General features: G+C 37.3%; 2 protein-coding genes and 2 long non-coding RNA genes across 4 annotated transcripts in view; all 4 read left to right on the forward strand.

Annotated features, from left to right (window-relative positions):
• LOC133882079 (uncharacterized) overlaps nucleotides 1-1,246 on the forward strand; it is a 2,297-nt gene extending 1,051 nt beyond the window's left edge. Inside the window, exon 3 of the long non-coding RNA XR_009902626.1 lies at nucleotides 861-1,246. This is a non-coding gene — a long non-coding RNA (uncharacterized LOC133882079). The remainder of the gene's footprint in view (nucleotides 1-860) is intronic.
• A 5,472-nt stretch (nucleotides 1,247-6,718) lies between these two features.
• LOC133882078 (uncharacterized) lies at nucleotides 6,719-9,248 on the forward strand. The gene is made up of 4 exons (XR_009902625.1): nucleotides 6,719-6,853; nucleotides 6,931-6,995; nucleotides 7,441-7,495; nucleotides 8,861-9,248. It is a non-coding gene; the product is annotated as an uncharacterized LOC133882078 (long non-coding RNA).
• A 19,284-nt stretch (nucleotides 9,249-28,532) lies between these two features.
• Nucleotides 28,533-44,883, forward strand: LOC133882077 (G-type lectin S-receptor-like serine/threonine-protein kinase At1g11330). Its single transcript, XM_062321181.1, has 7 exons — nucleotides 28,533-29,042; nucleotides 29,142-29,243; nucleotides 43,269-43,501; nucleotides 43,608-43,818; nucleotides 43,914-44,151; nucleotides 44,249-44,396; nucleotides 44,504-44,883. The coding sequence occupies exons 1-7, from the start codon at nucleotides 28,556-28,558 to the stop codon at nucleotides 44,810-44,812; spliced, it is 1,728 nt and encodes a 575-aa protein (XP_062177165.1). The 5' UTR covers nucleotides 28,533-28,555; the 3' UTR covers nucleotides 44,813-44,883.
• Nucleotides 44,884-59,538: 14,655 nt separating this feature from the next.
• On the forward strand, nucleotides 59,539-61,839 carry LOC133882003 (3-ketoacyl CoA thiolase 1, peroxisomal-like; the record flags this gene model as incomplete). The annotated part of the gene is made up of 7 exons (XM_062321090.1): nucleotides 59,539-59,581; nucleotides 59,698-59,747; nucleotides 59,821-59,953; nucleotides 60,218-60,338; nucleotides 60,994-61,100; nucleotides 61,214-61,297; nucleotides 61,626-61,839. Coding segments are annotated over 7 exons (693 nt in total), but the record flags the coding sequence as incomplete, so codon positions are not given.
• Between the last annotated feature and the right edge of the window lie 10,250 nt (nucleotides 61,840-72,089).

A 72,089-nucleotide genomic window follows, 5' to 3' on the forward strand; every position in this document is an offset into this window, starting at 1 on the left:
AGAATATTGTAGTTTTTGTACTAGACGTATTAGTATGCCTAAGAGTTTTAATGGCAAAAGAGCTTATGTATACTGCTATCGTCTAGTTGCATAATTTTATAACATTGAGCTTGGACGAACAAGAATATTGTCATGGTTCGGTATGAGTAATATAGCGTCCTAGGAGTAGGTAGATGAATTGTCGTGGCACGTCAGTAAGAAGTTCTTGGATACTCGAGTTTTACTCTAGTAACCGCATGGACAACTACGTGCTCGACATGAAGTTGTAATGCCCTAGGATTCCGTGTTAACCATGTTCGGAAAATGATAGTAAGCTTGTACTAATAAGCGAGATGGCATGTTTAAAGCTTAGTGTGCTTGGTTTTGATGTTATTGGTTGCGATATCGGTGTGGCTTGGGAGTAGGTAGATGGATTGTCGTTGTACATCAGAAAGAAGTGCTTGGATATCAGAGTCTTACTCTAATAACCGCATGGACAACTATGTGCTTGACATGAAGTTGTAATGCCCTGAGGCACAGTGTTATCACAGTTAATAACGTTAGACTTAAGTGCATTTGAGCTACCAACATAAAAGTATTATTGTGGGTGGGTTTATACGTGGTCGTTTCCATGCCAATGGAACTCCTACGTATGGGTCCAACTACATAGTATGTTTTAAATGTTTTCTGATAGTCGGTGTTCGCCAAATCAGCTACGGGAGTTTTCAAACAAAATTTTATAGATTGGTAGCTGTTATAGTGTACGCGAGACTAAAAGGAAAAGTTGGTTCTTTGCGAAAACTTAGTTAGTTTAATATCACTGAGGCGGTGAACTCATCATTTCACCTATACGGATGTGGCAAACCCCCACAACCGTATAGATGATGTCCATTTGACTGCAGGTACACCTGACTTAGAGGAGGACCCCGTAGCTGCGTATTTGGGATATTACGATTGAAGCACACCGCGACAGTCGTATTGAGTTGGACTATGGAGTTCACTCTTTTGGGGTATTTTGTATATGGCTGGTGACGTAGGTGTCACATATTTTTGTGTAGCCATTCTTTTGTATTAGTGGAATTGTAGCCTTAAACAGTTAGACAGGTATATGGCTCTTTTGTATGGACCACATGTATATTTAGATGTGCTTTCCGTTATGAGATGTAACGCTATGATTATTCCGCTGTTAGATATTACTCTGAATATCAGGTACATGATATGGAGCATGTATGTATGTTGGCTGAGCGACACGTAGTCGTGCCACTGTGATGACCCTTTTTGTGTTTTATAAATATTTTATCCAAAAAAAAAAAAAAAAAAATGGGTCGTCACAGCAGATGGTATCAGAGCAGTTAGCTCTAGGGTTGGCTAGGAAAAGCGGAATGCGGAAGCTTAGGATTGGCCTTAGAGTTTAGGAATACAAAGGAGCCTTAGGATTTCAAAGCTTTAACACAGATAAGAAAAACTTCATTGAAATATTTTGTGTGTATTGTATGTGTAAGTGATGCATTTAACTTATGTACAATGTTGTTTACGTGGCTTTTCTTGGTGCAGTCAAGAGAATGCCGCCAAGACGACGTAGAATTGTACAACGAGTTGAGAAAGAGGGATCTGCATATGGGAGTGATGGTCAGACCCCTCCACCTCCACCTCCACCTCCACCCCCACCTCCTCCTCCGCCTTATCCACCCCAGATGCCTGATTTTAGGCAGTTCTGGGAAGCTGTTATGGCTGCTGCACCTAGGGCAGCTGAGCGAGCTCCAGCTGAGGGTAGTACTCCAGACCTATTTCTCATACTTCATCCCCCTGAGTTTCATGGAAATGAGGGGGCCATAGCTGCAGATGATTGGCTTACTTCTTACGAGGGGTTAGCCGAAACGGCTAAGTGTACCGACGAGCAGAAAGTGGAGTACGCCAGGCTCGTGTTCCGTAGCGAAGCACAACAGTGGTGGAAATCCAAGAAACTGCATCTTGTGACAGAATATGGACAGGGGATTCCCATTTCGTGGGAACGCTTCAAGCAAGAGTTTAATGACCGTTTCTTCCCACTTGCTCAAAGGCAACGATGTGCAAAGGACTTCCTAGAGCTTAAACAGGGGTCTATGTCCGTGGAGCAATATTCGGCAGAATTTATGAGGTTATCAAGGTATGCTCCATATCTTATCCCTGACGAGGGGATCAAGGTTGAGAAGTTTCGGGGTGGCTTGGCGCCATGAATTCTGGAGCGAGTCATTTTCGTAAAGGTGGCTGATTATTCTGAGATGGTGCATGTTGCCACCATGGCTGAGATAGGGATTAAGACTGCAGCAGCAGATTACATGAGTAGGAAATGGTCCATGTCTGCAGGGACTTCTTCTACACCACCTTTCAAGAAGCAAGCTACAAGTGGTAGTGCAGGATCCCAGGGAAGGAAGAACACTTATACGGGTCAGGGTAGTGGCAATCTTCAGAGTTGCAGCAAGTGCAGGAAGCCACATTTGGGAGAGTGCCGATATGGGTCAGGTGTATGCTACAAGTGTGGCAGGCCTGGCCACTTTGCTCGAGAATGCACCCAAGCAAGTGGAAGCAGAGGACAGGGGTCTCAGGCTAGCGTCAATCAGCCCAGGCCTACAGTTCCAGCCCGGGTTTATGCTATCACCCCGGAGAACGTCCTAGCTGAGGACAATGCCACGGATGTAGTTACAGGTATGATCCCTTTGTTTGGTAGAGTTGCTTGTGCATTGTTTGATCCGGGTGCTTCGCACTCGTTTATCTCCTCATCATATGTGAAGTTATGTGGAGTGAGCACTGAACCCTTAGAACATAATGTATGTGTGGCCACTCCTGTTGGCGACATTGTCACTTGTAAGAAGTATGTAGGCAATTGTCCTATTGCTATCAAGGGGAGAGTCTTACCGGCGAAATTAGCGGTATTTGGCATGATGGGCTTTGATGTCATTTTGGGAATGGACTGGCTATCAAAGTATAATGCTAACATGGATTGCCGTAGGAAGGAGATTACTTTTCGACCCCATGGTATGGAAGAGTTCACATATTGTGGGTCTAAAGTGCGGTCTTCTCCGCCACTACTCTCTGCCATTCAAGCTGTCAAGAATGTTAAGGATGGAGCACAGGCTTACTTGGCGTATGTACAAGCTAAACCAGAGACTAAGGCAAAGTTGGAAGAGATTCCAGTAGTATGTCACTATTCGGATGTTTTCTCTGAAATCACGGGTTTGCCACCGGACCGTGAGGTTGAGTTCTCTATTGACTTAGTGCCGGGAACTCAGCCTATTCACAAGGCACCCTACCGTATGGCACCAACAGAATTAAGGGAGTTGAAAGAGCAGCTTCAAGAGTTGCTTGATCGGGGCTTCATCCGCCCAAGTGTATCACCATGGGGAGCGCCAGTGTTATTTGTGAAGAAAAAGGATGGATCTTTGCGGATGTGTATAGACTACCGGGAGTTGAATAGGGTTACTATAAAAAATAAGTACCCCTTACCAAGGATCGATGACTTATTTGATCAACTCAAGGGAGCCTCAACATTTTCAAAGATAGACCTTCTTTCGGGGTACCACCAGTTGAAGGTGAGAGAAGAAGATATTCCCAAGACGGCGATCCGAACAAGATATGGACATTTTGAATTTTTGGTGATGCCTTTCGGATTGACTAATGCTCCTTCGGTGTTTATGGATTTGATGAATCGGGTGTTCCACGAATACTTAGATTCTTTTGTGGTGGTATTTATTGACGACATATTGATTTATTCGGTCAATCGTGTGGAGCATGAGGAACACTTGAAGATTGTGTTGGAGAAGCTACGAGAAAAGAAATTATTTGCCAAATTCAAGAAGTGTGAGTTTTGGCTTGAAGAAGTAGCATTTTTGGGCCATGTGGTAAGCAAGAATGGCCTAGCTGTTGATCCAGCCAAAGTACAAGCAGTTGTAGAATGGGAAAGGCCAACTAGTGTACGGGAAATTCGTAGTTTCTTGGGCTTAGCAGGGTATTACAGGAGGTTTATTGAGGGGTTTTCTTCATTGTCAGGGCCACTCACTGCTCTTACAAGGAAGAATGTCCCATTTATATGGGGTGATAAATGTGAAGCCAGTTTCCAGGAGTTGAAGCGCAGATTGGTTACTGCACCAGTGTTGACCTTGCCTATGGAGTCAGTTGGGTATGTGGTTTATACGGATGCATCGAAGAAGGGCTTGGGATGTGTTCTTATGCAACAAGGCCGGGTTGTGGCCTATGCTTCAAGGTAGTTGAAAGAGCATGAAAAGAATTACCCCACTCATGACTTAGAGTTGGCAGCAGTGGTCTATGCGTTGAAAATATGGAGACATTATCTCTATGGAGAGAAGTGCGAAATTCACACGGATCACCAAAGTCTCAAATACTTTTTCACATAGAGGGACTTAAATATGAGGCAAAGGAGATGGCTTGAAGTCTTGAAGGACTATGATAGCAAAGTGTTTTACCATCCAGCTAAAGGTAATGTAGTAGCTGATGCATTGAGTAGAAAGTATCAAGAAGAAGAGACTGATCCAGAAGAAATTATGGGAGGGCTATCCCAACAAATCGCCCTCGTACAAATTGATGAAGTGATGACAGGTGGACCTCCTATTATGGCGGCACTTGTGGTAGAGCCTATGAGTATTGAAAGAATTAGAATGGCACAAGAAAGCGACCCTGAGTTGCAAGATCTTAGGGTTAGGGCCAGGGAAAGAGAGGTCAATGGCTTCTATCTCACTGAAAATGGGACTTTGAAGACCAGCAGTGGAAAAACAGTCATCCCTTGTGATACTGAGTTGAGGAGAGATATTCTGGATGAAGCGCACCAGACATGCTACACTGTCCACCCAGGCAATAACAAGATGTATCAAGACTTGAAGAAGAGATTTTGGTGGCGTGGCATGAAGAAGGATATTGCAGAGTATGTTGCACAGTGTCATTCTTGCCAGCTTGTTAAAGCTGAACATCAGAAGCCAGCAGGGCTACTTAAACCACTTGAAGTGCCTATGTGGAAGTGGGATCAGATTTCTATGGATTTTGTAGTGGGTCTTCCAAGAACACCAAGTGGACAGGATGCTATATGGGTTATTGTTGACAGGTTGACAAAGAGTGCCCATTTCCTTCCCATCAAGATCACTGACTCGATGGAAAGGTTAGCAGATTTATATGTGCGGGAGATTGTGAGGCTACATGGAGTACCTATCTCCATTGTGTCAGACCGTGACCCACGGTTCACTTCGAGGTTTTGGGAGAAATTACAAGTGCTATGGGAACAAAGTTGAACTTTAGCACGGCTTACCATCCGCAAACTGACTGCCAATCGGAGAGAACCATTCAAACTCTCGAGGATATGCTTAGGTTGTGTGTATTGGATTTCAAAGAAAGCTGGATACGTCATTTGCCTTTAGTTGAATTTGCCTATAACAATAGTTTTCAGGCAACCATTGGCATGGCACCTTATGAGGCGTTGTATGGGCGCAAATGTCGATCGCCTCTGTATTGGGATGATGTTGGTGAGAGACAGTTATTGGGGCCAGAATTAGTGCAGGTGATGAAAGAAAAGATAGCATTGATCCGGAAGCGCATGCTTACCGCGCAAAGTCGACAGAAAAGCTATGCGGATAAGCGACGTCATGAGTTAAAATTTGCAGTTGGGGACCTTGTGTATCTTAAGGTGTCACCAATGCGGAATGTATTCCATTTTGGCAACAAGGGCAAGCTTAGTCCAAGGTATGTTGGACCATTCAAGGTGTTGAAGCAAATAGGTTCCTTGGCATACAAGATCGAAATGCCTCCTACTTTGGTAGGCATTCATGATGTTTTTCACGTCTCTCAGCTGCGGAAGTGTATTCACGATCCATCTCAGGTGATAAATCATGAGCCTCTTGATATTCAGCCTAACTTGACATATGAGGAGTTGCCCGTACAAATCTTAGATCGCAAGGAACAACAATTGAGGACAAAGACAATTCCGCTTGTGAAAGTTTTATGGAGGAATCACGGAGTTGAGGAAGCTTCATGGGAACTTGAACAGCAGATGGGGGATAAATACCCCCACTTATTTGAGTAAACCCAGGTACGATTTTTTTTTGATACATATCGATTAAGTGTTAGATCCTCGATAGAAGTGCATGTTCGCATGATCGTATGGCGGTCTAAGGTCCAAATTTCGAGGACGAAATTTTTATAAGGAGGGGAGGATGTGATGTCCTAGAAAATATTTAATGGGTTTATTGGATAAAAAAAAAAAAAATAGGTCTACTTGGTGTGGTAAAACAAAACAAAATGTTTCATTTTGATCCTATAGACTAGTAATTATAGCCAAGAAAATAAAATGCAGAAAAACATTTTTTAAGGTCTAAAGAAAATTAAGAATTTCAAAAGAAATAAGAAATAAAAACAAAAATAAAAGGAATAAAATAAAATAAATGAATAAAGATATATATATATATATATATATATATATATATATATATATATATATATATATATATATATAAACTAAAACTTGGCCACACGACCTTTCATTTGAAAGGCCGTACGGCCGAATCTGAAATGGCCATTCGGCCATTTCAGGACTGAAGGGCTGATGCCCTTCAGTTATAAAAAAAAAAAAAAAAAAAAAAAAAAAAAAAAAAAAAAAAGAACGTGAGGCGCATGCGCCTCACTTAAGGGAGAAATAAGGGAGGCAACAGTAACTCGGCAGAGGAAGAAAAAGGGGGAAAAAGGAAGAAAAAAAAAAGAAGAAAAGGGAGGGAAAGAAGTGGTACTTCTAAACAAGAAAAGTACGATCTACGAAGATCCAACGGTCGGATCTTCAATCCGTTTTCGGAAACGTGATCCTTGCACTCGGATCTACGTTCTTACCGATTGTTTTAAGGTAAAACACTAAACTCATGATTTTGTGATTTTTGGGTAAAATCCTAAAATATGAGTTTAATCCTCTATATTCTTTAGGTATTTGAACTTATTGGAGTTACTTGAGGCTACCCAAACTTTGGGTTGAAGTTTGGAGAACTTGGGTAAGTTTTTCCTCAAGCCCTAATTTTTGAGTATTTGATATTTGTAGGATTTTAGGGGATTAACATTTAGTAAATGCCATGGTGTTAATAAATATTGTTATTGGGGTTGAGTTTGGGTAAACCCTAATTTAATGGATGAAATTAAATTGAGGTTTTTGATTATTAAAAAATTAGGTTGTTAATTTATGGGCTAATTGTGGTGATAGTGATGAATAACCCTAAATTAACCATGAGTTTTATAAAATAAATAAATAAATAAATATTTGTAGGGTTATGTTTTAATGTTAGCAATTTGTATAAATTGAGGATTTTATTGATAAGCCTAGAACTATTATTAGGTATGAGCTTAGGCAATTGATGGGTAGAATAGTCATTGAGCGATTTAAAGTGAAAATTAGTGTAATTATTGGATGGAAACTAAATTGATGCAATATGTTATGTATAGTGGCACTTTGTGGATTGAGCCTAGGACTTATTAGTGTTGGTGTGCAAGCAGTCAGGTGATATTTTACTCACTGAGAAACTGTTATTTTTATATATTATAGAATTGCAAAAGATATATGTTGTTTTATAAATTCGAACCAACTGTATGTTGATTATCTGTTTTGGTTGTTTTGAGTAGTTTCAACTATGTTCAAATAATATCAATGATGTTATGAAATGATGAATGAATGAAATGTGTAGAATTATTTTTAAAGTGTTTGAATGTGAGCTGCGGTTGGGATTTAAATTATGCATAGTAGAATGATAAAGTTTCATGTTAATTGGTTTATTGTATTTGAAGAAAGCATGATTTGTAAAGAATAGGGAATAGAGTTTGAATTGTAAAGCGTAAAGCATGAGCATGAGCATGAGCATAAGAATAAAAGGAATGAAAGGACAAAGTACAAAGAATGAAAGGAATGAAAGGACAAAGCACAAGGAATGAAAGGATTGACATAAGAAATGGAAGGACAATCATGAGCATGCATATCATTGTTAAATTGTATAATGTTTTCATGATATAGAATATTGTAGTTTTTGTACTAGACGTATTAGTATGCCTAAGAGTTTTAATGGCAAAAGAGCTTATGTATACTGCTATCGTCTAGTTGCATAATTTTATAACATTGAGCTTGGACGAACAAGAATATTGTCATGGTTCGGTATGAGTAATACAGCGTTCTAGGAGTAGGTAGATGAATTGTCGTGGCACGTCAGTAAGAAGTGCTTGGATACTCGAGTTTTACTCTAGTAACCGCATGGACAACTACGTGCTCGACATGAAGTTGTAATGCCCTAGGATTCCGTGTTAACCATGTTCGGAAAATGATAGTAAGCTTGTACTAATGAGCGAGATGGCATGTTTTAAGCTTAGTGTGCTTGGTTTTGATGTTATTGGTTGCGATATCGGTGTGGCTTGGGAGTAGGTAGATGGATTGTCGTTGTACATCAGAAAGAAGTGCTTGGATATCAGAGTCTTACTCTAATAACCGCATGGACAACTATGTGCTTGACATGAAGTTGTAATGCCCTGAGGCACAGTGTTATCACAGTTAATAACGTTAGACTTAAGTGCATTTGAGCTACCAACATAAAAGTATTATTGTGGGTGGGTTTATACGTGGTCGTTTCCATGCCAATGGAACTCCTACGTATGGGTCCAACTACATAGTATGTTTTAAATGTTTTCTGATAGTCGGTGTTCGCTAAATCAGCTACGGGAGTTTTCAAACAAAATTTTATAGATTGGTAGCTGTTATAGTGTACGCGAGACTAAAAGGAAAAGTTGGTTCTTTGCGAAAACTCAGTTAGTTTAATATCACTGAGGCGGTGAACTCATCATTTCACCTATACGGATGTGGCAAACCCCCACAACCTTATAGATGATGTCCATTTGACTGCAGGTACACCTGACTTAGAGGAGGACCCCGTAGCTGCGTATTTGGGATATTACGATTGAAGCACACCGCGACAGTCGTATTGAGTTGGACTATGGAGTTCACTCTTTTGGGGTATTTTGTATATGGCTGGTGACGTAGGTGTCACATATTTTTGTGTAGCCATTCTTTTGTATTAGTGGAATTGTAGCCTTAAACAGTTAGACAGGTATATGGCTCTTTTGTATGGACCACATGTATATTTAGATGTGCTTTCCGTTATGAGATGTAACGTTATGATTATTCCGCTGTTAGATATTACTCTGAATATCAGGTACATGATATGGAGCATGTATGTATGTTGGCTGAGCGACACGTAGTCGTGCCACTGTGATGACCCTTTTTGTGTTTTATAAATATTTTATCCAAAAAAAAAAAAAAAAAAAGGGTCGTCATAATATAGTTGGTTCGGATTTATAAAACAACACATATATTTTGCAATTCATTAATATATGAAAATAATAGTTTCTTAGTGAGTAGAATACTCATCTGGGCAGCATTGGACTCATGACTCAAACTCTGCATTGGAGAACCCATTGAAGTCTACAATCTGAACACTGTCCTACAAACATTGGTATCTTTAGGCTATGCTATGGAACCCATTCTATGACACTTAAACTATTTGCATGCTCACCCGTTGCGTTACCCATGTCGAAATCTAGTTACGTATCCTAAACTATTATTAGGTTATCATTTAGGTTTAGGTTCACATTATATCATGTTTATTAATATAATATGTATTTACTATTTTTATTAGCTTATATATTGTTGTTATATAATATTATTATTGTTAACCCTTTTTATAGCTTATTGTTTATTTACTAAGTTAACTATATATATTTAACTCATATATATACATATGTATATATACAAATATACATATTCACATTCAACGCTTAAACCTAATCCGATGATGCACTAAAATACTTAGTGTACATGGATAAGTGAATTAGGTACTAAGTTGTCTTGTTATCATTATTAACTATTAAGTCTTATAGTTAGTTTATGTTCAGTTGTAATTGGCTACATTCTGTTAGGACAAAATCACTTGTATGTAAAGATGCTGTCAACAGGGATTCCACTTTTCAGAGCACTCACAAAAGACTTTGCACTGCGTGAAAGATAGAAGAATTCAGGTTTCCTGTCAGCCGTCCGGACGACGTGTCATCCCGTCCGGTCGCCCTTCTGTCCTCTGTTCCATCCGTCTGGACGACGTGTCATCCCGTTCGGACGCCCGACAGACCAAGCATCATTAGTCCGGACGATGTGTTTTTCAGTCCAGACCCTCTACTGTATCGAGAAGCTTCTGTTCTAGCTTATATCCATCCGGACGTCTCAGCAGCCCGTCCGGACGCCTCTCAGTGATCTATCAGCTTCAGATTCTTTCCAAGTTCAAAATAAGGGAAGATTGATACAACCGTCCGGACGATGTGGTTTCCTGTTCGGTCGTGCTAATGTATAAGGCAAGAATCGCAATTCAAATTCAACCGTCCGGATGGCTGTCAGCATGGTCCGGACGCGCGTGCAACAAATATGGAAATTGCAGATTCGACTTCAAACCGTCCGTACGTCTGTCCTTCATGGTCCGGACACGCGCATAGCAGATATGGAAATTGCATGTTGAAGATCATCGGTCTGGATGACCATCCTCCATGGTCCGGACGCGCAAAGCCTTATATGAAAATTACTTGCAGCGGACATGCGACCGTTTGGACGACTGTGTCTTACCATCTGGACGTGGCTCTTAAACAGGAAAGATTTTCAGGGAAAATCTCTGAAATTCTGGTCACACAATTGTCCGTCCGGACGGCCCAGGTTCACCGTCCGAACGGCGTCCGTACATATCACTGTAGTCGCCCATTCCATCCTTCAGCCTATAAATAGAGGCCCCTGGGCATTGAGAACTGCAAGAATTCGGTTGTGAATTCCTTACAGTTTAGAGAGGGTGTTTAGGGAGATATTGAAGATCTGCTAGCTCTCTAGCTTTGCCAAGTGTGTGATTTGATCAGCTGTGAAGTCTATCTTAGGGGTCGACCCTAAGATAAAGGATTCTATTGAAGACCCCTTCAGGTAGGAGACCTGGTTGGGAGGCGTTCGTGTTTGGTTACACGTTAGAGAGCAAGGTACGACCACTGCATTAGGGGTATGTGAGTGTTACTGCTTTGTATCTAGTCTTGTCTTCTGAATAGTGGATATTCTGGGTTCGGCTGCCCTAGAGTGGTTTTTCTCTTAATTGAGTTTCCACTTTGCCAACAAAATATTTGTCTCCTTTAATTTCGCATTTAATATTTTGTTGCACACTGTTCACACACACTGTTAAATTTAGAAGTCCATTTACTTTTTTCAATTGGTATCAGTGTAGGTACACTCCGTTTAAAGGATTTAATTCCTGAGTGTGATCCTCATCTCTTTGTGACTTTTATTTTTTTATTACACCTTTTAGCATGGATTTCTCTCAGCTATCTGAAGAAAATCATGATATTGAGCTCTCTAAAGTTTTTGCTAAAATTGATAAAATTGTTTTCCAAAAGAGCTTAAAAAGGTGAAGCAAGAAAAAGAATCTTTGATTGTTCAGTTGTCTAAATCTCATGCTTTGATTGACTCTTTGAGATCTGATAATACCATGCTATTTAACATTATTGAAACACTTGAGAATAAATTAAAAGAATTTGAAGATCTCTTGAAAAAAATTCTTAAGTGATAATTTGAAAAGCATGCTTTGTATTCATTCAGATATTTCTAACAAGTCTGCCTTAATTGTTGATGATATGAGTACTTCTACTTCACATGCTTCTGATTTTCAATTAGATTCTATTGATATTAAGGATGTGATAGTAGATGTAGCTTGTTCTGAAAATTATTGCTTGAATAATTGTGTGAAGGCAAAATCCAAAGATACAGGTACACAAGCTCATGGTAAGTTTATCCCTACGTGTCATAATTGTGGGAAGAGTGGTCATATTAGGCCAAATTGTTATTTGTTGAGATCCCACAGGCCTTGGATTAAGCAGGATGCTTTGAGGAAAAGTGAAGCTGAAGATTCTTCCTCATCAAAATATGTCCCTCCTCATAGGAGACATATAAAAGGTAAAGGCAATGTTATTTGTAAGAATACTAATCATAATTCAGCAAAGAATACAAAGAAGCATTCAAACAAAAGAAGCTTGCCTACCTGTCATCACTGCGGCATCACCGATCACATCCAATCCAAATGCCCACAGCTCCAGAAGTTGAAGGTTCAAAGGAAGTTGCCAACTAGAGCTACATCAGGCACTCTACCTCCTACGGCACTTCAGGCTCCACGGCATCAGTAGCAGTTTGTTCCTGCCTATCAAAGTGGCAAATCAAAGAAGAACAAATCAAGGTGCTACAAGAGAAAGCCGCAGAAGCCCATTAGCTACCATGACTATGAAGGGTTTCTGAGTCTGATGCAAGGTATGCTAAGGAGAATTGACAACATGGGCATGACCTGCAAGCCACTGCCACGGTCATTACAGTCGCTCATTCCATCCTTCATCCTATAAATAGAGGCTCCTGGGCATTGAGAACTGCAAGAATTCGGTGGTGAATTCCTTACAGCTTAGAGAGGGTGTTTAGGGAGATATTGAAGATCTGCTAGCTCTCTAGCTTTGCCAAGTGTGTGATTTGATCAGCTGTGAAGTCTATCTTAGGGGTCGGCCCTAAGGTAAAGGATTCCATTGAAGACCCCTTCAGGTAGGAGACCTGGTTGGGAGGCGTTCGTGTTGGGTTACACGTTAGAGAGCAAGGTACGACCACTGCATCAGGTGTATATGAGTGTTAATGCTTTGTATCTAGTCTTGTCTTCTGAATAGTGGATATCCTGGGTTTGGCTGCTCCGGAGTGGTTTTTCTCTTAATTGAGTTTCCACTTCACCAACAAAATTTTTGTCTCCTTTAATTCCGCATTTAATATTTTGTTGCACATTGTTCACACACACTGTTAAATTTAGAAGTCCATTTATTTTTTCAGTTTATCCATTTAAGCTAATTAAGTATATTCGGTCGCTATATATGTACTTATTGACGTAAGATTATATTAGACATCACAACTCTGTGTTCTTCTAACCTTGATCACTACATTAATACTTTACTAGTTTCTAACCTTCCAAGTAATTTAGATTATACAACCTAAACACACTAGTCATCACTTATCTTATTTCTCATTCTCACTAGTACCAAGATGAGTACTTTAATAATTAATTAGCAATTCATCCTCCTCTAAACATCCAAATGGATTATAATAAAGAATCTAACTTTAATCAATTCCATTTATCCAACCTATACCCAAAATCCACATAGATGGTCTCTTAATCAACCCAAGCCTTAAAGCATACTTACAACACTAAAATAACTCATAGTAGGGAACCTACTAAATTCCAAAAAATCCTTTGAACTCTCTTTTGCATAGTACCATTAACCCATTCTCTATTTCCACCTCATTTGCCATTTACACCAAAAGGATCTAACACATTAACTTCAACATCATAGTTCACTCCAAATCAACACCAAAATACCAATCAATCAACCACAAACATTAAGCTCAACCCCTCACAAATAATCATTAACCATCCATCATTAAACTACTTATCTAAATCAGATTTGAATTCCATTAAAACACTGATCAAAATCAGCCCATACATTCCTCAAAACAAAAGCTATAAATCACCAATACAACATCAAATGTGGCAAGATTTTCCTTCACATCAAACCATTAACATTTCAATAATCATAAACCTCAATCATCTACCAAATTCCTTTCAAAAACAAGATCTAATCCAACCCAACATTCTATAATCTATATTAGGGCTTTAACCATAAACTAACACAATTATCCTCAATTTACAAACATAAACTTGATCTGAATTCCCATCAAAATACCCTTCATAATCACTTTTCATTCAAACATCAACCACTTACAATAAAGCATCAATCATAGGTTATCAAAAATCAAGAATCAAAATCTATAAAATTAGCCTTCTAAACCAATAATCATAAAAACCCTAGGATTTCAACCTAAATTAAACCCCACAGAAACCCATCAATAATGATTCTAAAATACAAATTCAAAACCTATTTTAGAATCATCAAACACAAATATAGCATCACAAACCGAAACCCAAGAGACATACATCATTCGGCCAACACCTCAAAAATCCTACAAATTCCATACCCGAACACCAAAACGAACACCAACCCAAAAATCATCTTGACCGGAATTGAGCAATGGCCATAAAAACTACCAAAAATCAACACAACTGAAACAAAGGAAATAAATCAAGCTCCCAAACGAAACACTAACCCAATCGAAGCAACATAATCATCTAAACTCAAATACTCTCAAAATTGAACCCAAGGGAAGACCCATTTGGCCACAAAGCAAATTCAAGGGAGATTCAAGCAAAAATCAAAGAAAAAGGGAAGATGAATCTCACTAGATTAGAGCCGAATTTACGCCATAGATGCTGCCTCCCATGACCCGACGGTGGCCCAGCCATTGTAGCTCCAAAAATCGCACCACCACCGGCCAGGAACTGCTCTCCACATTCGGGTTCTCTCACATCTGGATGGGTGTTCGTGCGTGCGTGATAGAACAGAGGGGAGAAAGGAAGAAAAGAAGAAAACGAAAAGGATGAGGGTGAGAGTCTACTGAAGATCCGAGAGAAGAGGAAAGAAAGAATAAGGAAAAGAAAGGAAGAGAAATGGGGAGATCGAGCGCGAGGGAGAGTGTGCGTGAGAGAGGAGAGAAAAGAAAGAAAAGAGAAAAGAAAAGAAAGAGGAAAGGGATAAGGTAAAGTGTCACCATGTGGGTGGTTGGGAGAGGATGAGGCAATCCTCTACCAACCAACCGGGTGCTGACACGTGGCAGAGGGAAATTGCATTTTTATTTTGAAGCCCCAATTATTATTATTTGCATCAAGACCTCACTATGTTAAAATTGTATCTTTTAGCAACTAATACATAACACCTCACCTAATCCAATTATATTTTATCAATATAATTAATTATTTAATTTATTCCATTGGGATCTATTATTATTATTCTAATTTTATTATTTTATCTTAAGCTTATTTTATTTTCTTAACATAAATACTATCACTTAAAATATAATTATTAGTCCAATCATTTAATAAAGACAATTTATTAAATGCTAAATTCCTAATTAATTTTTCTTGGTCTTTACACGTGGCTCCCAGGTGCAAAGTTTTGGATTGATAAGGTTACTTGAAAACAATAACTACTCCTTTCATGGAAAAATTCAGAAGATCCAGCACCTAGTGTGTACTTGGGGGGGTTAGACCCAAATGGAAGCAATCAAATTTGCTTAGAGTGGAACATATCCCAAATCTATTGGAGTTATGGAGTTTGGAATGGAAATTAATTTAGCTTAATTCCTGGGATGGGATTGAATTTTGTCTACAACATTAGTTTTGTTTCAAATGAAAATGGAGATCTAAAACCCAGTAACATTTTGTTCGATAGTGAAATGAATCCAAAAATATTAGATTTTGGGATGGCTAGAATAGTTGGAAACAACGAAACATAAACAAACACACATCGAATTGTCGAAACTTAGTAAGTATGCAATTTATTTCACATCTAACATCTGCAAAGAAAGTGCTTGGGAATATTACAATTTTTACCACAATATATTTTTTACAAACTGATGTGACTGTCTATAATTGATAAAATAACTAAGAGTGTATGGTTGACAAGTCAATAAAGTCAAAATTTTATGCATAATCATTTAATCAATTATAAACTATCACGTCAAGTTTATAAAAGGCTTGTAGTAAAAACTATAGTACTCATAGCATAATTTATTTGCAATTCTCGACCGAGTAATGCTATATATCACTACAAAAAAAAGGGTATTTTGAGCCTTTTTTTTTAAGCTGTTTTAAGGCCTAAAAAAGGCTCAAACCATTTAGAGCCCTTTTTTTTTTTTTTTTCCAGCTTTTTGAAAACGGCTTAGAACATGGGGTATGGAAATCAAGGTTTTGAGCCGTTTTAACAAAAATGGCTCTAACTGTTTGGAGTCGTTTTAAACAAAAACGACTCAAATGGTTTTGAGCCGTTTTAGATCCAAAATGGCTCAAAACGATTTCAGCCGTTTTAATCAAAACGGCTTCAATTGTTTTTCGAAATTTTGGCTAAAATGGTTCAAAGCTATTTGAAACGGTTTTATTAAAACGGTTCAAACTGTTTAGAGTCGTTTTGTGTCTAAAATAGCTCAAAACGACTCAAATCGTTTTGAAACACTTTAAGTCCAAAATGACTCGAAATGATTGGACCCGTTTAAGACTCAAAACGGCTCAAATCGTTTTGAAACGCTTTAGGTCCAAAACGACTCAAAATGATTGGAATCGTTTAGGACTCAAAACGACTCGAAATTTTTTTAAAAAAATTAAATCATTATTTTTTTCACTTTTGTTAATACCTGGTACTTCAACCCCAATTCCTAGATGGTAAGGTGAAATATAATGCAAAAAAATAGCATTCTTATAACATGAACAAAATGGATGTTATAAGGAAATCTAAAGCTTAATTAAAGAAGAAATCACTTTCAAATTGTGTTCACCTACAAATAAAATTTCATTTTCAACTACAACCCTTGACATCAAAATCTGAAAAAACAAGAAAACTACAACATTTCAACAATAAAAAACAAAGAAAAAAGATGTCACAAGAGAATGCACACACAATTGCTATTGCCACCACTGATAAACAAAAACTCCCACTTTACCTCAAGGAAGTGAAAAGCTCCAAGCATTGGCTGTAGGTTTTCTCATACTTGGGACTCCTCTCACTAGGGCAACATCTCTGCCACCTATTGTAAAGACACTCTAGAAATATCTTGTCGATCAAACAAATCGCCCCGGTCTCAAAACAACCTTGGAATCAAATCGAACTCAGTCCTTTCCACATCCATCTTCATCACCACAAATAAACAAAGGCTAACCATACCAAGTAGCCTAAGAATATCAGATAAAGTTGCCTGCATGTGACAATATATTTTAGAATGACATGACAAAACTTAAACAAATCAATCTATGATGCTGCATAAAAGCGCTACTTATAGTATTGATTCAGAATTTCAACAACTACAACATGCATCTCCTTCAGAATTTCAAAAGACATTACACGACCCAAAGAGCACCCACAGTTGCTATTGCAATAATTACCATACAACTTCTTTACCATTGGCTGAAGCACCTAGAATGTCATGAGCATAAAAACAATCGCATTGCTAAATACTTGTAACATGGTCCCAACAACTACTAGAGTTGCTATATTAGTCTACCATACTATTACAAAACCATGCTTAAACTGCCTAGAAGCCTCAAACATATTTTTTTAAAAGATATAAGTAAATACATTAAAAAAATCAAAAGTTTATGCGTCTATAGAATAAGAAATACACTTTAAATGACAAAACAGTCTTAACAGTATTGTCACTTACTATATCAAGATAATGTATGTGACGACGGTCTCTTATGCGAATCATCATTCGGGGTCGAGGGCACGACACCTACATTAGTGATTCGGATAAAATGTACGTTACGCAACTATATATATATATAGGAAACTAGTAACGATTCACGTAACATTTTCAACCGTATAGATTAAAAAAATTACACTTTGTTAATTAGTTAATCATGTTGGGAGCTAACCTGGTTGACTGGCTATTGAAGGTTTCACCCTCACGACATTAGGTAACTCAGTGTCTTGCGTAGCTGAAGTGTTGCCCACTAGTGCTGCATTGTCGGACGCAAGACTTTCGATCATCTTTTGCATATTCTCTATCACTCGACTTTGTACTGCAATCTGTTCATCTGTTTTTCTCCTATCTTCATATGCTCTTCTCCTCTCTTCATCCGCTTTTCTCTTCTCTTCATCCGCTCTTCTTCTATCTTCCTCCAATCGTTCATTCAATTTTCTCCTTTCTTCATACCATTTTTCCATCATTTCATTCATTCGATTATTGAATGCAGCTTCTTGGGACAAGCGTGATGCTGATGATGCAGGTGAGCGAAAAGTGGGTCTAACCAGTAGTGGCCCAAGCCCTATTCCACAAACATGACCCGAGTATTCTGTTGTTCCCATTATCATTGCAAGCACATCATCTTCGGCCCACAGTATTGAACCATGTGGATATATAGGGTTTGTTCTTACAGTGTCATCGGCTATCAGCTCCTTAAGCTTTTCCTAACATATATATATATATATAGTAAATGTGTTAATTATTAAACATTTAATTGCTTCGGTAAATACTTATACTATTTCAATATATATGATAAATTCAACAAAACACAAATTAAATCACTAAGTTAAGCATGTACAATCACTAAGCTAGGCACCCCATCACTTTTTGTGTGGGTTAGTACAAAAACTTCAGCTCGGGTGGGTGGCGTTTGCTTTGATATCTCCTTTGAAAACAAAAATTATAAATTAACCAAAGTTAATCATGAATGTGAGAATGTGAAATCAACCCCAAATTCTATCAGTAAACATACCAGCTCTTTTGCAACTATGGCGTAGCTCTTCGAGCCAGATGTATGAAATATCTTATTGCTGCTTTTGGAGATTTGTCTATTCTTTTCAGCCCTTACCTACACAATTTTTGTTATAAACAAATACGGTATCATGAGTTTTTGAAAGTAGAAAGACATGATATTAATAATTAGTGACATTTGTTGTTATAATTACCTTATCTCCCGGAGTCAACCATGTGTCGATGGTAATCTCGATGTCCTTTGCATCAAACTCTGTGACGTTGGGCGTCGCGCCAATAATTGACTCACGAGTATCACTGTTTTGTATATTAAAACCTTTCTTCACTCTATACTTGAGATTTTTTCGCTTATGCCCGAGGTCCATCATTGCGATCCGTTTGATCGCATCAATCGGTGCATTAGGCATGATGTAAAATTTTTTTCAACAAATTAGTAAAAAAACCAATTAGATGCTATGTACATGTAATATATGTTCAATGCAATAAATCTGTAACTGACTTGTTTTATGATGAGTGCCAAATTTTGTATATTTGGACCCCTTAATTTGCATTAGTTAGACCTTTAATTTTGTTATTTTCTAATTTTTTGGTTAGTTTTTGTATTTTGGTATTTTGCAGATCATGGAGAGAAAACGGAAGTTTTAAAGTGAAAAAAAATGCAAATTTTGGAAGTCAAAATCGGATTGGATTAAATTTCAAGTTCTGCACAAGTCATAATATTTTGATCATAACTTTTAGCTCAAGTATTGGATTGAAGTGAAATTAGCGGCGTTGGAAAGATAATTCATAAATGCCCCGCAATAGAAGAGCATGAATTCCCTTGTTCCTAGCTGCTGCAGACACTCCAAACCCTAGCATTCTTTTCTTTTATTAGGGTTTTTGAGGGGTAGAGGTGCCATTTTGAAAATATGGCCCTAAACCTTAACGTTTTTGAGGGGTAAGGTGCTCTTGTCTTTTCTTTTGTAAGTGTTACTTTGTTCTTATATTATTTTAATTCAAAGTTATTTGTTTTTTTTTTTGTTCTTCTTTTCTTTTATCGCTTTACTTTTATAATATTTAAATTTTTAGTTCTTCTTCTTCTTTTTTCCTTATCAATTTTAATTCATAGCACTTTTAGTTTATTGTTATTTAATTTTTCGATCTCTCTTTCTTTTCTATTATTTCGTTTGTTGTTTTCTTTTATTTCTGTTCTTTTGTTCTTCCTTTTTCTTTTCGTTTTATTTTATTATTATGATTTCATTTCAAGATTGCTCGGTGTTTTTAGTCATGAGAGGCTAAAATCCTCAACTAAGGTTGAGGATGAAACCTCATCAATGATAACACCTTCGCTCTTGTCATGATATTCATAAATTCAATATTTATTTATATTCAAATTCCAGATCAATCTCTTTAGATTGATGATTTATATATATGTGTGTAATTCAATTGATGGATACATCAATTGATTTCTTTAAAATTGGGGTATCTATTGTGATTTCCGGATACAATAGATGATTTCAATTAAAAAAGGGGATAATCGTTGTGATTTGTGAGTTGAGTTATTCAAATATTTTCATGTTTTGAATTTGAATATCGGGCCTATTAAGTTGAATTTATGAATAGAATGCAAGAGTAGGGTGTTTGATTTGGTTTGGTGAATTCCGATACCTTAGTGTTTGTTTTATAAATTGTTCTTGTTTATTTTAAATTTCGTTTTTTATTTTGTTTACAAAAAAAAAAAAAAAAAATCCACCTCTTTGGGTCTAGGTTAAAATTAGATTAATTTAAATAGAAATTGATTTTCGTTTGTTTACACACACTTCCCTGTTGATACGATCTCGTACTTGCGCATGCACTATGCCGCTTGCGAGTATTAAAATTTGCACATCATTTTACATACCATCAGGGCAGTCCATAGGTCTTCCTTAGCTTGAGGATTTACCGTCCTCTAGTTTGGGGCGCTTAACCATACAAACTTCCCACTTCGAACATATGTCGCTCCTAGCCAGCGAAACTTCAACCCACTCGTGCAAATTGGCTGCAACGTCCCATTAAATTCGACTATAACCTTCTCTCCGATGGGTATTGTCTAAAGGGCATTTGGAGAGCCTACATCTCTTATGTGAAAATTGCCATCTATATCTGTATTTAAATTAAACAGATGTCAAATATTAGAAACAATATATATACACACCTACCTATCGTACGAACTTGTCGACTGTCCAATAATATGCCAGAATTGGGACCTTGTGCCATGTCATCCACATGTAGCACTATTGGAGTATCAAGATCACGAGGAGACTCTACAAATCCAGTGTTGGCTGTATCCAATGGTGTATGTGGGCTGTCAAGTACGGGCTCCTCAATAAATACACTCGGAGAAGGTGGGCGAGTGTCTTGTGTCATCTTATCTACAAACTGAGATGGTTGTGACTCAGGTGTAAAAAGTCGTGTTGGGATCCGCGTATAAAGTCTCTTCCTCGAAGCTGATGATGCCATATCGGTCTACAAAATACACAAATAAATAAAGTGTCAGATTACATGGAAATATAAAAGCCGCTCAACATGTTTAATATAATTTGAAATCAGCTTATGTTTATTGAGAAATAAATAGTCATACATGCATGCTACTTTTATTGTGGTTGTACTACTTCGATTGCAAGTACGTCGCTACGGGCACATTGAACATCTACATAGTCAACATCATTTGGATCCTGATTAACGTTCAAGTTCAAAGGCTCACTCTTATGATAGTTGAGACCTTCATCATTGTTCCCTTCCCCCTGACCAATGTCATACACGTTTCTTGGTTTAGTCCTTAATATGCAACACCAGTCTGGGTTCCTGTCGTCATGGACATAGTACACTTGTGATACCTGTGAAAATAATACGTACAGATCATCCAAAATCTTCTCTCCTGTATGTATCAGGTTTTTGAAATTCACAAGTGTTATACCATACTCATCCTTCGACCATCCCCAATCCTTTCTAATGTCTACCCAATCAAACTTGAATAGCACATACCTCATCGTGTCATAGTACTCTACTTCGATTATTCGAGTTAGCTTTCCATAATAGGTATTGTCATCAACTGTCGGCACACACATGCCACTGTTTTGGGTTGTTTTTCCTTCATCTTAGGCCACAGTTCGAGGTTTTGAATTTACTTGGAGAGGTACTAAACTAATAAGTTAATAAGGATTACGTATTAAATATAAGGTTAAAATGAGAATGCCGTAAAATGGTAAATAGCTTAAATAACCTTAAGACGAGAAAAACAAAATAGTGGTATTATGGGAATACCTAAATAGACTTTAAAGTCAATTGGTAAATGAATGATTTAGTACTTAGTTCACTTATCTATGTACACATAGTATTATAGTGTAATAATGGACTAGGTTTAAGTATTGTATGTGTATACGAATATATGTATACATATGCATATACATGTATGTGACTTAAATATATATATATAATACTAACTTGGTGAATAAACAAGAAACTATAAAAAGGGATTAACAATGATAACATGTTTTAAAGATAATAAGTGAAATAAAATGTTAGCCTAAACCTAAATGATAACCTAATAATAGTTTAGGATACTTAACTAGACCTAGACACGGGTAATGTGGCGTGTGAGCAAGCGGATAGTTTATGTGTCATAAAGTTTAGGTTCAATAGCATAGTCTAATGTTACCAATGTTTGCAGGCCTGTGTCATGATTGGAGATGTAGACTTGTTCTCCAATGTAGAGTTCAAGTAACGAGAACATGGGGAGTATTCGAGTCAAGAGTCCAATGCAGCCAAGGTGGGTATTCCACTCATTGAGAAAATATATATTTTTATATGTATTGGATTGATAAAAATATATATATATTGTTTATGAATCCGAACCAACCATATGATGAAATGTATATGCTTTGAGATGATTTGTTTAGTTTCGATTATGTTTAAACTATATCGATGATGTTAAAGAGATAGTGTATGAGTGAAAAGTATTGAATAGATTTAAAGTGTTAAGTTCTGCGGTTGAGATTTAAATTATTCAAATTGTTTGAGAACATGTCATGTTGAAATTGTTTAGATTTTATAAAGAAACTAAGTTTTGAATGACTTCGAAGTGTTGGGTAAAATGCTGGATTTGTTTAGTTTTGAGAGGATGTGATTTCACAACTGCATGTTTTCAGCATGATACAATAGTGAAATATATACTGGTCAAGCACGGAACATAGAGCATGTAGTATAGAGCATACATATCAGAGTAACAGTATCAGCAGAGTAACAGTATCAGCACATTGAGGTAGTATCAGCAACACATTGAGGCATGCATAACATGTATAGCATTATTTTATGAGTGATGTTTTTATGCTATGAGTAGTTTTGCTAGACGTATTGGTATGCATAAGAGTCTTCATGAAAATATCTTATGTATATTTTTATCGGATGGTCACATGTGTTAATAGCATACATTGAACTTGAAAGTACATGGATACATGACTGCCCAGGTGCGAGTAATGGCATGTCTATGAGTAGGAAGGTTGACTGTTCTTGTTCATCAGGAAAGACGTGTAAGCATGATTGAGTGTAACTCTAGTGCTCTCATGATCTACAGACGTTCAAAGCACGAAGCTGGAATACGATTAGAGATGGTGTTGTGAGTGTTTTGTTGAAGGATGTTATCCTAGTACGGAAGAGTAAGATGCCATGTTCTTTGCTTAAGACCTATGTGTATACGTGATATCTGTGATGGAGTGATCGTGTGCACGTACGTCTGAGTGACCGTTGAAAAGTATTATTATAGACGGGTCTATATGTAGGAACTTCCAAGGAGGGATGTCTGGAACTTCTACATGTTTTCACAGCTATATAGTATGTTTAAAATGTTTTCTGAATAGACGGTGTTTGCTACATTAGCTATTGGTAAATTGTGGCTAATATAGTGCTCGCACGACTAAAAATAAAATGAAGGTTGGTTCTTTGTGAAAACTCAGTTAGTCTTATACCACTGAGGTCTTAGTGTGTTTCATGCTAAGGCGGTGAACTCATTCTTTTCACCTATGCGGATGTGGATACCACCACAACCGTGTAGATGATGTTTCTTTGGCTGCAGGTACTTCGGTATAGTCGGTGGGTTGGTACCAGTGTGCTTGGGATATTATGACTGAAGCTCACCGCGACGGTTGTAATTGTCGGACCACGGGTTGTCCACTATTTTATAGGTTTGGTATAGCTTGTGACGTTTGTGTCACATATTCTTTGTAAAGTCATAGTTGTTTTGTAAATATTGTGTTAATAAGACTCATACAGATAGACGTTAAATGGCTCTTTGATGTAATTAATTTGTGATAGATGTATAAGTTGTAATTTCCGCTATTCAGATTTATGTTTTCCGCTGCATAGATAGATATATGTCATACTCTGATTATCAGGTACATGTTATGGGGCATGTGCCATATGTTGGCTGAGCGACACGTAGTCGTGCCACTGCGATGACTCGTTTTACGTTTTGTAAAAAAAAAAGGGGTCATCACAGCTGTGTTGTTTGTTGTTTTTTTATTGATTTTCTGGGCTTATGTGTTGTATTCTTCTCCCCCTGTTTACCCCTGTTTTAGTGTTTGAGTCCTTATGACTTAATACACGTTTCAAATCACCTTCAATGGTGACCCCGACTTTGTGGCATCCGTACCTCAAGTTATTGGGCCCGCATCTTCGGAAGCATTGCCCTCGTGTAATTTCATTCCTAGTTTTCTTTTTGGGTTGCTTAGGCCCTGTTGTGTTTTTTATTTTATGATGTAATTTGTTTAATCATGTATCTCTAAAAAAAAAAAAAAAAAAAAGTGATTAAAGAACAAGTTGTACAACTCCTAATGAAAATAAAGACACCTGCAACCGTGGTGTCCTTCACCACTAGGTACTAGGCACTAACTTGTCACTCGTGATTCTTGAAATTTGAAATTAGAATAAGAGTAATCACTAGTCCTTCACTAGTCCTTTGTCCTGACTCTGCCCACTAACTATTAATTGTTTAGCTTTTATTTTATAGTATTATATAATTTTAATTTTAAAAATTGTTGATTTAATCTGATTTTTACAATATAGAACAATAATTAATTCGGAACACAGAAACAATGTAAAACCACTCAAAACAAGTCGCACTTTTTGAGGTTAGTTTTCTATGCTCAATTCCTAATATAAATGATGTTGTAATTTGAATATTATGGTTATTGAATATTGAGAATATTAGTTATTATAGTTTATAAGTTTAAAAAATTAATTTGAGAATTTGACACGTGAAAGCTATTATATTCTATTGTTTTTTTTATGTAAATTTGTTAATTTTTAACTTACAAATATTTTTTCTTACTTTTTAAAGACTCCAATATAACCATGTAAATTTATTTGTAGATAATGGGAAAGCCAAATATAATACTTGACTTTTTCAAAAGAAAAAATGCACAAAGTTCAAATGCCAATCTTGGTGATCGATGCATCATCCCCAATTTCTGATATTGTAGTTTCTGCAAATTCTTCTAAAATAAGTATTATGAAACACTTATTTTGTATAATTTATTTTGTTTATTTACTTTTATTTTTATTTTTTGTCAAAAATGCCTTAGCCCCTGCTCAAAATATTTTCTAGCTCCGTCCCTGATGACATGTTCTCAAACAATTTGCATAATTTAAATCTCAACTGCAACACAAACTCAAACACTTTAAATCAATTCAATACACTTCACTCATGCATCATCTCTTAAACATCATTGATATAATTTGAACATAATCAAAATCATTCAAATTATCCAAAACATATATTTCATCATATGGTCGGTTCGGATTCATAAAACAATATATATTTTACCAATCTTTTAATTACATAAAAGTACATTTTCTCAGTGAGTAGAATACTCACCTCAGATCGCTTGTACTCCCAATTCCAAAAGACTCTAAGTTCAACCACAAAGTGCCGCTAAAAATACAATACGTTGTATTATTTAGTATTCTAACTAATAACCACCCTATGTAGCATTTTGAATCGCTCAAAAGCTACATTACTAATTTACCCATTAAATCCTAAAATTTCTAAATATTTTTCCATAATTTCTAATTACTTTCTTAAACCCAATATTGTTAACCCATAAAAGCATTACTTAGGGTTAATCACACCACAAATAACACTTTAACAAAATACCCAAAAGTTAAGGTCTATACAAAACTTACCAAAAGTTCGCCAAGCCAAGACCAAATGCTCAGGAAGCTCCTAGCAACTTCAAACCACACAAAATCTAAAGAAAACACTAAGTTAAACTCATTCTTACAAGATTTATTAAAAATCTCCAAAAATGTGAGTTTAGCGATTTACCTCAAAACGTTCGGTCAAAACGTAGATTGGGCTTCGAGGATTACATTACCGAAGTTGGATCTAAGATTGAACGGCTGGATTTCAAGAAATCACGGTTTTAAGGTGAAAAACCGTAGAGAAATGGGGGAAAAAAAAAAAAAAAAAAAAAAAAACCAAGCTGCTAAGAAGAAAAAGGCGTTTGGCCCTTTTAATATAGGTCCCATCCGGACGGGCCTTAAGTGCCGTCCGGACACACATGGAATGAGTTGTCCGCCTCACTTACATGAGGCATCGTACGGATGAGCCTATTGTGCCGTTCAGACGCACCACATTATTTTAATATATATGTATATATTTTTTATTTACTGTATTTTCTTTTTCCTTTCTAATTCATTTCTTTCTTTTATATAATTTATTTCTTTGGACCATAAAATATTCTCTGCGCCTCCTACTATATTTTCTGGTTGTCAAATTAATCTGAGTCATTTATCTATTAAATTTTATTCTTAAAATGATAAATAATATTCAAGACATCACAACATCTCTATGAAGTGTTAGCTAGTGATAGGATACATGCATCTTTATGAGAGTAGTTTATGTTTATCACATTTCTTTATAACTCTATATAAATTTATAAGGTTGATGAATAAAGGAAGCAAAGATTATTAATATTCAACTCTTGACTTGATTTTGTTTGAAAAAAAAAAAAAAAAAAAAACTCTTGACTTGATTTGAGAGGTATTAAGATTTTTCGAACTACCTTTATCTATCCGATACGTATTTAAGTAATCAGGCAACTTTGTCACAAGAAAAGTCCGCTTTCTTGCATGCGTTCCTTCTTGGGAAACTTGAAAAGTCCAAAGGCAAACCAATGAGAGAGCTAATCTGGCTGCGGCTCACAATTCTTATGGATAGACTAATGATTTAACAAATTGTGTTGTTTGTCAATGTGGGTGTGACCCACCAAAATAACACAATACAATGTAATTAGTTAAGAGAAGAAAAAAAAAAAGGTTAGAACTAGACGATGACGAAGATTTATCGAATATCAAATCTCTTTCAAGCTTTAAAGTGCGTTTGACACTGCGATTTTGTAGATAAAAAGTGTGATTTTAAATTAAATGCGAAAAAAATGAATCGTTTAAAATTGAGTTTTTAAAAAATTGTGCCTCTTCAATTCCCAAATAAGTGGGTGCTTTTTTGAGAACACACAATTTTAAAGAATACAATTTTAAAAATCATATTTTCAAATCGCTAATTTTAAATCTCATTTTTTTAAATCGTCTACCCAAACAGACCCTTAGTACTTTTTAATGTATTTCTTATGCTTTTGCATTTTTTGCTTGAAGAAAAAGAAAAAGAAATGGAAGATAGTGGGAAAAAAAAAAAAGAAAAAAAAAAAAAAAAAGAAAGAGAAGAATAGTTATGAGTAGACTAAAACAGTATGAAAAGTGTCATAAATGTGTAAGAAGCCATTATATAATTTTTATTTTAATTAATTTTGATGGCTTGCTTAAGAACTTTTGAATTTGAGCTTAAAATATTTTAATAGACTTATTTATTATAAAAATTATTTTGTGATGTTCAAAATAGGTACATGACAAAAAAAGATGTAAGCGTTTTCCAAACGATCTGTAAGAATTAGTCAGCAATCTTTTGGAAGTGAACACTGTCACAAGAGAATCAGAGAGCCCATCTTGCCTGCGTTCCTTCTTGGGAAGCTTCAAAAGTCCAAAGGCAAGCCAATCAGAGAGCCCATCTTGGTCCAAAATGGCTGCCGCCATTTTCTACAATTCTTATGGGTACACTCCTGGAACCCTCCTTTGTATTCTTTTCTTTCTTCTTGTTTGTTGCTCCTTCCCCTTCTTCCTGTATTGCTCAGAGAAAAAAAAAAAATTAAAAAAAAAGTCCAAGTTTTCTGTAACTACTCACTGCGATACTGCAAGTTATAGAGAGGGATGGGTAGCATGACGAGTAAGCCATGGCTCTTATTTGTTCTGCTTCTAATCCTCTCTTATGGCAGAGCATGCTTCTCCATATCTGGTGATACCCTTTCGCCAGGTCAGTCTCTTTCTGTAAGCGACACCTTATTATCTCAAGGTAGCACTTTTGAGCTCGGTTTCTTCAAACCAGGTGGCAGTTCATCGAAAATCTACCTGGGCATATGGTATAAAAGGTTTGATGAGAAGGACACTGTTTGGCTAGCAAATAGAGAAAACCCTTCGTCTGACCCATCTCTCTCAACACTTATCCTCTCAGAAGATGGCAATCTACTCCTGTATGGGAGTTCCTCCAACATCCCATTTTTGTTGACAAATTTGACATTTCCCGGGTCAAATTTAACTGAAGCAGTACTTCGTGATGATGGGAATTTTGTTTTGAGGGATAGGTCGAACCCGTCTACTATATTTTGGGAAAGTTTCGACCATCCAACCGATACATGGCTGCCAGGTGCTAAGCTTGGGATTGATAAGGTTACTGGAAAACCACAGAAGCTCATTTCATGGAAAAATAAAGAAGATCCAACACCTGGTGTGTTCTCGTTCGGGTTAGACCCAAATGGAAGCAATCAATTTTTCTTAGAGTGGAACAGATCCCAAATCTATTGGAGTTCTGGAGTTTGGAATGGAAAAACTCACACCTTTGCCTTTGCTCCTGAGTTGACATTTTTCAATGTCTCCAACTACAGTTCTGTGTCAAATGAAAATGAAAGATATTTTACTTATTATTTTTATGATCCTTCTCAGCGTTCTAAATTTCTGATGACGTCTACGGGAAATCTCCAGCAAATGGCGTGGCTGTCTGGCCCTCAGGATTGGGATATAATTTGGGATGTGCCGCTTAACCAATCTATCTATGGTTTGTGTGGTGCATTTGGAGTGTATCGTAAGAATATCTCTAGCCCCTGTGAATGTTTAATTGGTTTTGAACCATTTTCGACGGACTACACCAGTGGAAATGATTGGTCAGGTGGGTGTGTGAGGAAATCCTCTTTGCAAAAATGTGAAAATAATACGTATGCTAATGGCAAAAAAGATTGGTTCATGAAGATACCATTCCTGAGATTGCCCGGTAATTCAAAAGCATATTCGGCAGCGAGTGCTAGGTATTGTGAAGTGGCTTGCATGAATAACTGTTCTTGCACAGCTTATGCTTATAATAGCAGCGGGTACTGCATGATTTGGGAAGGAGCTCTTTTGAACTTACAGCAACTCTTAGATGGTGGGGAGATTATGTATCTCAGACGTGCTGCAGATGAGCATCAAAGTACCAAAGGTGAAAAATCTACACAAATTTATGCCATCTTTCGTTATGAACTATTACTTCATTCTCTGTTATGGTTGAGCTAATAGTGATTCTTGTCATCATAATCAGGCAAAAAATGGAAGGTATGGGTAGCTGTGCTAGTTCCAACAACAGGGCTTATCTTATGTCTTTTCATTTGTTTTTCAACCAAAGGAAAGCTCAAACGCATAGGTAAGTGTAAATGTTCTAACCGTACATAGAAATCACTTTAAAAAATTACAAGGAAGTCTATCTTAATCTAAGACAATAAAAATTGTGACAAGACATCCATGTTCTTAGGAACGTCACTTAACACACTTTTATAATGGCCCGACAATGAAAAGCTATTAGCATCATTAGTTGGTGAAGATAGTGTTTCAGGCTCCTGTTTGTGGGGTCCTCTTACAAATTTAGTACTGTAATGTCCTACCTTTTACAAAAAGGCGTCAGTGAAAATTTTGATTTTCACGTGACATTACGACATCATCAGAGTTAAGAATTGGCAACGGAATATATTTTTTCCTTAACAACTTAGGAACAAATAACACATTAGAGCTGATTGAATTACCTCTAAACATTTATTAAAAGTCATTTAACACAACACCAAACATATTACAACAAGTGTCACTAATGACACACAAATATACAGGAAAATTCTACTGAAGCATACATACCACAAGAAGTAACATACAAGTGTTTACAATGAAATACAACTAACTATATAAACATTATCTTTAAAATCTTTAAGCTAGCATAATCCAATTCTTCATCTTCTGAACTTGCATCATTAAATATGAGATTGCGGATACCTCCACAATCTCATATTGCATTTGTGTGAGTCAACAGCCTTCAATAATATCATGACATACTGATTTACTTAAAAGCATACAATACAATAATATGATGACTGTCATATATACTTATGCACAATCTCATTACAATTCCATTTTTCTCATTCATTAGTGCCAAGGGCCTCTAACACAGGGTCTATCTATTCATTGGTGCCAAGGGCCTCTAACTCAGGGTCTACTTCATCTTTGTTGCCAAGGGTCTTTAACCCAGGGTCTTTCCCTTATTATGAGCCTACGCTCCATGAACTTGAAGCCTATATTTCCCTTATTATGTTATTGCAAAATAAAGTGACTTCTAATTTAACGTGCGTGTGTGCAACGTGTAACAAAAATATTGTAAAAGCGAAATTTAAATGATACAAATATTTTGTTAAGGAAGTGGAAACTCAATTCAGAGAAAAACTACTCCGGGGCAGCCAAACCCAGGATATCTAGTATTCAGAAGACAAAGCTAGTTACAAAGCAGTAGCACTCACATACTCTTATGTAGTGGTCGTACCTTGAATTCTGACGTGTAACTCAACACGAATGCTTTTCAAACTGAAAAATGAAATTGACTTCTAAAAATAAATACCAAGTGTGTGCAATAGTGTGCAATAAAATATCAAAATGTGGAATTAAAAGAGACAGATATTTTGTTGACGAAGTGGAAACTCAATTAAGAGAAAAACCACTCCGGGGCAGCCAAACCCAAGATATCCACTATTCAGAAGACAAAGTTAGATACAAAGTAGTAACACTCACATACCCCTGATGCAGTGGTCGTACCTTGCTCTCTAACGTGTAGCCCAACATGAACGCCTCCCAACTAGGTCTCCTACCTGAAGGGGTCTTCAATGGAATCCTTTACCTTAGAGCCAACCCCTAAGATAGACTTCAATTTAAGCACAACAACAGTACACAACAATGGCTATAGAGAGAACATATCAGCTCCAATAATCTCACAAAATACTCTCTAAGCTCTAGTGGAATTCAATACCGAATTCTTGCAGTTCTCAATGCCCAGGGACCTCTATTTATAGGCTGAGGTTCAAATGGGCGACTGCTGTGAAATATACGGGCGCAGTCCGGACGGTGGACGTTGGCCGTCCGGACGGACAATTGTGCGACCAGAATTTTTGAGATTTCACTGAAAATCTTTCCTATTTGAGAGCCACGTCCGAAAGGTGAGGCATCGTCGTTCGAACGGTCGCACGTCCACTGCAAGTAATTTCCATATAAGGGTTCACTCGTCCGGAGCATGGGGAGCATCTAGACACCCCATATCTGCTGTGCGTGCGTCTAGACCATGAAAGGCAGGCGTCCAAACGGTTGAAGTTGAATCCGCAATTTCCATATCTGTTGAACGCGCATCAGGACCATGCTGACAGACGTCTAGACGGTTGAATTTGAATTGCGATTCTTGCCTTAAGGAGAAGCGCGTCCAGACGGGAATCAACGTCGTCCGGACGGTTACAGCAATCTTCCCATATATGATTTTGGAAAGAATCTGAAGCTTGGTAGAGTACTGAGAGGCGTCCGGACGGGCTGCTAAGTCGTTCGAACGGATGCAAGCTAGAACAGAAGCTTCTCGATACAGTGAAGGGTCCGGACGGAAATCCACGTCGTCTGGTCGAATGATGCTTGGTCTGTCGGGTGTCCGGACGGTATGGCATGTCGTCCGAACCGATGGAACAGTGGATAGATGGGCGACCGGACGGGATGACACGTCGTCCGGACGGCTGACAAGGAACTTGAAATCTTGACTTGCAAGCAGTGCAGAGTCTTCTGAAACACTTCTGAATAGCGGAATCCCTGTTAAAAAGCATCTTTACAAACAAATGATTTTGTCCAACAGAATGAGGCCAATTACAAACTAACAAACTCCCTCTTTGGCCATTCTGGGACAAAAATCACTTTACCGGGTTGGAAATACATTCCCGGTCCAAATAAAAAATTACTCTCCTTTTTTGTCACAAAGGGACAAAGGGTAAAATAAAGTAATGAGAAAAACCACACAACAATTACCCCCCCTCAATGTCTCAGAAGTACAAGGGTAAACAGAGTAATAATATCCACAAACAAAAACTTTCTAAAATCCAAAACAATAGGAAAATAGAGAAAAGTCTGCAAGTGACCCAAGAGAGAAACAGAAATCCTCCAAGTACCCAATCCTGCTAATCCATTGAAATCAAGTAACGGAGAGAAATCCGTAAAAGCTCGATTTGTACTACTTCAGCTTCTAGCTTCGGAAGCTGGGAACCATGGACTGAAAAATCTTCAATCTCTTGATTTTGCAAAGCCTGAAATTGGTTATCCGCAGATTAACATCCTCTAAGCAACTGGTCTGCAAGATAACTGAAGAGATTCACCACTGAACGTCTAACTAATGCAGATCTGAGGGAATGCTACGGAAGGCTCTACATGAGCTGGGGGAAAAAGCTCATCTCAAATCCCAAGACCTTTGGAAATTTTGAACATCCGACTTCAACAATAGTCAGTTTTCCAAAGGATCCATCTGTCATATATTGAGCTGAGAGTTGCTGGACAACATATTCCTGAAAGTATTTAATAGAAATCTATCCAAACATAACACCACAAGGAAATATTAGTTCCAAAAAAAAAAAATGTGGTGTTATAACAACTTGCAATTTGGATGCGCATGAATTACACAAGCAAATATAGCAATCAAAATAGTACAGATATAACAATATCCACCCAACACACAGACAGAATAGGATTTTCATGCACACTTTCTCAAGAAAATATCCCAACAAATATTCCAATATTTTAAAAACACAAAAACTTAAAAGAATAACGGAAGACACAATGAAGATCATGGAATAAGAACAAATGTGCAAAGAATGCCAAGTCTCAGGAGAAATCTGCGAGAAAAACACACAACATGCCATTATAAAACAATAAAAATGCAAAGATGTGTGTATGGCAGAAAAAGAGACTCAAGTCTTAAACCTGTAGAGATCCCGTTCGGACATGTCACTTAACCGTCCGAACAACTACTGCTCGGACAGCATACGGTAAGACTGCGCTCGTCCGGACCTAAGAAAAGGTCCGTCCAGACGCTTCACACTGAAAATCTGAAACTTGAGAAAAATTTGCAGAAATAATAATTTTCCCTAAAGTTAGCTTTAGAACACGCATGTATAACAGCTGATAAAATAGTCAAATAGCATTGCAAAAATATGCAAAGATATAAATGAGAGCTAAGTATTCAATAAGCACAAATTTCCCTACAAATAAAAATTTTAAATAGATTACTCAACTCATGTAATGCGTGTGTATATGAAGACTTTCTCAATAAGGTATGAAATTCACTAATATGACAAAAAGCAACAAGATTTTCCAAACAAGAGAGAAAATCAATGAAAGATCAACCAAAAATCAAACCTTATCTTACTAGGGTATAGCCACCTTCATCTGATACACTCCCCCTAAGATGCAGCGCCTAATTGTTTTACTTGTACCATGAAGGACAAGGTAAAATTTTACTTGCACCATGAAGGGCAAGGCATATTGCAAATTCAGCACATAAGCAGTGAATATACAATTAAAGCGTAGAGTTCATATTATTTATTTATTTTTTTTTACTGCTTGATTCTTATGGTTCTGCAACCTAAAGAGAATGCCAGAGTTTTTAGGTTCTAGGTTCAACTAGCATTTGGTCAATTTGACCATCTTATCAAAAACATCTCTCTCATTAGAATTTTCAGAAGCAAGAAGTCAGAGAGGAAAATAAGTACCTTAGGGGAGCCTTGGATAGTGTACATTTTCATTGCATGAGGAAAGTAACTATCTATCATTAAGATGCAACAGGAAAACTTAGCAGATATCATGCATAACTCTCAATCATATATAAGCATATTTAATTAATGCACAATGAACTGAGATATTAGGCAAAAACACATGCAATATCTGAAAAGCTATCAAGAGAAAAAAAAAAAAAAAAAAAAAAAAAAAAAAAAAAAAAAAAATTTATATTATCCCCATTTTTTATTTATTTATTTTTTGTTGAAAACCAATAAATAGAAAAACAACAAAGACATGATTATGGAAAAGGAAATGACATCTAATCCCAGCATGTAAGGTAAAACCAAACCTGTCCTCATGGAGAGAGGTTTAGAAATACCAAGACAGAAAAACAGCCGCCCGACGTGCTTTTACTGTCATCCCCAAAAAAAATATCTGCAGATATTTCTCAAGATAGCAAGAGAAAATATGGGGGGATAAAATAAACAGTTCCTCAAACAGAATGCAAGGCATGAATAAGATATGACATGATAAACAATGCAATGTAAACATATCTGACATGCACTAGAATTTAGGAACCAAAATCCTAGGCATGAGAGACCTCACCTACTAGGTGAGTCCACTCCCCCTCAAGAGGTGAATGGTCTCATCATTCTTGACCCATACCTTCTTAACTCGTGGAGATGGTTTGCGGGTCATGTCCATGTTGGCCATACTCCTTAGCATACCTTGTATTAGGCTCAGCAATCCTTCATAGCCATGGCTGCTATTGGGCTTCTGTGACTTTCTCTTGTAGCGTCTTGATTTGTTCTTCTTTAGTTTGCCACTTTGATTGGCTAGAACAAACTGCTGCTGATGTCGTGGAGCCTGAAGTGTCGTAGGGAGTAGAGTGCCTGATGTAGCTCTTGTTGGCAACTCCTTCTGAACCTTCGACTTCTGAGCCTGGAGCTGTGGACATTTGAGTCGAATGTGACTGGTGATGTCGCAGTGATGACAGGTGGGCAAGCTTCTTTTGTTTGAATGCTTCTTGACATTCTCTGCAGAATTATAGTTAGTATTCTTACAAATAACATTGCCCTTACCTTTTATATGTCTCTTATGCGGAAGGACATATTTTGATGAGGAAGAATCTTCAACTTCACTTTTCCTCAAATCATCCTGCTTAATCCAAGGCCTGTGGGATCTCAACAAATAACAATTTAGCCTAATATGACCAATTTTCCCACAATTGTGACAAGTAGGAACAAACTTACCTCGTGTTCCTTATTCCTTGGACGTTGGCATCACATGATTATTTAAGCAAGAATTTTCTAAACAAGCTGTATCTACTATCACAGGCTTAACATCAATAGAATCTAATTCAGAATCAAAAGCATGTGAAGTAGAAGTACTCATATCATCAACAATTAAAGCAAGCTTGTTAGAAATATCTGAATGAATACAAAGCATGCTTTTCAAATTATCACTTGAGAATTTGTTCAAAATATTTTTTGATTCCTTTAATTTATTCTCAAGTGTACCAATAATCTCAAACAGCATGGTATTCTCAGATTTCAAAGAGTCAATCAAAACATGTGATTCAGATAACTGAACAATCAAAGACTTTTTTTCTTGCTTCACCTTTATGAGATCTTTTGGAGAAATAAGTTTATCAAATTTTGCAAAAACTTTAGAGAGCTCAATATTATAATTTTCTTCAAATGACTGAGAGAAATTCATGATAAAAGGTGTAATAAAAAAAATAGAAGTCATAAAGAGATGTGGAATTCAATACCGAATTCTTGCAGTTCTCAATGCCTCCCAACCAGGTCTTCTACCTGAAGGGGTCTTCAATGGAATCCTTTATCTTAGGGCCAACCCCTAAGATAAACTTCAGTTTAAGCGAAGCAACATCACACAACAATGGCTATAGAGAGAACAGATCAGCTCCAATAATCTCACAAAATACTCTCTAAGCTCTAGTGGAATTCAATACCGAATTCTTGCAGTTCTCAATGCCCAGGGACCTCTATTTATAGGCTGAGGTTCAAATGGGCGACTGCTGTGAAATATACAGGAGCCGTCTGGACGGTGGACATGGGCCATTCGGACGGATAACTGTGCGACCAGAATTTTTGAGATTTTCACTGAAAATCTTTCCTGTTTGAGAGTTGCGTTCGAAAGGTGAGGCACTGTCGTCTGGACGGTCGCACGTCCGCTGCAAGTAACTTCCATATAAGGGTTCACGCATCCGGACTATGGGGATGGTTGTCCGAACGATTAGTCTTCAATACGCAATTTTCATATCTACTGTATGTGCGTCCGGACCATGAAAGACAGGCGTCCGGATGGTTGAAGTTGAATCCGCAATTTCCATATCTGTTGAACGCGCATCCGAACCATGCTGACAGACGTCCGGACGGTTGAATTTGAATTGCGATTCTTGCCTTAAGGAGAAACGTGTCCGGACGGGAATCCACGTCGTTCGGACAGTTGCAGCAATCTTCCCATATATGATTTTGGAAAGAATCTGAAGCTTGGTCGAGTACTGAGAGGCATCCGGACAGGCTGCTGAGTCGTTCAAACGGATGCAAGCTGGAATAGAAGCTTCTCGATACAGTGAAGGGTCTAGATGGAAATCCACGTCGTCCGGTCGAATGTTACTTGGTCTGTCGTGCGTCCGAACAGTATGGCACATCGTCCGGACGGATGGAACAATGGACTGATGGACTTCCGGACGAGATGACACATCGTCTGGCCGGCTGACAGAGAACCTAAAATCTTGACTTGCAAGCAGTGCAGAGTCTTCTGAAACACTTCTGAATAGCAAAATTCCTGTTAAAAAGCATTTTTACCAATAAGTGATTTTGTCCAACAGAATGAGGCCAATTACAAACTAACACAAACAAGTTACCTACTTGAAGGAGTCTTCAATGGAATCCTTTACCTTAGGGCTCCTCCCTGAGATAGACTTCACATGAACACAGTACCAGCACTTTGGCAACGGCTTGAGAGCAACTGGATCAAAACAATAACTCCTAAAATATACCCTCTAGATGATAATCTCCTTCTGCAAAATTAAGGAAGCAATAAAAGTGCTCACTGGGGGTGCCATCCGTTCTCACTCCAATGCTTTAGTCAGTTTTCTGATATAATAATGATAGGGCTTCAATAATGATTTTTTCAGCTAGAGAATACCTAGAGGTTGGCTTGTTTTTATACTAAAGTGCTGAGACGGTTAATCCCTTGAAAGGAGGGAGAGCGCCTCTCTGATTGTGGTCTAGGAAGTGTGGATCCTGCACATCCCGGACTGTAAGTCTTTTGATAATCTGGAGCATGTACACCCACGACCGGATTGGGGGCCTCTTTATGGATCGTGGCTGAGTATTTCGGATTTTCGTGGTTTCTCGCTCTTTGACAGGAAGTGGGTTCAGCCTTATATTAGACTCAGCTGGTAGACCTTCTTTTTTGGATTAGGGGTGGGCCTTAGTTGGACTTTCAGGCCTACTTCCCTTTTGATAAAGGTTTTCTGAATTTTAAACTCGTGGGACCAAATTCACTTAGGTCGAGCAGACTGGTTGGGCCCAATCTTCTATAGTGGGTCCGTTAGGGCTTCGGGAATAACAAATTCCCAATAATTACCCCACAATTCTCTTGTTTCAATCTTAATTAATAAGAGAATTAAGTATTTAAATTCATTGAGGTTGGAATTCCAAACGTGTCTGCTGCGTAGTTTAGAATCTTCTCAAACACTGAGTAGCGTCCGGATTGTGTTGCCCTATCGTCCGAATGGATTCATGCTGTCTATGCTGAGCTGTTCATAATCTTCTCGAACTGATAGGCGTCCGGACGCTTCCACTAGGCCGTCCAGATGATCAATTGGGGATTCGACTTTTGCTGAGTTGTAAACTGCGTAAATTCTTCCAAGAGTCTGGAAATTGCTTTTTTGATGCTTGTGACATTGATACTTGTCATATTAAGGCCTTTTCATAGTTGAGAAATGAACTCTGAATATTCTAGAAAACTCTGGATAAATACGACATCCCTATTTCAGCAGCACACTTACATGGTAGTGATTTTGTCAACAAAATGTAGCCAATAAAACTAACAGAGAACTCTACAATGAAGTCAGCTAAGGCTTGCCTTTTGATCGCAGTTCTCGGGTGGAACTCAATGTCAAATTCCCTGAGTTCAATCGCCTAATTGACTTGTCTTCTCGAAAGGTTGGGTTTCTACAGTACCTTCTTCAGCGGATACTCGGTAAGGACACGAATAGCATGTGCCTGGAAGTATGGCCTTAATTTTCAAGCTGAAATGATTAAGGTGAATGCCAACTTCTCTATCCGATGATATCTTTCTTCTATTCCATGCAAGGCTCGACTGGTAAAGTACACTGGTTTCTGTGTTCCAGATTCTTCGCGTAACAAGGCTGAGCTGACTGTCGAAGGGTAGACGGCCAAATAAAGATATAGTATTTCTCCCTCTAGGGCTCGGCTCAGCATAGGAGGGTTGGCAAGATACTAATTTAGCCTCTGGAAGCCTTCTTCGCACTCTTCACTCCAGACGAAATTCTTTCGCAGAATCTTAAAGAAGGGAAGGCATTTGTCGGTCGACCAAGAGATAAAGTGGTTTAGAGCCGTGATTCGTCCGGTCAACTGCTGCAACTATTTGGTGGTCCTAGGAGATTGCATATCGAGGACTGCACTAACTTTCTGGGGATTGGCTTCAATGCCCTACTGTGAAACCATGAACCCCAAGAATTTTCCTGAAGATACACCAAAAGCACACTTGGTCGGGTTTAGCTTCATCGTGTAGCCTCTCAGTGTGTTAAATGTTTCCTCAAGATCCACAATATGATTTGCAGCTCTTATGCTTTTCACTAGCATGTCGTCTACATACACCACTACATTCCTCATGATCTGATCTCGGAATATTTTATTGACTAGCCTTTGGTAAATGGCTCCAGCATTTTTGAGTCCAAAAGGCATCATCTTGTAGCAGTTGAGTCCTCGGTCGATGATGACCGAAGTCTTTTCCTAATCAATCTCATTCATATGAATTTGATTGTATCCGGAGAAGGTGTCCATAAAGCTGAGTAACTCATGTCCTGAGGTTGAATCGACCAATATGTCCATCCGTGGGAGGGAAAGCTGTCTTTGGGACAAGCTTTGTTTAGGCCGGTGAAGTCAACGCACATTCTCCACTTGCCTTTAGCTTTCTTCACCAGCACCACATTGGTGAGCCAGTCTAGGTAGTCGACTTCTTGGATGAATCCAGCCTGTAGGAGCTTTTCTACTTCTTCATGTATGGCCTGGTTCCTCTCGAGAACAAAACTTCTTCTTTTCTATTTAATTGGTCGATGGCTCGGATCTACATTCAACCTGTGTGTTAGTATCAAGGGATCAATACCTGGCATATCCTCGTGGCTCTAGGCGAATAAGTATGCATTATTAAGGAGGAAAGCCACTAAGGATTCTTTGAGTGGAGGAGCTAACTAAGATCCGACTTTAATACTTCTTCCTACGCTTCCAATCTCAAATTTCTCCAACTCCTCAACCGGCTCCCCTGACTATGATTGCTACTTGTCCTCCCCCTCAAGATTATGAGGGGACTTCTCAAGAGCATCCTTCAGTGTGATGTTGTAGCACTACCTTGCTACCCATTGATCTCCCATGACTTCTCCAATTCCTTGCTCAGTCAGGAACTTCATTTTCAAGTGTGATGTGGAAGTTATGGCTTTCAGCTCATTTAGTGTCGTCGTTCCGAGAATCGCGTTGTACATTGAGGGTCAGTATATCAACAGGAACTTGACCATTATGATTTTTTGCTTTGGGTGCTCCCCTGCTATAACAGGGAGTTCGATGGAACCGACGGGGAATACCTGCTCTCCTGTAAACCCCATTATCTTATCTCGGCTTATATCCATGCGTAGGAACGCCGACCAATATAGTATGGGGAAAGGATACTCTCGCATAATCTTCATCCAAGAAACCCACCACTGGGGCTTCTTTCTTCAGGGACTTGCGGGGTCTGTCAACCACCAAAACTTCTCACTTCTTCAACAACATAGCGTAAGCCTTCCGGTCGGCGCTAGTCTCTCCCCCTCCTGTAAATCCTCTAGATATAGTTTGAATCTTGGTAATGACTCGATCTGGCTGCCTAGCACCTCTACTTCGACTTCTTTCTCGCCTTGGTTCTTCTCTCCGAGGCTCATCTCTCCTTTGGTTGAGATCTCAAGGTCTCTCTTCCCAATGCCTCTGTGGGGATGGAGCCCGTTTCCTCTGGTCTCGAGGAGGAATATTACCAAGCGGCCTATCTCGATTCTACCCAAGCTGGGCTCAGTTGTCTCTGAGGAAGCAGACAAGCTTCCCGTTACTGATGAATTTCTCGATCAGCAGTCGTAAGGCAATGCAACCGTCAGTAAGATGTCCTACTGCGTCGTCGTAGGTGCAATACTTATCCTTATTTTTCTTTATTGGCTCTAGCAAAATCTTAGGAGGGAGCTCATAGTAGGGATTCCTCTTTACTTCCATGAGGATCTCATTGATAGGAGCGTTGAGAGGTGTGAAATTGTAGTCTTTGAACTGCTTGCGGGGTACCTCGGGCGCCTGCTCGGATGGGTCTTCTTTTTCTTTTTGGGGTTCTGGGAGGTGGAGGCTTGAGTTTTTCAAGAACCTATCATGGCACGGAGTGTTTCTTCTTGGTTTATGTATTCGTCTACCTTATCCATAAGCCCCATTAGATTATCAAGCTCTCTATGGGTGAGGTCAGCCATCAGTGGCCCCTCGGGTCGTAGCCCTTGAAACAGGGCTGAATGCACCATTTCGTCAATGGCATTCTCAACAGATGATTTGGCCTGGTTGAATCTCATAACGTAGTCCCTCTGGGACTTGTTTTCCTGTTGGTGCAAAGACAGTAAATGTCAGGCTGGCCTTTTCCATACTCACCCCCCCAGGAATTGGGTTAGGAACTTTCGCCCTAGGTCATCGAAGTTATCAATGGACCTTGGCGAGAGTTTCCAGAACCAATCTCGGGCATTTCCGGAAAGGGTCAAGGGGAAGGCTCAATAGGCCACCTCAGATGGAGTCCCATGCAAAGCAAGATGGGCTCAGTAGTTATCTAGGTGCTCGGTCAGATCTTCGGTCTCGGTGAATACAGCAATGCTCGGGACTTTGAACTTTTTGGGAAGGCAAACTGCCAAGATCCGACCATGTAGCAAGTTGTCCACCATAGAGGTTTTGCCTTTCTCCTGCTGGTTCATCTCCTGTTGGAGGCGGTTGTACTTCTCATATAAGGAGGCTACGACCTCGCTTAACCTCCTCCTTTTGTCCTGATAATGGTCCTCGTCATTGTGAGAGACATCCTTGGGTGCTCCCTGGCTCTCGTTTCTACTGGCATATATGTTGCTCTCCCCATCATAGTTTTCATCCGACTCTTCAAGGATTCGTTCTCCCTGAATTTGCCCCAAGAGCCGAAGATTTTGCTCGATGAGTGTTGCCATCTCTGGGGACATCTGGGCAATTCGGGCCTCCATAGCTGCTACATGCTCTTGGGTCAAAGGCATTCCCTCAAGTGGAGGGTTGTTCCTTCCGGATTCAGAGCCTCTTGTGCGCACCATTACGGAGTGTATATATATATATATATATATATATTGTGAAATGGTAATAAAATCGCTCCCACAAACGGTGCCAAATTGTAGTTTCCGATTTGGCTACACAAGCTTTAGAAATGGATGGTCATCTCCTTATGCAAAATTAAGGAAGCAATAAGAGTGCTCGCTGGGGGTGCTAGCCGCTTCCACTCCGTTGCTTAATTCAGTTTTCTAGTATAATAATGACAGCGCTTCAATAATGATTTTTTCAGCTAGAGAATACCTGGAGGTTGGCTTGTATTTATACTGAAGTGCTGAGATGGTTAATCCCTTGAAAGGAGGGAGAACATCTCTCTGATTGTGGTCTAGGAAGTGTTGGATCCTGCGAGTCCCGAAGTGTAAGTCTTCTGATAATCCAAAGCATGTACACCCACGACCGAATTGGGGGCCTCTTTGTGGATCGTGGCCAAGTATTTTGGATTTTCGCGGCTTCTCACTCTTTGATAGGAAGTAGGTTCAGTCCTGCATTAGACTTTTCTGGCGGACCTTCTTTTTGGATTAGGGGTGGGCCTTAGTTAGACTTTCAAGTCCACTTCCCTTTTGATAGAGGTTTTTCTGAATTCTAAACTCATGGGACCAAATTCACTTAGGCCAAGCAGACTGGCTGGGCCCAATCTTCTATAGTGGGCCCGTTTGGGCTTCGGCTATAATAATTTCCCAATGCTATTTAAATAAAAAAAATCCACTATAATACAATTTTTTTTCCATATAAATAATTTTAACTTTATATCAAAACAATCACATTTTATTATCACTCCAAAAAAAAACCCTCTCCCAATATGAGGGGAGGGGGTTGCCAAACGAGGCCTTAGTTACCTTTGGAAACTAGCATTCCTCAGTGGTTGAAATTTGGTGATTGGGTCGGCTCGATATATTTTGAGGCTTAAGACAACAAATTTAAGTGAAGCATTTAAAAAAAAATTAATAATATTTTATTTTTATTTAAAAATTGTATTATACTTTTATTTTTATTTATTTAAGTGAGGCTTCTTCTCCTTTTTTTTCTCTTTTTTTTTTTTCTTTCTTTCTTTTTATCACTGATCAGCTGTGGTCATATGGAATGATTTTAATGCCTTGAATAATGAGTTGTTGGAAAATAATTAATGAAATTGTAGAAGAAGAGAATAATTCAAATTTGAATAAGACTTGAATAGGGAAATTGAGAAAAAAAACAAGGAAACTTATAAAGAAAGGAGTTTATAATTGAATAAAATATTTTTTAAAAACTTTCTATCTTCTTAGCATTTAATAATTTTTTTCCCTTTTTATTTTGAACATTGGACTTGTGTAGCATAATTTATATCTTTTTAACGTTTGGAATAAATTATATAGAGGATTGCTAGAGTATCTTCTGGCGTTCTCCTGGTATTCTCCTGGAATGGCATAAATGTAATTTTTTGGATTAAAAAATTACATCTATACCATCCAAAAGGACATAGATATAATTTCTTAATTACATCTATGACATTCCAGGAGAATACCAGGAGATGTTTTAGCATTTCTCAATTATATATTATTAACATTGAATGTTAAAGCTGTTCAATGTTCATTACAAGGCCTAAAAGTCTTTACCCACAACGTAATTAAATATTACTATCTTCATTCTCTCCACTATTCCGAAGAACATTATGTTTTAAGCTGGAGAATTGGTTTTATTTAAGAATGTCTTTAATATTATTTGATTATCTTATTTAATGCTGTCAATATATTGTTTAAGATTTATTTCAAGAATGGAATGTTGGAGAATAAGTTTTTAGGAAAATTTAATGATATTAATGCCCTTTTAATTACTTATTACTATAATTAGGAGCCTTAATTAAAGAATATTGAGTATAATTAAGCCTTTAATTTTTTTTTTTTATAAAAAAAAAAAAGTTTATTAATATTCATTAACTGGGGGCCTTAGATGACCGCCTAATTTGCTATAGGGTAGAGCTGGCCTTGTTTGGTGAACCTAATGATGTGATCTCATTGGATTTCCATGTATAGTGACCAATTCTTATCAAACAAGAGAGAAGGCTTCAAACAATAATCTACTATTATTTGATTTCAATACTGAGCTCGATGCAATCAATGAAGAAATGAATACCAACAATAATATGAAGAAAAGAGAGAAGGATTTTGAGTTACCACTATTCAGTTATGAAAGCGTATCAATTGCAACTAATAATTTTTCAGCTGTAAATAAGCTTGGAGAAGGAGGTTATGGACCTGTTTACAAGGTACGTAACATTTTTCTAATGAATGTGCTTTGAACACTATCAAGAAAACCGACATTAGTGGTAAATCTTTATGAAAGTTTAAAGAGCTTATGGTTCTCCTTCATAGGGGAAATTACTCAGAGGGCAGGAAATTGCAGTGAAGATGCTTTCAAAAAGATCTGGACAGGGAATTGAGGAGTTCACAAATGAGACAATACTAATTGCAAAACTTCAGCATAGAAATCTTGTTAGAATCTTAGGTTGTTGTATTGAGCGAGATGAAAAAATATTAATATATGAGTACATGCCCAATCAAAGTTTGGACGTTTACCTTTTTGGTGAGTGCCTGTTTATGTACATATGTGTTTTTATTTTAATCTCATATGCTTCTAGGTTCTTAAGGACTAATTTCCTTGTTGTACTATTTAAACAGATCCAATCAGGAAAAAGGTGTTAGCTTGGGAGACACGTGTACACATTATTAAAGGGATCGCTCAAGGGCTTCTTTATCTTCATCAATATTCAAGGATACGAATCATACATAGAGATCTAAAACCGAGTAACATTCTCTTGGATAGTGAAATGAATCCAAAAATATCAGATTTTGGCATGGCTCGAATAGTTGGAGGTAATGAAACAGAAGCAAACACAAACCGAATTGTTGGAACTTTGTAAGTATGCAATTTATTTTACATATGATTTTTACAATTGCCAGTTAAATTCTTTTAGCAAGCTACTAAAAGAAGTTTACTAAATTTTGAAATCCAGTGGATACATGTCTCCAGAATATGCTATAGATGGTTTATACTCAATAAAGTCTGATGTGTTTAGCTTTGGAGTATTGCTCCTAGAGATTATAAGTGGCAAGAAGAATACTGGCTTCTATAACAGTAGTTCACTCAATCTTCTTAAACATGTGAGTATCTTTTATATCCTCAATTTCTTTATGTTTTACCTTAGTCTTATAAATTGAAATGCTCTTAATTTTAAGAAAAAACTTACATTTATTTGATATGATACCAGGCTTGGGGGTTGTGGGTATATGATCTAAGCTTGGAGTTGATGGATCCAACAATAAGTTATCCTTCTTCCAGGTCTATTCTATTGAGATTCATTAACATTGGACTTCTTTGTGTCCAAGAAAGCCCGACTGATCGACCTACCATGCTTGATGTAGTCTTAATGATTAGCAATGAACGTGCACCTCTACCTAAACCCAAGCAACCAGCATTTACCACAGGCCGGAACATGATGGACACAAATCCAACAATTGACACTGCAAGAAATTGCTCAAATAATAGCGTAACTATTTCAATAATGGAAGCCCGATGATTTGTCTCCTATATCAAAGAAAAGAAATGTTGTAGAACCAATCTTTTTGTTTGATTTGTATGCACGTTGATATATATATATATATATATATGCTACGTAGCCTACATGTCACTAAATGTTGTCTTGGTTCACTCATATCTTAGAACCAATCTTCTTGAAGATTTTGATCCATATATCTAAATTATGCAATATACATAACTGCAATGATGTGAATTTCTACAAAAAGTATATTCACAGCTATATCATGTAAATTTCTACTATTATCGACGATAAAATTTTTCCAATAATTACACAACTATTAATCAAAGCTCTAACTAAACACCCAATTGAAATACAACATGGCACAATCCAATAATTCTAGCAAATTGGTCCTCATAAATTCAATCAGTTTTCCAAAATATACCATTATAAACGTACTTTGCCCTATTAGAGGCAATACTCCAAAGTACTTTGCCCTATTAGAGGCAAAAAACATACAAAAGTTTTTGAGCGGGTTTCAACCAATTGTAGATACAGATAGATACTATAAAGTACGTCTCGATCTTTTCTAAAACTCTACTATTTTTTACCAAGCTCCAAACCTCTTATCTTAACTGAGCCAATTATATCGTTGTATTGAAAACTAAAGCAATGAAAATTAAAAATATACCTAAACTTCAATTCGTTTCTTTTTAAAGCAATGAGAAGCAATAAACGTGAAAAAAAAAAAAAAAAAAAAAAAAAAACTCTGTTCTCAATGTACAAAATTAACACATTTGTTGATAAAGAAAATTGATAATAATATTGATGGGAAAAAAATTTTATTCCTGTTAGAATATATTTAGAATATATTCTGGAAGTTTGAATTTGAAAATAGAAAACGGAGGCCGGTGGTGAAGATTGACGGACCCTGCCGAAGGAGACAAGAGGCTAGCGGCATTCCCATCCAATTATTTATATTTCAATCTAAAATAGCTAACCAAAGCCTACTTTATCTAGTTTAGCTAATGAATTTTAAAAGGCATCATACATCTGATTATCTATTCTTAACTATATATTCTTTCTTTATTCTTTTTTATTACTTTTTTCATTAACTTTTTTTTTTTTTTTCAAACGGTCATTTTTGAATCTCTCAACCCTAGATTCAAAGGAAAGAGCAAACTATTTTCAAACTAAACAAACAAACAAAACCCATTCGGCCTTCCCACAGAAAAATCCTCGAAAAATGCAAACCGATCAACTCTCCAATTGACCAATCCAAAGTCCAAACTAGAATTTCCTACTGACCTCATCTTTCAAAATCAATAACCCAAATTAAACAAACAATGAAATCAACTTCAAAATCATAATGAATAAAACAACTTAATTCAACACTTTACCTATTCAGTTTTTCCCACAGGACAAACCCATAAATTCTAAATCCCCATTCGGTTCCTCTACAGAAAATCCATCACAAAAATCAACCCAAAAACACAATATCCATCCGGCCATCAATTAGAAAAAATAAAAATAAAAAAATTTTGATACCCATTTTGTTCTACAGAAAACTTATTCAGAAAACAACCCATAAATTTTGCAATAAATTTCACACCTATTCGGTTTTTTAACAAAGAAAAATCCTCCAGAATTTTCAAGACCCATTCGGTTTCTCCTCTGAAAAATCAAACTCGTCAACTGAAATCAAAGCCTAAGAATTTTAATTATCCAAAAATGAATTTGTTTGGGTACCGAGAAAATGCCGGAAATCCCAACTCCCTGACTTCACCGGTGTCTAGCCGTGACCCACCGGCCTAAATGCTGTTGTCTGTCCAAAACGGTGGCTAGCCCACCGCACGTCTCCCTCAAGCTCTCTGATTCTCTCTCTCAGCTGGGTCTCACTCTCAAGCTATCTCTCTTGGTCTCTCTTTGATCTCTCTCTCTCTCTCTCTCTCTCTCTCTCTCTCTCTCTCTCTCTCTCTCTCTCTCTCAGTGTTCGAATGAAAAGGAAAGAGAAGAATGAGAAAGAAGAAGAAAAGGCAGGGGAGAAAAGAAGAGAAAGAAGAGGGAAGAAGAAGAAAAAGAAAAAGGGAGGGGCGTCTCTCGGTCTTTCTTTCCTTCTTTTTCACCTTTTTACGTCTGTGGGAAACAATAAAATAAAGATCCATTTGTTAACGGTGCAACTCTACATGTGGAGTTGCACTGTTCACAAATGGATGAAAAATCTATTTTAGATTTAGGATACATAATTCAATGGAGTATTTTTTTTTTTTCTTTTTTGTTTAGCTAAACTAGCTAAACGTAGGAAATAAATAATCCACTGTGAGTGCTCTTACATCTGAAAGTGTTGAGACAGTTTTCGGTAGGTGACGTGTAAATCGGGGATAGGCTGAGATGAACTACGTCAATAAACCTGCAAAATAATACTGCGTTGGGGGATGCCGACATTCCCGCTCCGATGCTTAAGTAAATATATTGTTCTGAGGATAAATGCACAGAGTAATGCTAGAGATTAATTAGCCTACCTTAATCCTTAAAGGGTTTCTCTTATTTATAGAGTTTTGAGGTGTAGTTATTGTCCCTCTGCATCCACGGGAATCGGCAGTTACATGGAGACGTGGCTTCGGTTACGCGGATATCTCGGGTTTACAGAATTAAGATCGGAGGCACGATCCTTTATGGATGGTGTGCTAAACTGCTGGTGAGGTCACGACCCATGATCCTATTTGGGGTCGTGCGTTACATCCTTAAATCCCGGGTAGTTTTAGTGTAGCGCCCCAGATTTTAAGTAATTAAATAAAATGTCTTAAATTAGAATTTAAGACCGAATAAAATAGACAAGTCTAGAATTGACGTTCAATTCTAGAGGCTCGACGCTCGAACGGCTTAATATTGTTGGAAACAATATTCAGATAGATCAGTTAATAAAATACGTGACTTTAAACACCGTATTTTAATCGCCGACAAATAATAAGGAATACATGGATATTTATGAAAATAGATATTCATTGGTCTTATTATTTATAAATTGTAATTTTATAAATGAAGAATAATATTATTATACTCTAATAATATTACAAGACTAATTAATAGACAATTTGAATTAATCAGTGGATTAATTGATGCGATAATATTATCGAATAATATTTACTGTATGTAATATATATATATATATATTTGCAATGTATATATTGATGATGTAATAATATTATTGAGATAATAATATTGACAATGAAACGAACTAGAATCAAAATGGACTTAGTGTATAATTTTAATGAATTATACATAATGGTAAAGACCAATATAAAAATATCTAGAGAGATATTTCTATGAGAGATTTTTATAAGAGATATTTTTATAAAACTTAATTACTAAGTTATGTTCAAAATATCGAGTGATATTTTACTGTGATAATGATTACAAGAAAAATAATATCCTAATTATTTTATAAAATCAAACCACTCTCTCTCTTCAGTGATTTGCAACCGGTTCCTATTTCTTTTCTTCCCTTATTTCTTCTATTCTTCTTTCTTCCTTCTTCGTTTCTTCTCTGTTCTGTTGCCCGAAAACAAAGACAACGAGAGGGAGAGAGAGTGAGTCAGAGATCAGAGAGATCAGAGAGACGAGAGAATGAGAATGGGAGAGAGAGATGCCGAGAGTCAGAGAGAGACCGAGAGATCGGGGAGAGAGGACCCGATGGATCCGTGAGTGGGAGACCCGACGAGGCAGGAGGGAAATCTGACCGCTCAGAGGTCCGGTTCTCGATGGGTGGTGCTGGGTCGTCGCCGGCAGAGCCAAAGCCGACGATCGGCGGAAACCAGGGGTTTGAATCCACGACCCGTTAGCCCAGAAAACCCGCGACCCGCGACCCAAACCCGACGGATCCGGGAGAACCCGTGCGACCCGAACCTCCCGGGGGTCCAATCCTCCATGTCCGGCGGCCAGACGCCGATTTCCGGCGAGCTAAGGCGACTTTCCGGCCGATCCACGAAGCCCGAAGCCTCTGACCCGAAAACCCGACCCGACGACCCGTCAGACCCGAGAGGAAGACCCGGTTCTTCCTTTGTGTTTTCCGGCAGCTTTTCCAGCGCAATTGGTGGCTTTCTCCAGTGGATTTGCTATGAAAAATCCTTGGGGTAAAATTCTAACAACCTATGATGATTTATTTTGGGATTGATTTGATTATTGTGAAATTAGGGTTTGGTTGGATTATGATTTTGGGGATTCTCTACTGTTGGCCAATTGAGTGTATATTTATGGATATTGTGCTATTCGATCAGTATACAATGTTGATGATTTGAGGAATTATTGTAGTTGGTTGGATGTCTTGGATTCTTGATCGGTTAAGTGGTGTGTGTGCACTGTTTGGCTAGGTACTGATTTGGGCTGATTATTGATGTTTGATTGAGAGTGTGTATTCGGATATTGTTTACCTTGCGGGACAGTGAGCGCGTGTGTTCTCGGTTGGTGATTTTCCTAGCCAATGATATGTTGATTTTAGTTGATAAATTATGGATTGAGGGATTGCTATTTGATGTTGACCGAATGGTTTTTAGATGGGATCCTTTGTTTTGTGTTGTTTGGCCTTTGGTGATTCGGTCATGTATATTGGAGAAACTATATGTTGATTTATTTGGCTATCCTTGTGTATATAGGAGAATATTTTTGAGATCTGAATATGTTACCCCTGTTTTGTTGATGGCCGATTATTGATGAATTTCAGTGGGTTTGGATTATATGCAATTTTGGATATTTGATTTGTAGACTTGGGTTATTGAACTATGTGTTAAGTGTAGAGATGTTGGATTAGTTGAACCATGATTTTATGTTTAGCATTTTCTGTTTCGTGGTTGGACTGGTTCGTTTATTGTGAGATAGATATTGGAATGCCATTTGGAGATTCTAGGGATTATAGAAGGTGTTGGGACTGGTTAGTTAAACCAATAATGGTCATGTTTTCCCTGTTTCGATTAAAGCTAAAGGTATTAGGGATTATGTCTAATTGTCAATAATTAATATATGATATTTTACTTGAGTGCTTGTAATTTCTAGAATTGGATATATGCAAGTGATATTGGTGTTTTGGTTCACTTGTCAGATATAATTGATTTGTGGTGTTTAAAGGGGTTGAACATTATGTTAATAAGTTTTATAATCTAAGGAAAATATATATGATTTGTTATTGAGTTGTTATATGGTTTAAATATGAAAACATGTTCGTAAGTTAAGTTCTCTTTAATTATAATTATGTTCAAACATCTTTTCTGTTTGTTTGTGTATTATGGTTGAAAGCTTCTGAAATTAACACTATGGTGTTAAAATCTTACTAGAAATATGCATAGGTTTCTTTATGACTGATTTATTTGTACTTTAGAAATTAAGTTTGGTATGTTGGTTGTGTTCCTTTTTATGATGGTATTAATGTTTGGAACTTAACATGTTGAATTCTAGTTATGATGATTGCTTCTATGTATGTATGTATGTGACTTTGGGGATTTATGTTTAGGCATGAGTTTCTAAAAGAAATGTTATTGACCTTGTATGCACATGTATATGTATTTGATGCAGATGATGAACTGTGACTGCACAAAAGGGCTGTAAGTATAAATTACTTACTGAGGGTAGTACTGGATTTCAATAGCGTTGTGTTTATGTTTTATTTTAATTGGATGCGCATGACTAATTATTGCATACTGTTAATAATCAACCTATTAATATTGGGCGCGACGTCTCCCAAAGGTTCAGGATGGTAAATGTGCCTGAAACCGGAAACCATAATAATCATATTGATTGGGACGGCTTTCAAAGTACTAGAGGAGGGAGGTCTCCGATAGTGCGAAAATAAGTTAATTAAAATGTAATGTAGAGGGGACGGCCTCGAGAAAGACGTTGACCGGGGGGACGGCCCTTATAAGAGTGGAGTGCAATGACTATATTGAACTGTTAAACTTTGCATGAAAACTATCACTACATCATTATGTCATATCTCTGTTCCTTAAATAACGCATAAATCATGATGTTGTTGAATGACAGTTAGCTCACTTATGGAACTATGGGATTGTGGCGGTAACCACCTTCTCATAGATGTTTGCGCAGGTTCTGAAGATTTTGGATTGGATTAACTGCTAGCTTAAGAGATTTAAAGCTGTGTAGTTAGGATTTCAGTACTTTGTACTCATAGATGTTTGTACCATTTGCCTGTAACATGTTTAGACATTTACTTGTAATTAATAAGTTCCATGTATGCTTTAGTGTCATATGTGACACATGTTTCTTTGTAAATGGTGTAAAGACTTTTAATGTATTTTCTAGAAGATGTCAGTTAAAGCTCTGAATGTATTGTAAGGGAATTGTCCCTGATGTTTGAAAAAAAAGATATTCGTATTTTCCGCTGCCAGATATTATCATCTCTGAATGGTTAATGACACGTAATTATCCAGATATAATTACTTACGTTTTTTTGTAAAAAGCGGGTCGTTACACTTAGGATGTCTGCGGATGATGGAGTCATGGTGCACCCGGGCCGGTTCGGTTGAATCGGATCGGGCCTGAAAGGCAGGACTGGGCCTTCGATGGGTTAATTTGTGGATTGTTGGGCCTTGGTCGGGTGTATGTGATGAGCCAGATTCTCGGGTTGGGCCTAGCACCCGAGAAGGTTGAAATTCTTCCCAACAGAAAGTGTGGGTCTTCCCATGACCAAGTCAATGGCACGTGCACGATCATGATGTGTGACAGTGTGAGCTAGAAGAAGCATATTCAAAGTTGGAATCTTATTTAGATTTTTTTTCTTTGGGAATGTTACTTGCACAACACTCATGTGCACAACAATTGCACAACCAAGACACATTGGGTGTGCAATTATTGTGCACATGGATGTTGTGCAAAAATCATTATTCTTTTTTCTTAGATTCTTATGAAAAAGCTACATTCCAGTAATCTTCAATTTATCGAATCAAATTTTTTTGGGAATGAATGTGGGGTTTGTTGGTACAGTTTTTGGTATGCCTATGACAACTCATTCCTCCTCGGTGGACTCGTCGTTCGGTTTCTGGAAAACAAACAAGATGAAGAGGGTACATTGGGGGTTGGCCGAAGTTCCTCCCTCCGATGCTTAACTCAGATAGTAGGATTGAGGGTAATTTCTGGTGATAGAAAAGATTATGTTTCATACCTAGAATGAGTAGAATGTATAGACCTTCATTTGAGTTAGGTGTGGGGAGCAAGAAGTCCCTCGGGACCCTTGCTTGGGGACTAGCTTCCTATTTCTGGTCTTTCTTCCTCATCAAGAAAGGCATATTTGCCTGCTATTATTTCTTTGCACCTGCAGAGGTATCCTGACGCCGTCTACTATCATTTCCCTGCACCAACAGGGGTATCTCGGCATCCTGTCAATGCAGGAGGCATCTCGACGCTCCTATACTATAGGGAGGCATCTTGACACCCCTACCTTACAGGGAGCATTTTGGCGCTGGTATTCTTTCTACATTGCTTGTGGTGGCTTCATGCTTTTGGCGCCGCAATTTACACTCGGGCCTAAGATGGGCAGCCTGTTGTGTGTTCTCAAGCTTGAGCCTACTAGGGAGTCTTCGACTTTTGGCCCATGATTCTTTTTTGGGCCGGTCCGGGCCTTGGGGCCCAATCAATATGCACGTATAATCATTGGATAAGGCAAAATAATTTTTTTTGGAGCAATTTTTTTTAAAAAAAAAAAAAAATGGAGCAAGATATGGAGTTGTCATCGATTATGTTTTGTTAGAATATTAAATAAATAAATTATTAATTTTATATATATATATATATATATATATATATATATATATATATATATATATATATATATATATATATATATATATATATATACATTTTTTTAATAAGTGATCATTTAATATAATATCAAAATAAAGGTATTGAGTTCAAATCATTCTTTTATAATTTATCTTATACTTTAATTAAATATTCTACTTCACTAAGGAGAAGTTTTAAAAACTGTTTTTTTATTTATTATTTATTTAAATCTCATTTATTTGTTAAAAAAGGATATATAATACGTTGGTATATACACTACAAAAAAAAAAAAAAAAAAAAAAAAAAAAAAAAAAAAGGGTTTTTTGAGCCGTTTTTGTTGGAGTCATTTTAACAAAACGGCTCTAATTTGAGCCCTTTTTAACAAAAGCGGTTCAAATTAAAGACGCTTTTTTAAAACGACTCTAATTTGAGCCGTTTTAACCAAAAGGGCTCTAATTAGAGTCGCTTTTTTAAAACGGCTCAAAATTATTTGGAGCCGTTTTTGTTAAAACGGCTCTAATTAGAGCCATTTTGGTTTAAACGGCTCTATTGAGCTGTTTTAACCAAAAGGGCTCTAACTAGAGTCACTTTTTTAAAACGGCTCAAAATTATTTGGAGCCGTTTTTATTAAAACAGCTCAAATTGGAGCCATTTTAGTTAAAATAGCTCCAATTAGTTTGAGCCGTTTGATCAAAAGCGGCTCTAATTTGAGCCGTTTTAACAAAAAGGACTTTAATTTAAGCCTTTTTTTTTTTCTAAAACGGCTCTAATTTGAGTTGTTTTAACAAAAACAGTTGGAAATAGAGCCGTCTTGATCAAAACAATTGATCACACATGATCGTACCACGATCGATCATATAAATTGTACCACGATCTATCACACTTAGATAGTACCACAATCTATCACACTTAGATAGTACCACGATTGATCACACATGATCGTACCACGATCGATCACACATGATCGTGCCACAATCAATCATATAGATCATACAACGATCAATCACATAGATTATACCACGATCGATCACATTGATCGTATCACGACCTATCACATTGATCATACCACGACATATCACATTGATCGTACTAGAACCGATCACATTGATCGTACCAGAACCGATCACATTGATCGTACCACGACCTATCACATTAATCGTACCACGACCGATCACATAGATCGTACAACGACCTAGCACATAGATCGTACCACGACCTATTGATCGTACCATGACCTGTCACATTGATCGTACCACAATTGATCACATAGATCATACTACGATCGATCACATTGATCATACCACGTTCCATCACATAGATCGTACAACGATCGATTACTTAGATCGTACAACGATCGATCACATAGATCGTTCCACGATGCATCATGTGTCAAATGTTCCCCCTGAAACTACCAAAAAATGTCAATGTTCCCTCTAATGACAAAAATACATTTCATAAAATTATTAAAATTAAAAATATATATATATATATATATATATATATATATATATATATATATATATATATATATATATATATATAAGATAACAAAAAATTATAGAAAATAAATAAATAAATTAAAACTGGTTTTAAATTTTTTTTTTTTTTTCGTTTGTTTATTTATTTATTTTTTAATAATTTTCAATTTTTTTTCAACAAAAATTTGTCTTTAATTTTTTTTTTCCTTTTTTCTTTAATTTATTTAATTTTTTTTTTTTTTTTTAGATTATTTTCGTTGGAGCCCTTTGGGAAAAAATGACTCCAACTGGAGTCGTTTTGCCCCAGAACGACTCCAGTTGTTTTGAGGGGGTGCCCAACTTGGGGGGGCGCGCGGGACACGAAAATTTTCGTGTCCTGCACGCCCCTCATCTTTTTGTTCAAAATTTTTCAATTTTTTTTTTTGTTTCTTTTTATCTTATAAAATGTACCCACTGCCCTGCCCCCACGCAACTCCTCTTTCTCCTTTCTTTTTCTTTTTCTATCCTAATTTCTTGTATCTCCTCTTCTCACCCGAACCCAGAGAGATGAAAAGAGAGTTTGAGAGAGGGTGAGATTGAGAGATAGAGATCGAGAGAGAAGAGTCTGAGAAAGGGTGAGACGGAGGAGAGACCGAGAGTGAGGGAGTTCGAGAGAGAGAGCTGGGAGCCAAGAGAAACGCCGGTTGAAGTAGAGAGAAGATTCAGCGAACCCATAACCCAAAGACCCGATCTTCAATGGATCGACAACCGGTGGAGCCAGAAGCTGATTTCCGGCGATTAGATGCAGTTTTCGGCGACTAGGCAATGGGTCGAGTCGGAACCCATGATTTTCGGACGTTCATTGCTTTTAATCTGTTGGCAGTGGCTATTACTCTGTTTTGATTTTTCTTGAGTTGTGGAGCTATGTGCTTCTTGCTTCTTTGGCTGTATTGTGTTGTGTGTTGTGGTGTTTGCTCTGCTGTTGAGCTGGGTGTGTCTTGGTTTGCTGTTTTGATGCAGGCATCCAGGTTTTGTTTCTTGTTGAACTTCGAATCCAGTTTTGATTGGAGTGTAGTTTGCTGTGTTTGGTTATAAAGCTTTTAGTTCATCAAAAGAAAAAAAAAAAATGAATTCCATGATTTTCGGCGATTTCCGGAACCCTTGATTTTCGGTTTGTTTCTGCACAATGACTTCCATGATATAATTTGTGTATTCTTATCCTTTTCCGGGTGAGTTTGAGTCGCTGTGTGTGGTAAAAGACAATGAATTGCTTAATACAATTTCGTCTGTTGGTACTGGCTTGAGAAAATGGCAAATTGCAAGACCCACATTTTATAAATTGGTATATCGATATATAATTTTTTTTTTAATTTCTTTTTATTTAGAGTAGTTTTTCTAAAACGACTCAAAAAAATGTTTTATTTTTTTATTTTTTTTTTATTTAGAGCCGTTTTAGGGACCTTAAAATGACTCTAAAAAAAATAATGATTTTTTTAATAAAAAAAATTAGAGCCATTTTAGGGTCTTTAAAACGACTAAAATTAATTAGAGCCGTTTTGGTCCAAAATAACTCCAATCAATTCGAGCCGTTTTAAAAAGCGGCTTAAACCGGTTTGAGCTGTTTTTATTAATACGTTAGTGTTGAGCCATTTTGAAAATGGCTAAAAAAAAGGGCACAAAACATTTTGAGCCATTTTAAGGCCTTAAAACGGCTCAAAAAAAAAAAAGGGCTCTAAAAGCCCTTTTTTTCTTTTTTTTCTTTTTGTAGTGATATATGGGAAAAGTTGGGAATGAAAGAGGTTTAAGAGAAAATTGAAGTTGATTATTACTTTCTTTTACTTGAGTAAGAAAGTAGACAGAAGGAGAAGAAGAGTTATTTGTCTTCTAATCTCCATATGGGTCCATTTTAAATCATTTCAAAATGCAAGGAAAAGAGGAGATAAAATGTTTTACACATATGACTTGGTAATTTTAAACCTCATGTTTTATTAAAAACAATTCAACGAAAGGATGTGACAAAACTTTAGTATAAGATAGTACTTGTTCATCTTTTTGCTTTTATATCCCTCCTATTAAATCCATAAAATGGAAAAAATATCAATTTCTTACTTATTTCCTACCATTATTATCTTCACTCCTATCTCCCATTTTCTATATGTCATATGAAGCAAAGTGTTAAGAGATTGTGGCTCTTGTCAAGGATGATAAATTTATAATAATTTTCTTTATCAAAATAGTGAAAAGTCGTTCCCTCACGTAAACGTAGGACAGTACTAAACCACCTAAAATTATTTGTGTAGTGGTATATGTTACTCTTACTTTTTATAGGATTATGCAGTTATATAAGCCGATTATAATTTGATTATTTAGTTAAATTGGTCAAATTTCTTAATTTTTAGCAGTTAATTTTGTGTTAAGTTCATCTTGAGTTCGCGGGTCATATAAAAATATCAACTCTAAATGTCACGTATTGAATTCGAGTCGTGTTGAAATATAAGTATAAATTATACAAGTCAACCTTAATCACACTTATTTAATTAAATGAATGAGAGCTGCTACACTCACACCCAACTCTCCACATCCTGATGTGGCATTCCACGTTAGATTTTTTTTTTTTTCGTTTTCTTTTTTCCCCTCCTTATCTCCTCTTCGCCTCCTCCCTCCATCTTCCCTCTCCCTCCCACCTCTGACCGAACCACCCGTTCTAGCCTGGGAAGGGCCAGATCCCGGCCAGATGGCCAAGATCCAGCCGTTTTGGTCGGGAAAGGGCCGAATCCCCGGCCGTTCTAGCGGATCTGCCCGTTCTAGCTAGGAAAAGGCGGATCCCGGCCACGGGAAAGGGCCAGTCCCGTCCAGCCGGCCGACACTCTCCGTCTCTGGCTCTCTTCATTTTCGTCTCTGTTTTCATTTGCCGACCAGAAGAGAGAAGAAGAAGAAGAACGAGAGAGAGAGAGAGAGAGAGAGAGAGAGAGAGAGAGAGAGAGAGAGAGAGAGAGAGAGAGAGAGAGAGAGTTTTCATTTCAAAAAAGAAAAAGAAAATTTGATGTGAGGGTGAAGGAATTTGGGTGTAAATATGGCATTTTTCTAAATGAATTATACCCTTAATCGCTAGTGGAGGCTAGAGTCTCCCAGCCATTAAGGCTGTGGAGTTTTGAGTCCCCCTGGACTTGTTCCGGTGGTGTTTTAGTCTTCCTAGTTAGTTTGGACTATGGAAGTTTGTGTAGTTTTTTTAGTTTTCTTTGTTCTTGTCAGGAAAACACTCCAGAAAAGTTTCGGAGGAGGAGAGCCAGCCGCTCGTGTCGCTGGCGGAGAGATTTGGTTGTTCCTCAGTTTGTATCAATCTTTGAAGCTAGATTTGTACTGTTGTGCCGCTCTCTAGTTGACACGCGCCCCCTAGCTTTGCTCGTTGCCGTCCTCTGGCTCAGTCGCTGCCCACTACAGTCGGAAAACTCATCAGTGAACGGCGCATGGTCATCACACACTAGGGTGTTCTACACACTTTGGGCCATGCGTGATGGCCATGTTCCGCTTCTTTTGCCGTGTCTGGTGGTGCCCGGGGGTTTCCTGTGTTAGGCTGCTGTAGGGGATCGATTGGTGGCGGCACGTGTGCTACACGCGTCATCTTCGGTGGTGTTTTCTTCCACTGGCAGCTTTTGTCTTGGGTGTTTTTTTTGTATTTGACAGTGTGCTCTGGGTTAGATTTAGCCTTGTCATTACTTTTTAGCATAGATTGTTTGTGACTGACTCCATAATGCAAGTAAAGGTTCATATGTCAACGCAGAGTTTCTGTTGACTAGGCTTATTTGTAGCAATTGTTGGTATGATCCGTGTTCTGGGTAACTGTAATGGGGTTCTTGTTCTATTCTGAGTCCCTGTAATAGTCTTGAGTCTAATTTTGATTCTGTTTGACTGTAATTTTGTTACTCTTTGGGTGATTTAATGAAATGATTACATTTTCCCTTAATAAAAAAAAAAAAAAGATATGTCCTATAATATCATAAAAAAAAAATAAAAAATAAAAACTTATGTCCTATCGTATTTATGGCGAGTAATGCTATCCAAGAGACTTGCGTCCACCTCTCTTCCGTCGGATTTCCAGAACAGGATCCTCTCCATTTGAGGATCCTCTTCATTTAGTTATAAATTAGAAATATGGTTGTCTTTTCACATTTTTATAAAATGTGAACTAAATGGATTGTCCTCATTTCAACTAAAAGACCCAAATTCCGGTTTTCCTAGGTGGCTTTTTTTTCCTTTTTTTTTTTTTTAAAAAAAAGAAGGTTGAAAACTGGGGATCGACATTTGAGATTCATTTACAAAATTTCTCCCCATTTCCCAAATCTCTCTCCACCGTCCCCTCCCCACCGACCGATCGACCCTCGTCCACCGACCGGCTTACACTGACCGACACCGTCCCTAGCCCAGCTCTCTCTCAATCTCTCTCTCTCTCTCTCTCTCTCTCTCTCTCTCTCTATGGGAAAATCGTTTCCTTCTCCGATCAGGTTTCATCTGCTCACAAAAGCCGCGTCGCAGCATATTAAACCCCAGAAGCACACTGAAACGACACCTGCGAAGGAAAGGAGTAGGACATGGAGAGCAGCAACAGAAGGCTCATAATCTTTCTTTTGGTTTTTGGGGATTTGGGGCTTGGTGGGTCTAACTTTTTTCTGAATTGTTGGGATTGTTGGATTAGATTATACTTTTTTCTTTTTTTGTTTATTTGTTTGTGAATTTTGTGGGTGAATGAGTAAAATAGGTTTCAAAGCAGGATTTGTTTAAAGATTGAAGTTTTTATGTTCTGAAGAAAGTGGGGAAAATAAGGATAGTGAAAAAGTTACGAATTTTTTGTTTTTTTTTTAGTGATTTAATCTGCCAATAAGGGTTTTAGTTTGTGTCTATTGTATTGAGTCGGCACCTTTACTACTAATGTAGTCTTTGTTCTCCATATACTTTGTAGATTGACTTCTTTTTCCAAAAAATGGTCTCATTTTTTGGGATTTTAGGAACGAGTTTGGATGACAAGGGTGTCCAGAAAGCGGTCTTCGGTTTGGAAAGTTAGTGATAAGCATACAGGTTGAACTTCCATCTTTCCCCCTCCCCTCTTTCTTTTCCGTGTTGTTGTTTTGGTATTTGGTATTGTTTTTAATTGAAAGTGTATATGTTGGAATGGTGGCGTTTGATAGGTTATAATGCGAGCAATTCAGATTCAGATGAATTGAAGGGTTATTCTTAAGTAAGCCCTATCAGCCTCCATGTCCAAAACAATTAAATGTGAGTTGGCATACCTATTGCTTTCAGCCTTGTTGTGCCTATTTGGTCTCGTTACCTTGTGCATGACAGTAGATAAGATTGACAGGGTTCTTAAAGTTAATCCAAAAGTATATTCTAACTCTATTTTCAAAACTATGTTTGAGGCAATAAGTGGTTTCTTTTCTTCGACTTAGTGGTATGGTGTTAACAGGTAGACATCTTTGCTCAAGCCCAAGATTGTCTTCTTCCTACGGGTATCACTTCTGAAAATGTTGCATAGCATTTTGGAGTGACACGATAAGAGCAAGAACATGCAGCTGTGAGTTCCTAAATTCCATCAGTATGCGTTAATTGTTGATGCATTCACAATGCAGAGTAGTTCTATTTCCTTTTATTTGTGTGAATAGGTTGAATCTCATAGGCGTGCTGCTGCAGCATCTGCATCTGGTAAATTCAAAGATGAAATCATCCCTGTTTCTACCAAGGTAAATGCAAAAAATGCAGCTTGATGGGTAATTGTGTTTTTAAATGTTCATAACTGATGATTCTTCTGCAAAGGTTGTGGATCCAAAAACTGGAAAGGAGAAGCCTGTTACCATTTTTGTGGATGATGGAATCCGTCCAAACACAAACATGACAGACTTTGCAAAGCTGAAGCCTGCATTCAAAAAGGACGGGACAACAATTGCTGGTATCATATAGTCCTATGATTGTATATTACTAGTCAGAATCTTTTTATTTTTTCTATTTTTTTATTAATTTTTTTCTATTCAATGTAGGGACGACTGCTGGTATCATATAGTCCTATGATTGTATATTACTAGTCAGAATCTTTTTTTTTTCTATTTTTTTTTTCTATTCAATGTTGGGAAAACAGGGAAAAGGGAAATACTAGTCAGTATCTTATTTCATGGATTAAGAAACTTATATATTTTTTCTTCATGTCTGTTTTTAGGGAATGCTAGCCAGGTGAGTGATGGTGCTGGAGCTGGAGCTGGAGCTGGAGCAGGAGCAGTTCTCCTTATGAAGAGAAGTTTGGCTATGCAGAACGGACTTCCTATTCTTGGCGTTTTCAGGTACATACTTTTCCCCATTAAGTAGTACTCTGGAAGTGGATAAATGATAGAGCTTTGACACACACCTCTATGTTTGGACTTGATAAGAAAACATGAATCTAGAGATTAGGCTGGTCACAGGTGATCACAATGATTAATTTTCCTTCTCAAAATAACAGGAGTTAGACTTGTGAACCCATGATGACATGCTAAAAGAATGTGGCAACAGCAAAAAAATGTATGCATTGGAAATAATATCAATTTTATATTTTTCTTGACAAAATGATCATGTTGAGATACACTGCACCCTCATGTTGAACCTTATATCTACTTATTGAAGGGGAAGAGGCACCATAGCATTAATCTTAGTCCCAGAGTGTAGAATATCCACTTTGGGAGAATAAATCTCCATGGATTATGTGCCGTTCCTAGAATTGATGATCAGAAGTTTTAATTTCTCAAGCTGTTCAGAATTTAATTCTTAGACGAATGTTAATGTCTTCTGAATGCTCATGAAAGCTTTGCAGATGTTGAATCTTTTGCCTTAAAGAACTTAAAAAAATTCATGGTATATGGACCAGTAAATGAGGTAATGGGTTTTTATGATGCTTATAAATTTATATTTCTCTTTGAGTTTAATCTTTTTAAGCTAAGCAATTTCATTTGTCTTGTTTAGGCATTTGCATCGCAATGTATATTGTGGTAAGAAATTGGGGCTTGATCCTGAGAAGGTCAATGTTAATGGAGGTGCAAGGGCTCTTGGGCATCCTTTGGGTGCTACAGGTACTTACAGTATCATCAAATACTAAAAATTGACAATTCTTCATTAGAGAATTACCTTGTATGCCTAAAGGGTTTAACATATCACTGAAACTACCTGATCTGCTTTGTGTCAGGTGCCCGGTGTGTTGGTACTCAGTTGCATGAGATGAAGCGTCGCGGCAAGGATTGCCGCTTTGGTGTAATCTCTATGTGCATAGGTCTCTCTCTCTCTCCACACGTGCGCGAGCACACACACACAAGCCGTTGAGACTTTGGAAAGTTTTTCATGCAAAAAAGCCCAGGGAGGATTAGGTTAATCTAGTTTAAGAATGCAGGAAACTAGATCTAACTCCTAGGCCCCTCCTTTATCTTTTGATTATTAAGTAATTCCAGTATAGAGCCCCCTTTTGACCCTCATGGAGTTGTAGATTGAATCTATAGGTCTAAGCAGAAAATGATATAGTAAGGCGGATAATTGGGCATACTGCATTTTTTGATTTCTTTAGCTTCCTTGTTAACAACTGATTCAAGTATGTGTCATTGCAGGCACGGGCATGGGGGCTGCAGCTGTTTTTGAAAGAGGTGATTGCGTAGATGAGCTGTGTAATGCTAGAACAGTCCAAAGGAACGATCATCAAAGGATGCTCAATAGATGCCCGTTTTGTATCTTTCTATTTTGTACTCAGGCCAAGGCTTGGTAGTAAAAAAATAATCATATCACAGCTGCAGATTGCAAAGGAATAAATTTGTCTAACATCTTTGAATGGTTTTCTCATAATTCTAGTATTAAATGATTAAAGTTTCACTCTATAATTGTTACACAGTTTGGTTGATTACTTTCATGAGCGGATGGACCGCTAAAGGTTTGTTTTCTATGAACCCAAATAGAAAAAAGAAAACGAATGCAAAACAATTCATCTGTAAGTGTTGCAACAATTCACAGTAGTGTTACAACAATTCACAGTGAATTGCATAAAATGGATTTATGACGTTAAACTTAGATGTAACAAAACCTTATAATGATCATGAAATAAATTCTCTCAATTTCACTTGAAATGGAGACAAGGTGTTGGACTCTTAGTGACTTATAAAACCATACATCCGGTTGAACAACGGATTTGTATGATTTTTTATTTATTTATTTATTTTTATTGAATTGCTGTAAAAGTGCCTAAATACAAGAACGATCAGAATCAGGAAATTGCTTCAAAAGATATGCACTTTAGAATATGTTGGATATGCCTAGAAAAATAATGTCATAAATCCCCTTGGCCAAGTGTGAGAGTTAAATACTTCTTGAAACTCCACATTTAAGTGGCATTAAATATATATATATATATATATATATATATATATATATATATATATATATATATATATATATATATATATATATATATATATATATATATATAATCTTTTACACCAAAGAACCTCACCATATAGAAATATTCACATTCCAATATATATCTGTGAAAAGGCCTCACAAGGAACTTGGTATTCTTTTAAATCAATAATATCTAAAAGCTTCATTAACCTTTTACACATCCTTGTACAACAATTGATACTTGGTATTCGCTGAAGGCAAAGGGCAACTCACTATGAGCTTTGCCTTTCATTGCTCCTCTATATATTGCCTGCGAGAAAGTTAAAAAAATAATTATGCATGCTTGTACCATACATATATCTAGATGCTATCTGTCATGTACAAGACGGAAGTTATTTATGTATTCTCCTTTGTTGGACAAGCAAGGAACATTCACATGTTAGAAAGTTTTACGCAAAACAGTAAAAATAAAAAATAAAAAAAATCATGTTACAAAGAAAAATAGAGTTGCAATGTTCCTGAAGGGGACCGGGGTTTGACATTTACCATGGGGCAGGATATTTCTTGTCCCATTAAGTCATATTATTCAGCATACAACCAAGGAACTTCCTTAGCTTATGCAGAAATTTTTTATGCAAAGAGGTCAAAGTGAAGAACAAAATGCTAACCCTAAAACTGCAATGCCCCCTGAAGATTACCAGAGTTTCCCATGGACCATACAGCAGTGCATTTCTTGTCCTAGTATACATGTTTTCCTAGTGAGAGACTCGGTTGTGTTCGAGGGCACATACGAGTGCCACAGCAAAGATTAACTGCTAATGACACTGCTTGCATCATCAATTCATGCAACAGAGTTTTCACCATATAACACCTCTAATAGAAATCAACTTTTGCATTTGAAAATTTTTCAAGAACTCAATATCTAAAGCTGAAAAGAAAGTCTTCCCCTTGCCTCTTTCAATTTAAGCGATAGTCTTCCACGCATTGAATCAGCACCTAAGATACAATTGCCAGTTTAAATTTTCAAGTACTCAAACTCTATGGCTCAAACGAAACTGTTATAAATGACAGACTCTAAATATAAGAACATGCACTACCTCTCTGCTGCGGTTAACTATACAAAGGAATGGTGAGAAGAAAATTCTAGATGTTGATGTAACTGAGTAACAATAAAGCCTATGACTATTAAATTCTTGCATGTTGCTAGTGGAGATTTGAAGCAGCTTATAATTGCTCGAGTAAGAAGGCAGACAAGTTTCACACAGGCATAAAGACAAAAATAAATATTCATTCCAATGACAAGACCAAGAATGTACATGACAGACAGCCTCGAATTTGTTCAGTATCGTAGGAATCAAAGTTGCTTACCTCTACAACATCAATGAAATCCTGCTTCTTGTGAAATGCACCTACCCATTTAGTGTGATCTGCAGTCCTGAAAACCAAAAAAAAAATAAAAATTTCTCCATTCCTCTCAACTGACTAAACCAGGGAAAATTCTTATAAATAGCCATAGTTGTTATAGATATAACAATAACCATAATAATCATAACTGCGCAGTTTTAATAATTTCAAATCATAAACACTATATCCAAATGCAAACAGACATCCATGCACACATGCTCTCAGCCAATGAGCTAAGTTCCATCTAAAAGTTTCTGTAACAAATAAAGATTTATATCAGTGCAACAATTAATATCACCCACATCCACAGGTAATATTAATATCAGACAGCCACAGAAAAAAAGCATATGAATTAAAGCTAAAAAAAAAAAATCAACAACAAGAACAATGTTAATCTAGCTTGAAATTAATGCAACCAAGGGATTAGAGAAGGCAAGCTTCTGCCTCTTAACAGCGGGAGAAGACATTTTTCCTTAATTAGCTGGTGAGCAAGATATTTTCCCACTCATAGATGTTTATAACATATTTTAAGTGTAATTACAATCTGAAATTGTTCTTCAAAATAAGAAAAGAAGGGTTTCTATAATGATATCTGCAGAAACGCACAACCAAAACAACTATTCTTAAAGCTAGCTCTAGCTGATCAGAAATATCTTCCTCAGAGATTTATTTAAAGTGCAGTAACATCATGATAAAGAGAAGTGATGAGATTCAGATTCTTTTGTTTATTGTTCAAAAAGGCCATGAGAACAACTATATTAGTATTGGAGTACAAAAGGACAAATTTTGGAGGGTCTGGAACCATCAAATGGAACTCACAATTAGGGATCTCAGAAAAAGCAGAACTTTTGCTGATTTTGATGGTCACCATTCAATACAGCTATACAAAGGGGGCATACAACAGTACCACTGTCCCACTACTAGTATGGCACCCCTCATGAATTGTTTTACTTTGTTATGCTTTGTGTTGAATGGACATCCAAAAGATGGGGGAATCATGAGATTTTTTTTGTTGGAGGAACCATTCAGAGTACTAAGTAAAGTGAAAGGCAAAGGAATAATCTACATAATCTTGCATGATCTGTATAAAAAGGTTAATTACATGATCTGTAATCACATCATTTAATTACTATTCCAAATTGTTAAAATTAATTTGCATGTATAAATCTTGTGTTCCAAAAAGTAAATCAAACATATACATATATATATATATAATAGCTATATTAGTACATTTAGAACTATATGCAGGCAAAGTTAAATTCTTCTTCCTAGCTTCTTGTTTAAAATTCCACTCTTTAATATTTTATAATTTTACCTTACTAAAATGAAATTCTGTGTTGATATAATTTTCGTGCAATCTTTTCAAAAGGTTTTAAGATTGTTCTAACAATGCCAGAGTAAAATGAAGTTTGAAATAAGAAGTAAGAGAGCTTCAAACCTGGTGCAAATGGAAGTAAACCTGGGCTCGGTTTTGTGGATTCTTGTTCTGGGTTTGCTTGTTTGAGATCTGAAAGCGAAAAATGGAGAGCAAATGGAGTAAAGCGAAGCTGGCACTGGGTCTCAATCGTTGTGTGCTTAATTTCAGAAGCTGGCACTGGGCCTTGGACAAGTCCCTAATTTCAGAGACCTTGGAGAAGGAAGCGGAGACCTTGGAGACAGGCTGAGATCAGTCGGCGCCGGAAGTGGAGAGCTCGGTCAGCGGTGGAGACGGGCAGAGATCGCAGGTCAGCGTTGGAAAAGGAGGAGTTATGCTGGAAATGGGGGGAGCTCGGTCGACGGTGGAGATGGGCAGATTTCGCGGTCGGTGCTGGAAAAGGGAGGAGATTTGTTGGAAAATGGGGGCAAATCTAACTGCCGGAGAAGGAGGAGATCGGCCGGAAATGGGGGAAGGAGATTTTTGAGGTAAAGAGAAAGGGGGAAAATTTTTGGGAGGAAATGTCGAATGTTGCGGTTCTGTGTCAGTATTTCTCTTTCTCAAATCATTTAAGACTCCTTTGTTTTTAAAAATGTCTACTTCATTATGAAAATAGATAGTTATTTCTAAAAATAGAAGGGGCGGAATAGGATGATTATTCGTATTCTTTTATTTGGTAATAACTTACACATTTTAATTGAAATTCAAAAAAATTTACTGAAAAAAGCCGTACATTATATTATTACTTTTTTTTTAAAAAAAAAATAATAAAAATAAATAAAATTAAAATAAAATGGTAGGTGGTCAACCACCCATTGGGGTGGCCGGCCACCCTCAATGGGCTTCGAGGGTGGCCGCCACCCCCAACGAGAACTGGGAGTGGCCTATGCCACCCCTAGTTGCTTCGGGGGTGGTCACACCCCCAGGCATTTCGGGGGTGGTGCAACCACCTCTGGCCCTCCATAGTGATCGACCAATCACTTTGGGGTTTAGTTTTTTTTTTTTTTTTGGAAAAATGTAGTCTTTATCCCCAAGGAATAGCTATTTCTCTCAATTTTTTAGAAAAGTAGGTATTCCTCTTCGTAAGAGAATTGTTATTCCCATTGAAATGGCTATTACATGGAATAGACCCCTATCAAATTAAAGAATAGTTATTCTTATGGAATAGTCATTCTATTCCAGGTGTCTATTCCGCAAACAGACGGGACCAAATTTTTTAATAAAATGACAGTGCCACACTGAAAAGGGGCGGACATGAGACAGAAGAAAATCTCATGTTTAGCGGGCTTGTTTGGCAAGAACATAAACGGAATACAGTAGTACCTCTTACTTTTATTTATTATTATTATTATTATTATTTTACTTTTTCATATTGTCTAATACCAATCAACATCAAAACAGTTTCACTTTTTATATCGTATCAATAATTTTTTATTACTATTCAAACAAAAAAAAATTCACTACGATATAAAAACTTTTTTAACTTTTTTATACAAATTCCTTTTATTTTATATCACATTATTACATTTTAGTAATTTCAAAATTAACAACGCACTACTTTATTCTATACGTATCTTTGCCAAATAAGGCTAACATTTCTCATTTATGGCACTGATCAATACTCAATGGTGTTTACCGAGGAACAAAGTCATATTAGGACCCCTGCTATCACGCTTACACTCAAGTCCATAATTAATACCGATTAACTTTCTTGAGTACGGCCTCTAACATGATCTTAGGAGTTAGGACTAGATATATTTTTTATCCTGTTCGAAATTTTAAACATAGTAACTATTGTCATGATTAATGATCACTTTAGGGAAAACTTGAGTTTATTGTCACTGTTACGATCACTTTAGGGTCGCCAGTAATGATAGTTAATAGTCACGACACATTGATCACACAAAATTATTGTCAATAATTAATCAGCTGTCGCTGACGCAAGTTTCGATCAACATTCAATTATCACCTTAATTAACTTTTTGGTAATGGCCACTAATTTAATTTTTTTTTTTTTTTGGTTAGATATTTTTGTTAATTATCAACCAGAATTCAGACGGCTTACGCTTGATGGTTATCTAGTATCTACAACTATATGTTAGAATTTCTTCAAATTCAATATAAATAATCTAATCCAGTTTTATATATCTATGTCCATTGTAATTAATTAATAGAACAGAAGTGATGATGCATCTGATTGCATGGTCAACGTAAGACAACAAATCCCTACAAAAAAGAGTAGGAGAGGTCTGAGACTTGCTGAAGTCCCAATAGATGATGACGTCTATGCTTAATTTAGCAAAAGTGAAAGAAGAATTTCTCCAAAAAAACATAGGGCTTGCATGACAAATCATTTCTAATTTTTCCTTTTTTTTTTATTATTTTTTTTAAAATTAAATAAAAAACATTCTAATTTTTTTATACTTTTTATATCACATCAATCATATTTTATTACTATTCAAATAAAAAAAAACCTACTACAAAACAAATTTTTTTTTTTCACTTTTCTATAAAACATTCTCAAATTTTATATCACATCAATAATTTTTTATTACACAACACATAAATATTTTACAATATAATTACTTACCAAATAAACGTTCAAAGAGAAGGTGAGGCAAATGATAGTGTGTGTTTACTTAGATAGGTAATAGGTTAGGTGCTCCCTCTTACGTGAAGTGCCTATGAATGACCTATGATAAGGTATGGCTCTATTGAGATGTGACGTCTAATCTCATATAATCTCATATATAGCCAGAGATACCTTTGGCCAGATATCGCATGTTGATAACTATACGACCTTGACCGATTGTGACGCCAAATTCATTCCCTATTGTTAGGGTGCAACCGTTATAAGGTGTGAAGCCGAATTGCGTGCTCACGGGTAGGCTAAGAACGAAAATCGAGAATAAAAAGATAGTTAGGACCAAACAATGAGGAGTTATCATCTGCATCACTTACCTGTTGCTATCTAAACAGATGGAATGTCAACTCTCGTGGCCCATCAGGACTTGCGATTTGGGCCTAGGCCCGCACTCTCAATTGGATACTCAGTATATCAAGAAGCTAGCATTGATAGCTTGCTTATCATATTTACCACTAGAGTCAATACTTACCCCGTTATTATTTATTTAATTAATCAAAAAAAGACCTTTGTCTTCTCCTCCTTGAGATTGCATATTATCTACGATTTAAAATCACTCAAAGGCTATTCTTAAAAAATAAAAAATAAAAAAAATTCTTTACAATTTATACTTAAAAAATCTTTACATTGGACAATAGGGATCTTTCCCAATTTTCCTTCTTAACAGGTTATCTCTTGTTGGCAACAAATCTTTACAGGCTCACCAGATAAAAGATTGAACATTCCGGGAACATGCAAAGACCAGATAGTCAACCAAATGGGAGGAGTACCAACAATAGAAGTGCTTGGAACTGAACTAGACCGTCTCCGTACTTCCAAATGATATGCACTCTTCACCAAGAAAGCACTCGTAGGTGTTCCAGCCCATACCAACCGGTCCTGCAACAGATGTGGACATATAGCCATGGAGCAGATGTTTTCCACAGTTGCTGTGAAAAAATCTGCTTAATAAGGGGAACATTCCACTAATTTTCCTATAAGTCAATCAACTCCTTTACTTTTGCTGTCATTGGTAGAATCTGAATTGGGTCTTGAATCATGTGTTGGAGTTGATTGTATCCACCTATCACCCCAAATTCTAACATTCGCACCATTCCCTACTCTCCATATTAGACCCTCACATAGGAAATCTCTTGATTGCCAAAGACTCCTCCAGGCAAACGAACGCCTATTTCCTAACTAAGACTCCAAAAAATTGCCACCAGCATAATATTTTTCCTGGAAAACCTTAGCCACAAGGGAGTCTGGGTACTGGAAGATCCTCCAAGCTTGTTTGGCTAGCAAAGCCAAATTAAAGCTCACCAACTCCCTATAACCCAAGCCACCCAAAGTCTTATGCTTTCCCATACCCTTCCAATTCATCCAAGCTATTTTATGAGTGTTTTCCTTTGAAGCCCCACCAAAACCTATTCAACATAGAATTGATATCCCTAACCAGTGATTTAGGGAGTCGAAAGATACTCATCGTGTAGGTAGGGATTTCTTGCAAAACAGCTTTAATCAACACTTCTTTGCCGGCATGTGTAAAGAATTTTTCATTCCAACCATTTATCCAGTTCCAAATACGCCCTTTGATTCCATTGAATGTAGAGATCCTAGATCTGCCAACTAGAGCAGGCAATCCAAGATAATTTTCATATCGATTAGTAGATTGCACACCGGCTACACTAGTGATAGAAGCCCGAGCCCCTGAGCTTGTGTTCCGGCTGAAAAAAAAAAAAAAAAAAAAAAGAAAAAAGAAAAAAGAGAGAGGATGTTTTTTGCCTGTTTAGTTGCTGTCCAGAAGCTGCTTCATATATCCTTAGAATAGAATGAATACTGCCCCACTCCCTTAAGTTTGCTCGACAAAACAGCAGATTATTGTCTACAAAAAATAGATGATTTATTCGAGTACCACCCCGGGTAATTGGAATACACGTGAGATCTCCAACTGTTGGGGTGAATGCCAATAACAAAATGCACAGCGAAAATTATCTACCCCTCATTGTACAAATTAAATAGTCAATCTAGCTAGCATCATAATATCAACTCATCCAAAGACAATGCAGAAAAATAAATCCAGCAATCACCACAAGCAAGACACCAAAATTTGTACGTGGAAAACCCTCCGGTGTGTAGGGAAAAACCACGGGACCTAGTCCAGTTAAAACTTCCACTATCAACAATAATGGGCTTACAAATTGTCTTCTCTAGAACAATATCTAGAGGTTATCACCATATCAAGAATACACACATTCTTGGATTAAAACATAAATTCATCACTATAAAAGTGGATTCCAACAACAACAAAGAAAGGTCTCACCAAGTGGGAATGAACAATCGAGCAACTGGAGAGGAAATCCAACGATCGACACCAGTCAATGTGTAGCCCTCGTCGTCAGGAACAACATACTAAAATTTCATCAAGATCGGACCATAAATGACCCTCCAATCTCTGATGAAAATGGCTATGTGAAAACACTATTTCTCTCCTCCCTCATTGTTTGCTCGAGCTCCTTCTTTTTTCAAAACTAAACTTCCCTCTCTGTCTGTGTCTCAAAACTGAAAATTAGCTTGCCTCCCTTTCTCTTTCTTTTTCATTTTTCTTCTTCTTTGGTCGCAAGTCACGCACTGTGCGTACTTGCTTGCTGCCAACAGAAACAGGGGTCGTCTCCCCTGTTTCTTTGGCTTGGGTTGGTCCCCCACGTAGGAGGGACCACCCAACAAATCTCCCCCTCCCAACTACGTGGGGGGCTCTACCAAGCCCACTTTCCTTCTGCAAATTTCAAGCTTTTGTATAGGCAACGTTTTTGTCATCATATCTGAACCATTATCATCAGTATGGATTTTCTCAATCTGCAACAATTTCTCATCCAACGCATCAAGAATCCAATGATACCTAACATCAATATGTTTGGATCTTGAGTGAAAAGTTGAATTCTTACAAAGATGGATGGCACTCTGACTGTTATAGTAAAGCAAATACCTCTCTTGTTGTAGACCTAGTTCTTGTAAGAACTTTTTCATCCATAACAATTCTTTAGCAGCTTCTGTGATAGCAATGTACTCAACCTCTGTAGTAGACAAAGCAACACATTTCTGCAACTTGGATTGCCATGACACTGCTCCCCCTGAATAAGTAATCAAGTACCCTGAAGTAGACTTTCTAGAGTCAACATCACCGGCCATATCTGCATCTATAAACCCATCAAGCACCTGTTTACCATTACCGAAACACAAGCATACCCTCGAAGTACCTCTGAGATACCTGAGAATCCATTTCACAGCTGCCCAATGTTCTTTGCCAGGATTAGAAAGGAACCGACTGACAACTCCAACAACATGAGCGATATCAAGCCTCGTGCACACCATGGCATACATCAAGCTACCCACAGCTGAAGCATAAGGCACTTTCTTCATTTATTCATTTTCTTTCTCACTTGTAGGACTTTGCTTTGAACTTAGCTTCAAATGACCTGCAAGTGGAGAGCTCACTGGTTTTGCCTTGCTCATGTTGAACCTGTCCAATACCTTCTCAATATAACTCTCTTGTGATAGCCACAATCTTCCATTTTTCCTGTCACGAGAGATCTTCATACCAATAATCTATCTTGCGGGTCCCAAGTCCTTCATAGCAAAGGACTTACTCAACTCCTCCTTCAATTTGTCAATTTTGCTAGTGTCACGACCAACTATCAACATATCGTCCACGTATAGCAAGAGAATAATAAATTCTCCATCTGAGAACTTCTTCACAAATACACAATGATCAGAAATAGTTTTGTCATACTCGTGCTCAACCATGAAGGAGTCAAATTTCTTGTACCACTGTCTCGGTGCCTGCTTGAGTTCGTACAAGCTCTTTTTCAACTGACACACTAGATGTTCCTTACCTCTAGTTGTAAACCCCTCTGGTTGCTCCATATATATTTCCTCCTCCAAGTCACCATGAAGGAAAGCAGTCTTCAAATCAAGCTGTTCAATCTCCAAATTCATATTGGCAGCCAAACCTAGAACAACTCTGATAGAAGACATCTTCACCACGGGTAAAAAAATTTCTTCAAAGTCAATACCCTTCTTCTGACTAAATCCCTTCACAACCAGCCTTGCCTTGTACCTTGGTTGTGATCTGTTTGGTTCAATCTTGCATCTGAACACCCATTTATTCTTGAGAGCTCTCTTGCCCTTAGGCAGTTCCACCAAATCATATGTGTGGTTCTCATGCAAGGATTTTATCTCTTC

This window comes from Alnus glutinosa, chromosome 11 (genome assembly GCF_958979055.1).
Source record: "Alnus glutinosa chromosome 11, dhAlnGlut1.1, whole genome shotgun sequence".
NCBI classification, from domain to species: domain Eukaryota; kingdom Viridiplantae; phylum Streptophyta; class Magnoliopsida; order Fagales; family Betulaceae; genus Alnus; species Alnus glutinosa.

What these genes read in the sequence shown, in the direction of transcription:
- LOC133882077 (XM_062321181.1), top strand. Translation starts at nt 28,556, where the DNA reads ATGGCGTGGCTGTCTGGCCCTCAGGATTGGGATATAATTTGGGATGTG. An exon ending in TGAGCATCAAAGTACCAAAG is followed by an intron (nt 29,043 to 29,141) that starts GTGAAAAATCTA and finishes CATCATAATCAG; the next exon opens with GCAAAAAATGGAAGGTATGG. An exon ending in GTTATGGACCTGTTTACAAG is followed by an intron (nt 43,502 to 43,607) that starts GTACGTAACATT and finishes TCTCCTTCATAG; the next exon opens with GGGAAATTACTCAGAGGGCA.